Source organism: Heptranchias perlo, chromosome 1, assembly GCF_035084215.1.
Source record: "Heptranchias perlo isolate sHepPer1 chromosome 1, sHepPer1.hap1, whole genome shotgun sequence".
NCBI lineage: Eukaryota > Metazoa > Chordata > Chondrichthyes > Hexanchiformes > Hexanchidae > Heptranchias > Heptranchias perlo.
In genome coordinates, this window is record NC_090325.1 from 158,063,655 (window position 1) to 158,135,743 (window position 72,089).

The following is a 72,089-nucleotide window of genomic DNA, read 5'->3' on the forward strand; positions in this document are numbered from 1 at the left end:
CAATTCTTTATTCTATGATCCAACTCTGCAACCAAAATGAAGGACATCCTCATTGTAAGAGGTTGCATCTCACTTGAAGAGCTGAAACCTCTCTTCATATATATACCCTGGGGTCACCTGAAATTCTGCCCCCCTCAATAGCAAGCTGCCTGTTAATGCCCAGAAATTCATGGGCAGTTCACCTGTCATACAATGTACACTTTAACTGCTTCATCAGTGCAAAGTGAAACTGCTTCACAGTGAGACTACATTTGTGAATGCACTCTTAGTGTGTTAGGAGTCAAAGTCAAAGGTATGCAATATATTTGCCAGGAAATGTTCTGGAACCATGTCTTTTAATTCTTGCTGCATTCTTAAGCTATAGTTAGTATTCTTAAGCTATAGTTAGTAACATTGACTGTGGGGTCAGTAACCTGAGAGGACAATTTAAAACGCTTCAGCGATTATGTACACAGGCATGCGTATAACTTAGGGCCACATGATTTTAGAAGTCAAACTTAAAGCTGAATTAATAAATAAACCACCTTTATTCAATCCACAGGAGCAGGATAATATGAATTCTTCTCTGTTTATCTTAGCAGTGTAAATGTTTTATTTTTACTAACATATCTAAGTTATAGCATGTACAAATCAAACGCCGGAAGTCTTATAATGTAGACATTTTGTGGAACAAAACATGTTTTATTATTGTTTTCTGATACAGATTTAAAGTACTCTTTGCGACCATGACAGCAGAAAGCCTGGACATGACAAATGGTTCCAATAAACTTGATTCTGTGACCCAGAATGAAGCAGCACTACTTGCCTCGATGGAACAGACAGGATACAGGAATATTGGATTCAGCCAAATAAAGTTTGGTGGACCACCATCAGGTAAGGGTGAAACGTAAAAACTGGGTTAGAATTTCTGTGAGGATTCCCCAACCTCTCGCCGTAACTTCAACAGAAGATTGGCAGAAACCTCGTAGAAACAGCATAAATGGCAAAAGTTCGGAGAGCCTCCATCGAAATTTCCGGCATAGATAATTGAAGATGAAAGCATATCTTGAAGGATTTTAGCTACAACATGACACAGTAGCCTAATTTAATAACTCAAGCATTTAATGGCACCGAAGTTAACACACAATCACAGCAACAATAATCTTGAATAAATATGAATATAAATAAAAATTAATAAACCCTGAGTTTACCCAGGCCACGTTCCCGGCAGTTGCGCTGGGATTGCACCTGCTGGAGAATGTGGATTTAGTGAGAGGGCACCTCATTAGTATGGGGCTGATGAGAGCCCATTCCACTACAGGTGCAAATTGACCTGGCTCCCCCTGCCAGAGAAATGATGTATGCACCTGTTACACATTTAGGATCTTACCTTCGATGTCCTCTTGGGTATTATGGTGCTACTTACTCCAGTAAGCGGTCTGCATTGCCCAATATCAGACTATATAATATTGTAACCCAGCAGTGTAACAAAAATATCCCCTGCAACCTGAATTGGATATTCGTGACTTTTTTACGTGCGTTTCCAATCTTTTCAAAGATGGACCGAGAAAACATCTGGTAAGACAAGGCCAGATAGAAATCACCAAGCTGCTTTATTTCACACCGAGTGAACGTACAGAGTAACAGTTATAATCAGACTCATTTAGTTGCATCAGTTGAATTTTTCTTCGTGTAACAATATAAAATAATGAATACACCACGCTTCCCCACATCGATTGTTTTCCTTGACTGAAACAAATGGACTCTTATCTCTTGCATTCTAACCTTGCAACCTTTGCTTGGCCTGGCAGACTTTGCTGGACCTGACTGTCTGCCTGTGTCTTTGTCTCTGTTTTTTTAAATCACTCTTCGATCACAGCTAAAAGGATCAGAGACGTCCTAACACAATGGTTCTGAATTGTTTATTGATTGCCAAAACGGGCAAACGAATTGCTTATTATTTACAGTCTTTGAGGAAAACAACTTTCATTAACATGTTAACCACCTTTCAACATTTTTTTCTAACTAAGCTTGTGTTAATACACTTTGCTTATAAGACCCAACATTTAAAAGTAATTGTTTTCTTTGGGAGCCGAGGTTGCTTCCCTGGCCTAGACCACCGTTCCCACTGAGGTACACTTGCGCCTTCTGGAGGCTGGTGTTCCTGATTTCACTCAGTGTACCAACCTCTAAACATGTAAGGAGACGCACAACACCCGGTTATAGTCCAACAGCTTTATTTGAAATCACAAGCTTTCGGAGCTTTGCTCCTTCGTCAGGTGAAGTCAAAGCTCCGAAAGCTTGTGATTTCAAATAACCGGGTGTTGTGCGTCTCCTTACATTTGTCCACCCCAGTCCATCACCGGCATCTCCACATCATGGCCTCTAAACATACGCCACGTTCCATTAGGGCCAAGGAAACAGGAACCCCCACCATAGAAAGTGAACGCCTTCGGCTTTATTCCCATATAAGGCCATTGGAAACTTGTGTAAAGTCGGAACTCGCTATTCCGCTGAACTCCTGCTAGAGTTACGATGAGAGTTTGACGAATTGCCAAATGGATTGGAGGCTCACATCTCTTCCTTTATAGCAATTTACGGACACTGCAAAAACAAATTAAAGTAGAGCCTGTTCATATTTTCGTCCAATGTCCGCACTTTGTAGTAGGGGTCATGGATCTTTCACAATTTCTTTTTTGCACCCTAATGTAGGGTGCTGAAGCCAATTGTATGACCTTCACTATTTCGTTCCTACAGTTCCCTGTTTTCTAGGAACTTAAAGCAATTATGATTAGTAAAGAAAAAGTACTGGAGAAATTAATGGGGCCTGATAGTTTTAAAAGTGGTTGCAGAGATAGTGGATGTATTGGTTTTGATCTTCCAGAATTCCCTAGGTTCTAGAACGTTGCCCACTATTCCAGAAAGGAGGGAGAGAGAAAACAGGGAACTATAGACCAGTGAGCCTGACATAGTGGCGAAAATGCTAGAATATATCATTAAGGGCATAGTAACAGGGGACCGAGAAAATCATAATTTGATTAGGCAGAGTCAACACGATTTTATGAAAGGGAAATCATGTTTGACCAATCTATTAGATTTTTTGAGGGTGTATCTAGCAGGGTAGATAAGGGGGAGCCAGTGGATGTAGTATATTTAGATTTTCAAAAGGCATTCAATAAGATACGAAAATACGTACAAACATACGAATTAAAAGCAGGCCTAGGCTACTTGAGCCCTCAAGCCTGCTCTGCCATTTGATAAGATCATGGCTGATCTGATTGTGACCTCAACCCTACTTTCCCGTCTACCTACGATAACCTTTGACTCCCTTGTTAATCAGGAATCTATCCAACTCAGCCTTAAAAATATTCAATGACCCTGCCTCCACCGCTCTCTGGAGAAGGGAGTTCCAAAGACTCATGACCCTCTGAGAGAAAAAAATTCTCCTCATCTCCGTCTTAAATGGGAGACCCCTTATTTTTAAACTGTGGCCCCTAGTACTAGGGGAAACAGCCTCTCAGCATATACCCCTTCTAGTCCCCTCAGGATCTTATATGTTTCAATAAGATCACCTCTCATTCTTCTAAACTCCAGTGTATACAAGCCCAATTTGTCCAACCTTTCCTCATAAGATAACCCCCTCATCCCAGGAATCAGTCAAGTGAACCTTCTCTGAAACACCTCCAAAGCAATTATGTCCTCTCTTAAATAAGGAGACCGAAACTGCACACATGCCCTGTCTCACCAATGCCCTGTACAACCGTGGCAAAACATCTCTACTTTTATATTCCAGTCCCCTAGCAATAAATGACAACATTCCATTTGCCTTCCTAATCACTTGTTGTACCTGCATACTAACTTTTTGTGATTAATGTACTAGGACACCCAGATCCCTCTGTACCTCAGAGTTCTGTAATCTCTCTCCATTTAAATAATATACTGCTTTTCTATTCCTCCTGCCAAAGTGGACAAGTTCACATTTTCCCACATTATACTCCATCTGCCAAATTTTTGTCCACTCACTTAATCTATCTATATCCCTTTGCAGACTCCTTTATGTCCTCTTCACAACTTACTTTCCTACCTACCTTTGTGTCATCTGCAAATTTAGCAACCATACATTCAGTCCCTTCATACAAATCATTGATATAGATTGTAAATAGTTGAGGCCACAGCACTGATCCCTGTGGCACTCCACTCATTAGATCTTGCCAACCTGAAAATGACCCATTTATGCCTACTCTCTGTTTCTTGTTAGCTAATCAATCCTTTATCCATGCTAATATGTTACCCCCTACACCATGAGCTCTTATTTTGTGTAGTAGCCTTTGATGTGGCACCTTGTCAAAACCCTTCTGGAAATCCAAGTACACCACATCCACAGGATCCCTTAATCTACATTGCGTGTTACTTCCTCAAAGAACTCTAATAAATTAGTCAAACACGATTTCCCTTTCACAAGGCCGTGTTGACTCTGCCTGATTGCATTGAGATTTTCTAAGTGCCCTGCTGTAACCTACTTAATAATAGATTCTAGCATTTTCCCTATGACCGATGTTAAGCTGTGCCACACAAGAGGATGTTTCATAAGATTAGGGCTCATGGGATTGGGGGTAATATATTAGTGTGGATTGAGGATTGGTTAACGGACAGAAAACAGAGAGTAGGAATAACTGGGTCATTTTCGGGTTGGCAGGTTGTAACTAGTGGGGTGGCGCAAGGATCAATGCTTGGCCTCAGCTGTTTATAACATATATCAATGATTTAGATCAGGGGACTGAGTGTAATGTATCCAAGTTTGCTGACAATACAAAGCTAGGTTGGACAGTAAGCTGTGAAGAGGACTTAGAAGAGGCTGCAAAGGGATATAGACAGGATAAGTGAGTGGGCGAGATGGTGGCAGGTGGAGTATAATGTGGGGAAATGTGAAATTATCCACTTTGATAGGAAGAATAGAAAAGCAGAATATTTTTTAAAAGGTGAGAGACTAAGAAATGTTGGTAGTCAGAGGGATTTGGGTGTCCTTGTACATGACTCACAGAAAGTTAGCATGCAGGTACAGGAAGGCAAATGGTCTGTTAGCCTTTATTGCAAGGGGGTTGGTATATAAGAGTAAAGAGGTCTTGCTTCAATTATATAGGGGTCTGGTGAGATCACACCTGGAGTACTGTATACAGTTTTGGGCTCCTTACCTAAGGAAGGATATACTTGCCTTAGAGGGGGTGCAACGAAGGTTCACTAGATTAATTCCTGGGATGGGAGGGTTGTCCTATGAGGAAAGAGTGAGTAGAATAGAAGTAGAATTCCCTGGAATTTAGAAGAATGAGAGGTGATCTCATTGAAATGTAAAGAGGCGGCTTGACAGGGTAGTTGCTGAGAGGCTGTTTCCCCTGGCTGGAGAGTTGAGAACTAGAGGTCATAGTCTCAAGATAAGGGGTCAGCCATTTAGGACCGAGATAAGGAAAACATTCTTCACTCAGAGGGTTGTGAATCTTTGGAATTCTCTACCCTAGAGGGCTGAGGATGCTCAGTCATTGAGTATGTTCAAGACTGAGATCAATGGATATTTGGACACGAAGGGAATCAAGGGATATGGGCATAGGGCAGGAAAGTGGAATTGAGGTAGAAGGGCAGCCATGATCTTATTAAATGGCGAAGCAGGCTCGAGGGGCTGTACGGCCTACTGCTGCTCCTATTTCTTATGTTCGATGAGTCAGCTAATTCATCATGGACTGGCTATTCAGGAAAAACTTCTTTATTTAAAGAGAATGTGGAACTAGCTACCACATAGGAACAGGAGTAGGCCATTCCGCCCCTCGAGTCTGTTCCACCATTCAGTTAGATCATGGCTGATTGTATCTTAATTTCATCTACCCGCTTGGTTCTGTGACACTTAATACCTAACAAAAATCCACCAATCTTAGTTTTAAAATTTTCAATTGACATAGCCACAACAGCTTTTTAAGGAGAGTTCCAGATTTCCACTACCCTTTTTGTGAAGAGTGCTTTTTGACATCACATCTGAACTGCTAGCTCTAATTTTAAGGTTATGACCCTTATATGGAGTGGTTGAGGCAAATAGCATAGATACAGTTAAGGGGAAGCTAGATGAGCATATGAGTGAGAAAGGAATAGAAGGATATGTTGATTGGGTGAGATGAAGTAAGGTGGGAGAAGGCTTGTATGAAGCATAAACACCAGCATGGACCAGTTGAGGCGAATGGCCTCTTTTGTGCTGTAAAGTCTATGTAATTCCTTTTTCAGCTTATTTCTCCCTCTCTCCACAGTTGCTCGCCTCGCTTCCCATACACGTAGCTTAACACTCGTTTTGTCCGCCTCCTTCTTGATCTCGCCACCGCTGATTGGCTGCATTTGGAAACTAACAAATGCACAGTAGGAATTGGTCAATTAGCTTGTCAATCGGGAGCGGGCTCAGCGCCAGATTCCACATTTCTCTGTCTCGTGTGGTCAGCGTTTGTTGACGTCAGTGGCGGATTTTTGTTGTTGTGGGTAACACCCGGAGGTGGTGGGCGTTTTCCTCAGAGCCGGAGCGCAAAATAAACAAGGTGAGGAGGGACCGGAACCAGCATCTGGCGGAGGAGACGACGCCAAAAGTTTACTTCGTTTAATTTTTTTCCGCCTCGAACTAATCAAAAAATCTTTGACGTCACAGCTGCGGATGGACAAATCCCGATCATTGTTATTGTATCCCTTTTCCCCGAACGGCAGGCCCGTTTGGTCGGGCCGCGGCTTTTCATTTGGTTTTCGGATTTTCCCGCGATTGCGCTGCTGCGTTATCTGGCGACGGCGGAAAAATGAGCCGATGGGGCGAGGCTGGCGTCGAGTTTAGTCGGACACCAACACCCACCTCTCCCGCTCGCCAGCCGCACGAAACCTCCCTCGCGTGGAAGTTTGGTCTTTGAGGAACCATGTGAGGAGAAGGGAGGTTAAACTGTCGATCAACCCCCATGTGCCCCGCCCGCCCGCCCTCCCTCGCCTTTTCCCCGTCTCGAGCTCAAGTGAGTTGGATGAAGGCTTTCGGCCTGTTTCCCGCCGGCGCGCGCTGCCCCACTGAACACAAAACCGTTTAACTGGAAAAGAACCCCGGCAATGGTAGCGTTCCATGGCCTCGAGCGACCCCTCACCACGCGCTGTCTCCTTATCTTGGCCGTCGAGTGAAGGAGGCATAGCCCGTCTTCATCACGAGGGTATCGCTGATACTTTGCGGCCGGTGCGGTCTTATTCTGATGGTTTATAATGAGGTGACTGGAAAGTCACTAGCCCGTCGAGATCCGGTTTAGAATTCAAAAATTAGTCAAAATAATCACTAACCCATTTAAAACGCTAGGAACAGTGTCTACCTTTGACTGCAATGACGTGTTTAAACCAAAAGAAAATGGGAGTTGGTAGGTGCGCACTCTTTCCCCCACAAGCACTTTCGCAAAGAACATCAATAGTTATTCTAAATTCACAAGTGACCAAGATGCACCACTGGAAACGGATTCATTTTTTTGTGAGAAAAGCAATGATATGGATTACAAACCTTATTAAATAAATAGTGCTGGAATAGTCACGTTCATTTTGCCATTAGGCGCACCAAAAGTCACATTCTTCATTACAGTGTCATATACTGCAGCAACAAGGATGAACAAAGTTGCTCTTTCAGGATGTTTATGTAAACATTTTTCTTTATTTTGGGCCCTTGTTTTTGATATCCATTTGATTTTATTAGTTATGTGTTTGAGGGTGTTTCACTGCTAAACAAAGTGTCTTGAATAGCTGTATTTCAAACATGACATGGGTTTGTGCTTTATCTCAAATTTTGCTGGAGTTACTTGGAAGCAATTATTAAGACCTATTGGTCACAGGAGTGAGGTCAAACAGGGTAAAAAAACCATCACTGTCAGTGGATGAGGTATAGTGTAAGGTGACCTGAGATTGGGTATGTGTCTTGATCAAGGAAGCCTTCCAACTCCAGTCTTTGACATCAATTAAGAGCAATAAGTCTTTGTACCTGCCAAGAGCAGTTCCAATGTAAGTTTGTACTGGATGGCATTGACTGTGCCTCTGCAGTAAATAATTTCAACCTTTTTCACATTTTAATACATTGTGAAATGACAATGCAATATATCCACATTGCAGAATACGTTCAAGTTGAATTGTCTCTGGTGCTATCAGTACTGGCCATTGTTATCGAAGAAGCACGGAGCCTTCAGCATTTGATCAGTTCTGGAAGCACTAAGAAAAAGAAACTGAGAAAGGGGTTACATTGGATAATTACCTCCATTTTTGTCCTGCTCCTATAAGTAAAACATGAACTTCAAACTCATGTCTTCTAAAATAACAGAAGTGAAGAAGCAGAAAAAATGGTTAACAACCTTGTCATATAGTCTTAAAACCCCTTCCAGCATTGAGAAGAAATACTGCAAAGTAATGGGAACCAAAGTTTGCATCAACTGAAGTAGGGTTTCTTCTGCTTTGTAGTACTATCTTTCAATTTTGGTGGAATCATTTAGATCACAATTTTGACCTCTGTGACGAACGCCTTGACTCATCCATCCAGAAGGACGCTATGGTTCCCCCCCCCCCCCTGCCAATTGGATGCAACTGTTTCTTAAATGATTCTAGTGTTTTTTGACTCCCAATACCCTACTGGAAATCCATTCCATGTGCTGATTTATTTTGTGTGAAGATGCACCTCCTGACATAAGTCTTAAATTTTCCCCTAATGCTATACTTTGAAGTCATGTTCTGATGTACCTTTTCTATACGTTTTGCTACCTTATGTACTTCTGTAAGATCACCTGTTGCTTTCTTTCACAAGTTTTTCCAGTCTTTTTTCATAACTCAATGCTATGATGCCTTAACCAAACTATTTTGTCTTTCTTTGATCTTTGAACTGTTGTGTCCCAAAACTATTTTACCACCTTGGCTGGAAGTATCCCTGTCAGCTCCTTTTTGTCAGAAATTTATGACAGTTTTTAGTTCATTCAGGGGTTGGAGAGCATTTCTAATTTGATATGTGATTTGAGGTGGACTACAAGACAGAAATCTTGAGCAGTATTTTTGTCCTTTTGAGCTCAGGATGATGACCACTGGCAGTGTTATGTTCCAGAAAAGTGAGTTTTTTTAAGTTCAGTGAGAATAGATTAATTTTAGATGGCAACAAATTGAATGGTACAGCTGCTGTCTGTTCTTTCACCTCTGGGACCTGTTTTTGAATGGAATGAAAGCCTTTTCTTGGTTTTAATTCATAACATAGTATGGGAAAATAGTATATTCTGTATAGGTTACAAAGCAATAATATGTACAAGGTATATTATTCCTCTAACAATGAAATACAGATGCCACTGAAGTTCTAATCCTTTGGTAATCAAATGGAATCTGACATTAATTGCTGTTTGCCACGATACCTATCAACAGCGAAAAGAAAAACAATAAAATATGTCCCAAAAACTCCAGCCCTGTGTAAAACAAATAATAAGACTAGACCACATCTAATAGATCCTGAAAGTGTTCTTTATATTTGGTATAAAGAAAAACAAATGAAAATAACGGTATGATAGTAATAGTAGGTATAGTTTATATTGTGTCTCCTCATTCTTCTTACCGAAATGCATCACTTCACATTCCCCTGCGTTAAATTTCATTTGCCATGGTCTGCTCATTTCACCAGTCTGTTACTACATTGTTTACTACATTTCCGAGTTTCGTGTCATCTGCAAACTTTAAAATTATACCTTCTATACCCAAGTCCAGGTTATTAATATATATCAAAAAGAGCAGTGGTCCTAATACTGACCCCTGGGGAACACCACTGTATACTTCCTTCCAGTCTGAAAAACAACCGTTCACCACTACTCTGCTTTCTGTCCTTTAGCCAATTTTGCATCCACGCTGCCACTGTCCCTTTAACTCCATGGGGTTTAATTTTATTAAAATACCACAGAATAGACTTGTTATCAAATGCCTTTTGCAAGTCCATATATACGTCAATTGCACTACCCTCATCAACACTCTCCGTTACTTCTTCAAAGAACTCAATCAAGTTAGTCAAACACTATTTTCCTTTAACAAATCCGTGCTGATTTTCATTTATTAGCCCATACCTTTCGAAGTGCCAATTTATTTTGTCCCAGATTATTGTCTCTAAAAGTTTCCCCACCACCGACGTTAGGCTGAGTGGTCTGTAATTGCCTTTCCCCCTCCCCTTTTTTGAACAGGGGTGTAACATTTGCAATCTTCCAGTCCTCTGGCGCCATCCACCAAGGAGGAGTGGAAGATTGTGGCCAGAGCCGCCTCAATTTCCATCCTGACTTCCCTCAGTAACCTAGGGTGTATCCCATCTGGACCGGATGACTTTTCTACTGAGTACTGCCAATCTTTTATCTTTATTTTTATCATATCCAATGTTGCTACTACCTCCTCCTTTACTGCTACAATGGCAGCATCCTCTTCTCTTGAAGACAGATGCAAAGTATTCATTTCATGCCTTGGGCATACTCTCTGCCTCCAAAGAAGATATTTTTTTAGTCCCTAATCAGTCCCATCTTTTGACTACCCTTTTAACATTTGTATGTTCATAAAAGACTTCTGGGTTCCCTTTTATGTTAGCTGCTAATCCATTCTCATACTCTCTCTTTGCCCCTCTTAGTCCCTTTTTTAGATCTCCTCTGTACTTTTTGTATTCAGCCTGGTTCTATGAACCTTACATTTGTCATAAGCCTCCTTTTGCTGTTTCATTTAATCTCTATATCTTTAGTCGTCCAGGGAGCTGTAGCTTTGGATGCCCTTCCTTTTCCCCTCATAGGAATTTGTCTACACTGTACCCGAACCAACTCTTGAAGGCCCCCCATTGTTCATTTGCTGTTTCGCCTACCAATTTTTCATTCCAATCCACCTGGGCAGGATCCCTTTTTAACTCACTGAAATTTGCCCTCTTCTAGGGTAAGTGTTTCTACGTTTGATTGTTCCTTGTCCTTTTCCATAACTATTCTAAACCTAATGATATGATCACTGTTCCCTAAATTCTCCCCCACTGAAATATGCTGCAACTGCCCCACTTCATTCCCCAGAACTAGATCCATTACTGTTTCCTTCCTGGTTAGGCTGGAAACACACTGTTTCAGAAAGTTCTCTTGAACACATTTTAGGAATTCCTCCCCCCTCTTTGCCCTTGACACTGTTACTGTCCCAGTCTATATTGGGACAATTGAAGTCCCTCATTATCACTAATCTATAGTTCTGTGTCTCTCATGTAATTTGCCTGCAAATGTTCTCCTCTATCTCCTTCTCACTATTTGGTGGCCTATAGTATACACCCAGTAGCGTAATAGCATGGGACTATTATTGTGCCTTAATTCTAACCAGATAGATTCTGTCTTTGACTCCAAAACTACATCATCCCTTTCCAGCGCTGTAACAGTTTCTTTGGTCAGTACCGCCACACCCCTTCTTTCCTGAATACATTGTAGCCAGGAATATTAAGTACCCAATCTTCCCCTTCTCTGAGCCAGGTCTGTTATTGCCCCTATGTCATAGTCCCATGTGGCGAATTGAGTCTGCAGCTCACCAACCTTATTTACCACGCTACGTGCATTTACGCACATGCACTCTAAACTCATCTTAGACTGCCTCGATTTGCCCACTGTCTGATCCCTCCTATTTTTGAAATCTTCATTACTCTAGTACTACTTGTCCGTCCCAGCCCTCTGTGCACCTTGTTTCTCTTCCCTAATGTTACCTCCTGGTGTCCATCCCCCTGCCAAATTGGTTTAAACCCTCTCCCACAGCACTAAACCTCCCCACGAGGACATTGGTCCCAGCTCTGTTGAGGTTCATCCCATCCATCCTGAACAAATCTGTCCTGGTCCAAATGGCTCTGGGAAACTGAAGCCCTCCCCCTCCTGCAATATTGCTCCAGCCACTCATTAACCTGTCTTATTCCTACACTCACTAGCGCATGGTACTGAATTACTCCCTAGCTCTTGAAACTGATTGCAGGAACTCAACCATTTTCCTTCCTGTGTCATTGGTTCCTGTGTGGACCACAACTCCTGACTGTTCCCCTTCCCTTCCCTCAAAATGTTCTACATCCTCCCTAGATTAGGGAAAAAATAATAAAAAGTAGACCTAGTTGGAACTGCTGTCATTTAGCATACCCAAGTATAGACATTAGCACTTGGAAGATGGTCATGACTGTGAAGAGGAGAATACTGAAGAGAAAGGGGATGACTTTCCGTAGCACCATCTGGCAATTTGTACAGCTAGCGACAATCTAATACATCAGCGATTCATGTGGTTATCTTCCTAACCCTGCCACCTTGGTTAGACCACATTTAAGAGTACTGTGCATAGTTCTGATCTCTATATTACAAGAAGAATATAGATGCACTGGAGAAAGTGCAAAAAAGATTTACAAGGGTGATACCAGAATTGAGAGGGTAAGACTGAACAAGCTGGGGCACTTTTCTCAAAGAGATGAGAGGTGATCTGATAGAGGACTTTAAATTAAAAAGGGGTTCACTAGGGTAGATGTAGAGAAGAAGTTTTCACTTGTGGTGGAGATCAAAACTAGGGGCAATAAATAAATGCAATAGCAAATTTAGGAGGAACTTCTTTACTTTGAGAGTGGTAAGCGTGTGGAACTCATTACCATGTGGAGTGGTTGAGGTAAATAGCAAAGGTGCATTTAAGAGGAAGCTAGTTAAGTACATGAGGGAGAAAGGAATAAAAGGATATGTTGATAGGGTGAGATGAAGTAAAATAAAAACAGAAAATGCTGGAAAAGCTCAGCAAGTGAGGCAGCATCTGGAGAATTCTGACAAAAGGTCTTCGACCTCTCTCCACAGATGCTACCTCACTTGCTGAGCTTTTCCAGCATTTTCTGTTTTTGTTTCAGACTTCCAGCATGCACAGTATATAGCTTTTGAGATGAAGTAAAGTGGGAGGAGGCTCGTGTGGAGCATAGACCTGTTGGGCTGAATTACCTGTTTCTGTGCTGTTAATCCTATGTAACAACAGTCCTTTCTGATATCTGTCCCTCATTCAATTCTCCTCATGAAATTAAAACCAAATGTCACCAGTCACACACATGCCTCCTGAAAACTAAGGCTCTGATAGTGTGGAGCGATTGTGTGTGTGCGCACGCACACACGATCCAAAGATTCCAAATCTTTACTGGCTTCAACTATGATGAAACAATATAGTCACAGAGGTGTTACCCAATAGTGTATTTCCTAAGTCTTCCTTTTCCCACTCTGGTGCTGCTATGAGGTGCTGGTCCTGTGGCTTAAGAATGGGTGGTGGAAGGCTACTGTTGCTTAAATGAGTGCACTGGAGATACCCGTGATGGGCAACTTCTAGGAGTGCGACCCTGAGACACGCCGGCTGCAGTCTGATGCATCTTGGCTGATGCTGGGGCAGTTTGGCTCAGCTGAGTTAGTGGCATCTGTACAGGCATTGAACAGAGCATGTGACAAAGGTGCAGCTGTACGGTTCTTTCTCGTGGGGGCATTATGTGCAACTCTCATTGTGTGAGTTAAACTCCCATGGGGCTGCTCTTGCGCTGATTTGCATAAGAACAGACTGCAGGAAGTTTGTAACCTGATCAAAGTCCCTGTTCTCCATTCGATCCCCCAGTCTGCCTACGCTGCTGGACAGCCTTCCCAGGTTGGAGGAGATGGTGGAGGCCAGAGCCTGAATGGTCGCAGTTTGATTTTCCATTGAAGTTGCAATCCCCGCTGCAGCTTCCACAGAGGAGACCACCGATTCCGTGATAAACTGCAGAGAGATCATGCCTTGTGCCAGAACTCCATACACGCTGGAGGATGACTACTTCATATTCTCAGCCATGACTTAGCAGCTCCTTGGCAGCATATCCAATGCATCCACTATTTGCTGGTGCATTGCCAAAATCCTTTTCTTAAAGGTGGGGGCACTGAAGTTTACATCTCCGCCCTCTTCAACAGTACTTGGACATGGGTTCACCCTCTGGCCAGCTGTGTCCTCACCTATCCTTTCCATCACTGGCAGCTGCTGCTGACTTGTGATACACGTTTTATCCAATGAAGACTCCTAACTCACTATCTGTCGCACCCAGGGTGCTGATCTCTGTGCTGGTGTGTAAAGGGAGTGGGAGAGGTTCCAGGCTGGCGACGTTGGATTGGCTGTCTTATAGCAGGGGCCTATTCTTATGAAGAACCTGCAAATTAAAGACAGGAACAATGAATAGCAAGTAACGGGGAGGTTAGGAAGCCTCAGACGTGGAGTAGTTTGACATTACCGGTTTGGTTTGCTTGCTGAAAGAGATGTACATTGAGGAAAGATAGAAGGAAAGAGAAAAAGACAGAGCTCCCATTGCTCCATTCCTCCTGCCTCCCCATCCTCGACTGTGAGGGGGAAGCCAATGGCCAGATTCTCCTGCTCCATGGATATGAGGACCTGAAAGGAGGCTGGCCCTCTTGTTCTTATCTTATGACTATCATGCCACATCTTGTTCTGTAAAAAGAAGGGGAGCTTATACCAAAAGCTTGTGAATTTATGTGAGGCTTGCTGTTGTATGCATGATGAGGGTAACATGCAGTGCGCAGAATTGAGAGGTGTCACAGAGCAGGAGACTGGCAGAATGGTGATATTTCCTAGCAGAAACAAGAAGAGTGCATTGATTTCCGTGTGCAGCCAGTTGACGACGATATGCTGCACGTGCCTGCTGTGAGAGCAACAGCGACTAATAACAGTACAGGTGAAGCTAGAAGGAGAGTTAGATTAGTGTCCATTGGTAATTAGAGAAGCAAGTGGAGAGTGGGATGGAAATGTGTGGGAGAAGGAGGGGAAATGCTGTGGCAAGACGTGATGCAGAGAAGGAGACAGTGAAAGATGTAAATCTTACACGGTGAGTGTGTCAGGTCATTAAACTTTTTTCTGCATTGCACCCATGTTCTGGGGTGAAGCTGACTGCTTTGACATACTAGGTTACCTCCCTCCAGGCCTTCTGTAGTGTTTGCCTTTTTACTGTAGTAGCGCTGGAGGGGAAGAGGATATTCCTGCTTGCTTGCTCAATGAAAATCTCCAGGGCAGCATGAAAATCTTGGCATCCTTGTCTGTACCATATCAATTCTTTATTCTGTGCTCCAACTTTGCAGCTAAAATGAAGGACATCCTCATTGTAAAAGGTTGCATCTCACTTTAAGAGATGAAACATCTCTTCATGGGCTCACCTGAAATCCTGCCCCCTTCAATAGCAAGCTACCTGTTAATGCCCAGTAATTTATGGGCATCTCTCCTGTCATACAATTTACACTTTAACTGCCTCATCAGTGCAAAGTGCGATTGCTTCACACTGAGACATTTGTGTGAGTGCGCCCTTAGTGTGTTAGGAGTCAAAGTAGGCTGACTGGTGTGCAATATATTTACCAGGAAATTTTCTCGAACCATGTCTTTTGGTTCTTGCTGCAGTAGTGTCCCTTAAGCTATAGTTAGTAACACTGACTGTGGGGTCAGTAACCAGAGAGGACAATTTAAAACACTTCAGCGATTTATGTACACTGACATCCATATATCTTTGTTCACATAATTTTAAAAGTCAAAACATAATGCTGGATTCATAAATAAACCACCTATATTCAATCCACAAGTGTAGGATAATACAAATTCTTCTCTAGTCAGCTTAGAAGTGCAAAAGTTTTATTTTTACTAACACTCATCTAAGTTATAGCATGTACAAGTCAAACACAGGAAACCTTATAATGCAGACATTTTGTGGAACAAAACATGTTTTATTATTGTTTTCTAATACAGATTTAAAGTACTGCTTGTGACCATGACAGCTGAAAGCCTGGACATGACAAATGGTTCCAATAGACTTGGTTCTGTGACCCAGAATGAAGCAGCACTACTTGCCTTGATGGAACAGACAGGTTATACCATGATACAAGAAAATGGACAAAGAAAGTTTGGTGGACCACCACCAGGTAAGGGTGAGACGTAGAAACTGGAGGTAGAATTTCTGTGAGGATTCCCTAACCTGCCGTAACTTCAATAGAAGATTGGCAGAAACCTTGCAGAAATATCATAAATGGCAAAAGTTCAGAGAACCTCCATGGAAATTTCAGGCATAGATAATTCAAGATGAAAGCATTTCTTGAAGGATTTTAGCTACAACTTTACATGGTAGCCTAATTTTAATAACCCAAGCATTTAATGGTATCAAATTGAACATACAATAATAGCAACAATAATCTTGAATAAATATAATGGTAATATAAATAATAGCACCTGAGCTCACCTAGGCCACGTTCGGGCAGATACGCTGGGATTGCGCCTACTGATGCCCTCCAGCACTGACTCTGCTGGAGTATGTGGATTTAGTGGGAGGGCACCTCATTAGTATGGGGCTGATGAGAGCCCATTCCACTACAGGTGCATATCGAACTGGTTTCTCCCCTCCCAGAGAAATGATGTAGGCACCTGTTACACATTTAGGATCTTACCTTAGATGTTCTCTTGGGTATCATGGTCTTAGTTACTCCAGTAAGTGGTCTGGGTGTCTTATGTTTAGGGGTGTGCCTGTATTGCCAATATCTGACTATATAATATCGTAACCCAGCAGTGTACCAGTAGTATGCCTTGCCATCTGAACTGGATATTCGTGACTTTTGTACGTGCTTGTTCAATCTTTTGAAAGATGGACTGAGAAAACAACTGGTAAGACAAGGCCAGTTTATCTAGGATTGCAACGGGATCTTGATAAATTGGGCCAGTGGGCCGATGAATGGCAGATGGAGTTTAATTTAGATAAATGTGAGGTGATGCATTTTGGGAGATCGAATCGGGCCAGGACCTACTCCGTTAATGGTAGGGCATTGGGGAGAGTTATAGAACAAAGAGATCTCGGAGTACAGGTTCATAGCTCCTTGACAGTGGAGTCACAGGTGGATAGGGTGGTGAAGAAGGCATTCAGCTTGCTTGGTTTCATTGGTCAGAACATTGAATACAGGAGTTGGGATGTCTTGTTGAAGTTGTACAAGACATTGGTTAGGCCACACTTGGAATACTGTGTACAGTTCTGGTCACCCTATTATAGAAAGGATATTATTAAACTAGAAAGAGTGCAGAAAAGATTTACTAGGATGCTGCCAGGACTTGATGGTTTGACTTATAGGGAGAGGTTAGATAGACTGGGACTTTTTTCCTTGGAGAGTAGGAGGTTGAGGGGTGATCTTATACAAGTCTATAAAATAATGAGGGGCATAGATAAGGTAGATAGTCAAAATCTTTTCCCAAAGGTAGGGGAGTCTATAACGAGGGGGCATAGATTTAAGGTGAGAGGGGAGAGATACAAAAGGGTCCAGAGGGGCAATTTTTTCACTCAAAGGGTGGTGAGTGTCTGGAACGAGCTGCCAGAGGCAGTAGTAGAGGCGGGTACAATTTTGTCTTTTAAAAAGCATTTGGTCAGTTACATGGGTAAGATGGGTATAGAGGGATATGGGCCAAGTGCAGGCAATTGGGACTAGCTTAGTGGTATAAACTGGGCGACATGGACATGTTGGGCCGAAGGGCCTGTTTCCATGTTGTAAACTTCTATGATTCTATGATTCAGATAGAATCATTAAGCTGTTTTATTTCACAGCGAGTGAACGTACTATAACAGCTATAATCAGACTTATTTAGTTCCATCAGTTCAAGTTTTCTTTGTTTAATATAAAATAATTAATACACCACACTTCCTCACATCGATTGTCTTGCTTGACTGAAATAAAAGGACTCTTAACTACTCTCCTGCATTATAACCTTGCAGCCTTTGCTGGACCTGACCATCTGCCTGTGTCTTTGCCTTTGTAGTTTAATCACTCTTCGATCATAGCTAAAAGGACCAGAGAATTCCTAACATGCTGGACATGTGTGGTTTATCAAATGCCAAGACAGGCAAACAAATTGCTTATTGTTTACAGTCTTTGAGGAAAATACCTTTCAATATTTTTATTTAACTAAACTTGTGTTTCTGCACTTTGCTTCAAAGGCCCAACATTTAAAAGAAGCAGAGACTGCTTCCCAGGCCTAGACCACCCTACCCCACCCTTCCCATTGTGGTACACCTGCACCTTCTGGAGGCTGGTGTGTCTGATTTCACTCAATGTACCAAGCTCCAAACATCCGCCAGGTTCTATTAGGGCCAAGTAGCAGGAACCCCTGGCATAGAGTGAATGCCTTTGGCTCTATATAAGGCCACTGGAAACTTGTGTAAAGTCAGAACTCGCTATTCCGCTGGACTCCTGCTAGAGTTATGGTGAGAGTTTGATGAATTGCCATATGGATTGGAGGCTCACATGTCTTTTATAGCAATTTATGGACACTGCAAAAACAAATTAAAGTGGTTCTTGTTTTCGTCCAATGTCCGCACTAGCGTGCTTTGCTGTGGGGTCATGAATCTTTCACAATTTCTTTTTTGCACCCTAACCTAGGGTGCTGAAGCCAATTGTAAGACCTTTACCATTACGTTGGATGAGAGTAAAATCATCATGGACTGGGCATTCAGGAGAAACTTCTTTACTTCGAAAGAATGTGGTGAGAATGTGGAACTCGCTACCAAATAGGAACAGCAGTAGGTCTCGAGTCTGTTCCACCATTCAGTTAGATCATGGTTGATTGTATCTTAACTCCATCTACACATCTTGGTTCCTTAATACTTAAAACCCTTGCCTAACAAAAATCTATCCATCTCAGTTTTGAAATTTTCAATTGACCTAGCCACAACAGCTTTTTGAGGGAGATAGTTCCAGATTTCCACTACCATTCATGTGAAGAGTGCTTTCTGACATCATACCTGAACAGCCTAGCTCTAATTTTAAGGTTATGCCCCCTACGTGGAATGGTTCAGGCAAATAGCAGATACATTTAAGGAGCAGCAAGATATGTACATGAGGGAGAAAGGAATAGAAGGAATTGTTATTGGGGTGAGATGAATTAAGGTGGGAGGAGGCTTGTGTGTAGCCTAAACACCGGCATAGACCTGTTGGACAGAATCGTGGAATGTTTACAGCACAGAACGAGGCCATTCGGCACATCGAGCCCGTGCCGGCTCTGTAAGAGCAATCCAGTTAGTCCCATTCCCCAGCTCTTTTGCCGTAGCCCTGCAATTTTTTTCTCCAAGTATTTATCCAATTCCTTTTTGAAAGCCACGTTTGAATCTGCTTCCACCACCCTTTAGGCAGCGCGTTCCAGATCATAGCTATTCGCTGCATTAAAAAGGGTTTTCCTCATGTTGCCTTTGGATCTTTTGCCGATTACCTTAAATCTGTGTTGCCTGGTTGTTCACCCTTCCGCTAATGGGACCTCTTTACTTTACTTTCTCTGCTCTAAGAACAACCCCAGCTTCTCCAGTCTGTCCACGTAACTGAAGTCCCTCATCCCTGGAACCATTACACTAAATCTTTTCTGCACCCTCTCTAAGGCCTTCACATCCTTCCTAAAGTGTGGTGCCCAGAATTGGACACAATACTCCAGCTGTGGCCGAACCAGTGGTTTATAAAGGATCAACATGACTGCCTTGCTTTTGTACTCCATGCCTCAATTTATAAAGCCCAGGATCCTGTATGCTTTCTCAACCGGTCCTATCCCCCCAGGTCTCTCTGTTCCTGCACCCCCTTTAGAATTGTACCATTTGGCTTATATTGCCTCTCCTCATTCTGCCTGCCAAAAGTATCACTTCTCACTTCTCTGCGTTAAATTTCATCTGCCATGTGCCCGCCCATTCCACCAGCCTGTCTATGTCCTCTTGAAGTCTATTACCATCCTCCTCACTGTTTACTACACTTCCAAGTTTTGTGTTATCTGTAAATTTTGAAATTGTGCCTGGTGCACCCAAGTCTAAAGTCATTAATATATGTCAAAAAAAGCAGTGGTCCTAGTACTGACCCCTGGGCAACACCACTGTATACCTTCCTCCAGCCCAAAAAATAACCGTTCACTACTCTCTATTTCCTGTCACTTAGCCAATTTCGTATCCATGCTGTCTCTATAGGCTTCAATTTTGCTGACAAGCCTATTATGTGGCACTTTACCAAAAGCCTTGTGAAAGTCCATATACACAGCATCAACTGCATTGCCTTTATCAACCCTGTCTGTTACCTCATCAAAAAACTCAAGTTAGTTAAACACGATTTGTCTTTAACAAATCCGTGCTGGCTTTCCTTTATTAATCCACACTTGTCCAAGTGACTATTAATTTTATCCCACATTATCATTTCTAAAAACTTTCCAACCACCGTGGTTAAACTGACTGGCCTGTAGTTGCTGGGTTTATCCTTACACCCTTTTTTGAACAAGGATGTAATATTTGCAATTCTCCAGTCTTCTGGCACCACCCCCATATCTAAGGAGGAATGGAAGATTATGGCCAGCACCTCTGCAATTGGACTGGGTGACTTATCTACTTTAAGTACAGCCAGTCTTTCTAGTTCCTCTTTAGCAATTTTCACCCCATCCAGTATCTCAACCAGCTCCTCTTATTTGAATTTGGCAGCATCTTCTTGCTTGGTAAAGATAGATGCAAAGTACTCATTTAGTATCTCAGCCATGCTCTCTGCCTCCATCTGTTGATCTTTTTGGTCCCTAATCGGTCCCACCCCTCCTTGTTTACTATTTATATGCCTTTAGAAGACTTTGCATTCCTTTTATGTTAGCTGCCGGTCTATTCTCATCATCTCTTGCATCTTTTACTTCCTTTTTCACTTCTTCTCTGTACTTCCTATATTCAGCATTGTTCTCATTTGTAATATCAACCTAAGATCTGTCATAAGCCCCCTTTTTCTGCTTCCTGTTACACTCTATATCTATTTTCATCCAGGGAGCTTTGGCTTTGGTTGCCCTACCTTTCTCCCTCGTGAGAATGTACTCAGACTGTATCCGAACCATTTCCTCTTTAAAGGCCGCTCATTGTTCGATTATAGTTCTGCCTGCCAATCTTTGATTCCAATGTACCTGGACCCAGTGAAATTGGCCCTCTAGATTTTACTCTAGATTGCTCCTTGTCCTTTTCCATAACTAATCTAAACCTTATGATCACTGTTTCCTAAATGTTCTCCCAATGACACTTGCTCCACTTGACCCACCTCATTCCTCAGAACCAGATCCAGCAATGCCACCTTCCTCATTGAGCTGTAAACATACTGATCAAGAAAGTTCTCCTGAACACACTTCAGAAATTCCTCCCCCTCTTTGTCCTTTACACTTACTATCCCCGTCTATATTAGGATAGTTGAAGTCCCCCATTATCACTACTCTATAGTTCTTGCACCTCTCGGTAATTTCCCTACAAATTTGCTGCTCTCTATCCTTCCCACTTGTTAGTGGCCTACAGAATACACCCAGTAGTGTAATGGTGCCTCTATTGTTTCTTAACTCTAACCATAGATTCTGTCCTTGACCCCTCAAGGACATCCTCTCTCTCTAGCACTGCAATATTCTCCTTAGCCAATACTACCACCACCCCCCCCTTCCGTTTTCTTTCCCTATTTTTCCTGAACACCTGGTATCCAGGAATATTTAGCACCCAGTCCTGCCCTTTTTAGACAGGTCTCCGTTATCACCGTTACATCATATTCCCATGTGGCTGTTTGCACCTGCAGCTCACCAATCTTATTTACCACGTTTCATGCATTTACACACATGCACACTAAACCTATCTTAGACCTCCTTGTATTCTCTCTTGATCCCGTCTATTACTGTACTATTTCTTAATCTAGTGCCATCTGTCTCTCCCAATCCTTTGTGCATCTTGTTTCTCCTTTCTAATGCTACATCCTGGCACCCATCTCCCTGCAAATAGGGGGATGGGCTCCAGAATGTAGCATTCGAAATAGATTTTTACGGAAGGCAAGTTTTGAATTCTGATCTTTCTATGTACAGATAAGTTATTGCTGTCATCTAATGGAGGAAAACAATTGGGGGCATATTTCATGAATCCACTATTCTGGGGAACAAAGTTCTTCATTCATTCAACTTTTGCATACAGATAGGAAGGTTGCTTCACATCACACTATAAATAGTTCTTGGGGTTTGTGGTAACCAAGAAGATAGATGAGGGCTGTGCAGTAGACGTGGTCTACATGGACTTCAGCAAAGCCTTTGACAAGGTACCGCATGGTAGGTTGTTACATAAGGTTAAATCTCATGGGATCCAAGGTGAGGTAGCCAATTGGATACAAAATTGGCTTGACGACAGAAGACAGAGGGTGGTTGTAGAGGGTTGTTTTTCAAACTGGAGGCCTGTGTCCAGCGGTGTGCCTCAGGGATCGGTGCTGGGTCTGCTGTTATTTGTTGTTTATATTAATGATTTGGATGAGAATTTAGGAGGCATGGTTAGTAAGTTTGCAGATGACACCAAGATTGGTGGCATTGTGGACAGTGAAGAAGGTTATCTAGGATTGCAACGGGATCTTGATAAATTGGGCCAGTGGGCCGATGAATGGCAGATGGAGTTTAATTTAGATAAATGTGAGGTGATGCATTTTGGTAGATCGAATCGGGCCAGGACCTACTCCGTTAATGGTAGGGCGTTGGGGAGAGTTATAGAACAAAGAGATCTGGGAGTACAGGTTCATAGCTCCTTGAAAGTGGAGTCACAGGTTGATAGGGTGGTGAAGAAGGCATTCAGCATGCTTGGTTTCATTGGTCAGAACATTGAATGCAGGAGTTGGGATGCCTTGTTGAAGTTGTACAGGGCATTGGTGAGGCCACACTTGGAATACTGTGTACAGTTCTGGTCACCCTATTATAGAAAGGATATTATTAAACTAGAAAGAGTGCAGAAAAGATTTACTAGGATGCTACCGGGACTTGATGGTTTGACTTATAGGGAGAGGTTAGACAGACTGGGACTTTTTTCCCTGGAGAGTAGGAGGTTAAGGGGTGATCTTATAGAAGTCTATAAAATAATGAGGGGCATAGATAAGGTAGATCGTCAAAATCTTTTCCCAAAGGTAGGGGAGTCTATAACGAGGGGGCATAGATTTAAGGTGAGAGGGGAGAGATACAAAAGGGTCCAGAGGGGCAATTTTTTCACTCAAAGGGTGGTGAGTGTCTGGAACGAGCTGCCAGAGGCAGTAGTAGAGGCGGGTACAATTTTGCCTTTTAAAAAGCATTTGGACAGTTACATGGGTAAGATGGGTATAGAGGGATATGGGCCAAGTGCAGGAAATTGGGACTAGCTTAGTGGTATAAACTGGGTGACATGGACATGTTGGGCCGAAGGGCCTGTTTCCATGTTGTAACTTCTATGATTCTATGAAATTCCCACACAGGCTTCTATATGCATTCCTAATGGCTGCTTCAGGATGGCATTTTTGGAGAACTCAAAGGTCACTTGCTCACTCTTTTAGTTACAATTAGTGCCTGGCCTGGAGGGACCAGAGAAAGAGGGTCAAAATAATTTGAGGAATACACACACCAAAACAAATATAAGCTATTTTGTATGTAAATTTATCTTTGTGATTCTATTCAGATACGATTTACTATAGATAAATGTTCAATTTGAATTTTTGTGACATTAAAAATGTAATCCATTTTTATATCGCTATCACTAATCTTGTAATTGTGTACTTTATTATCAGAACATTTAGTACAATCTGTTACTTAATCCCATACTGATAAGTTTATTGACGATGCCAAATGATTAAAAACATTCTCTTTTTACAGGTTGGGAAGGTCCTCCACCACCTCGTGGATGTGAAGTCTTTGTAGGAAAGATTCCACGAGACATGTATGAGGATGAACTGGTACCCGTTTTCCAGAGAGCAGGGAAAATTTATGAGTTTAGACTGATGATGGAATTTAGTGGTGAGAATCGAGGTTATGCTTTTGTTATGTATACTACAAGAGAAGAAGCCCAGAATGCAATCAAAATGCTTAACAATTATGAAATTCGACCTGGAAAATTTATTGGTGTTTGTGTTAGCTTGGACAACTGCAGATTGTTCATTGGTGCAATTCCAAAAGAGAAAAAAAAGGAAGAAATCCTGGAAGAGATGAAGAAGGTTACTGAAGGTGTTGTCGATGTCATTGTCTACCCCAGTGCCACTGACAAGACAAAGAATCGTGGATTTGCGTTTGTAGAATATGAATCACACAGAGCTGCTGCAATGGCTAGAAGAAAGCTTATTCCAGGTACTGCATTGTTTTAGAGTAATTTAATATGTCAGCAGGATTTGACTGTTGAATCACCAGATTTGCCAATCCTGATTTCATAATAGAAGCAGTTTGGGGGGATAAAAACATTGACACAAGAAATCCTTCTTACAAAGGAATGTGGTGGTTCGTCTTGCAGATGTAATTATACTAACTTTTTTGGCTCCTGCTGTAAGGAGAACAACTCCAGCTTCTCCAATCTATCCATGTAACTGAAGCCCCTCATCCCCAGAACCATTCTAGTAAATCTTTTCTGCACCCTCTCTAAGGCCTTAACATCCTTCCTAAAGTGCGATGCCCAGAATTCGACACAATACTCCAGTTGTGGCCTAACCAGTGTTTTATAAAGGTTCAACATAACTTCCTTGATCATTTTCCTTTTAGTTTCATGGACTATTAGTGTTGTTGGAGCTTCTCCCGCTTTGCCACTGTAACTTTGCTTGCTGTAAGTGTGGCGGAAACCCCATTTACATGTGTAAACCAGGGTTTCTGTCGCACTTCTGGTGAAGTTAGTGACATAGCGGGAGAAGCTATGAGGAAATTCACCCCGATGACTAAAGAATTTTTAATTTGAATATAGTCCACTTTAGAACCAACTGCTTCTTAAAGTGGTAGAATCTCTGTAGAGATTCCCCAATCTCCTGCTGTAATTTTGGCAAAAACCCTGAAGAAACGGAAGAATCCCCATGGAAATTCCAGGTAAAATAGTTTAGGTGGAACTTTCTTTAAGGTGAACAATGGGTACCAGAAGGAAGAAAGCTGCCGTTTACACTTCTTCTACCATGCAGCAATGATTCCTGCTCATGTACTGCAGCGTGATGGAAAATCACCTGACCTAGATTGTCATAAATTTCTTAAAGGGATAGTATCCTCCGGTGTATTTGTTTTTCTCCCATGGGACCCTATTTGTGTGTGGTGGTTGAATAAGGAGGACCCTATCTGGAATAGGTAATGTAACATTTTTGGAACTTAAGAATTTGGCACAATGCAATTCCAAGTACCACAACAACTATTTTTAAAACAAAAGCAAAATACTGCGGATGCTGGAAATCTGAAAAATAACAGAAAATGCTGGAAAAAATCAGGCAGCCACTGTGGAGAGAGAAACACAATTTTATCAGAGGATTGTATACATTTCAGGAATTCCTCCCCCTTTTCACTGTTACTATCCCAATCTATACTGAGAGAATTGAAGTCCCCCATTATCACTAATATTTATATTCAGGAAAGATAGGGAAGGAAAGAAAGGAAGGGGGCTGGCAATATTGATCAAAGAAACTATTATAGCACTGAAAGGGAAAGATGTAGTTGCGGGGTCAAAGACAGAATCTATCTGGTTAAAATTAAAGAACAATAGAGGAGTTGTTACGCTACTGGCTGTAAACTATAGGCCACCAAATAGTGGGAAGGAGATAGAAGAGCAAATTTGCAGGCAAATTACAGAAAGATGCAAGAACTATAGAGTAGTGATAATGGGGGACTTCAATTCTCTCAGTATAGATTGGGATAGTAACAGTGAAAAGGGGGAGGAATTCCTGAAATGTATACAAGAGAACTTTCTTGATCAGTGTGTTTCCAGCCCAATAAGGAAGGACGCAGTGCTGGATCTGGTTCTGAGGAATGTGGGGGAGCATTTGGGGGATAGTGATCATAATATCATTAGGTTTAGAATAATTATGGATAAGGACAAGGAGCAATCAAAGTAAAAATACTTAAGTGGAGGAGGGCTAATTTCAGTCAGTTGAAAAGGGATCTTGCCTTGGTGGATTGGAATCAAAAATTCGTAGGCAAAACTGTAATTGAACAATGGGAGGCCTTCAAGGTTTGGGTACAGAGCAGACATATTCCCACAAGGGGGAAAAGAAGGCCATCCAAAGTTAAGAGTCCCCTGGATGACTAAAGATATAGAAATTAAAATGAAACAGAAAAAGGAGGCTTATGACAAACGTAAAGTTCATAATATTGTAGAGAACCAGGCTGAATACAGAAAGTACAGAGGAGATCTAAAAGAGGGGCCAAGAGAGAGTATGAGAATAGATTAGCGGCTAACATAAAAGGGAGCCCAGAAGTCATTTAGAAACGTATAAATAGTGAAAGGGTGGGGACAATTAAGGACAAAAGAGGAGATCTTCTTGTGGAGGCAGAGGGTGTGGCTGAGGTACTAAATGAATACTTTGCATTGGTCTTCACTAAAGAGGAGGATGCTGCCAATGTAGCAGTAAAGGTGGAGGTAGTAGCGATATTGGATTGGATAAAATTAGATAAAGAGGGGGTACTTAAAGGGTTGTCAGTACTCAAGGTAGAAAAGTTATCTGGTCCAGGTGAGATGAATCCTAGGATACTGAGGGAAGTAAGGGTAGAAATTGCAGAGGCTCTGGTCACAACCTTCCAATCCTCCTTAGATATGGGGGCGGTGCCAGTGGACTGGAGTATTGCAAATGTTACACCCCTGTTCAAAAAAGGGGAGCAGGAAACCCGGCAATTACAGCCGTTAGTCGGTGGTGGGGAAACTTTGAGACAATAATCCGGGACAAAATAAATTGGCACTTGGAAAAATATGGGCTAGTAAATGAAAGTCAGCACGGAATTGTTGAAGGAAAATCGGGTTTGACTAACTTGATTGAGTTCTTTGAAGTAATGGAGAGGGTTGTTTAAGGTGGTGCGGTTGATGTTGTCTATCTGGACTTGCAAAAAGGCATTTGATAAAGTACCACATAATAAACTTGTAAGCAAAATTGAAACCCATGGATTAAAGGGACAGTGGCAGCGTGGATACAAAATTGGCTAAGGGGCAGAAAGTAATGGTGAATGGATGTTTTTCAGCCTGGGGGGAATGGTGATCCCCAGGGGTCAGTATTAGGACCACTGTTCTTTTGGATATATATTAATGACCTAAGCTTGGGTATGTAGGGCATAATTTCAAAGTTTGCAGATGACATGAAACTCGGAAATGTGGTAAACAATATGGAGGATAGTAACAGACTTGAGAAGGACATACAGGTGAAATGGACAGACACATGGCAGATGAAATTTAATGCAGAGAAGTAAGAATATAAGGAATAAGAGCAGGAGTAGGCCATGCAGTCCCCGAGCCTGCTCCGTCATTCAGTAAGATCATGGCTGACCTTGGACCTCGACTCCACTTTCCTGCCCAATCCCCATATCACTTGATTCCCTTAGAGTCCAAAATAAGTGTGATGTGATACATTTTGGTAGGAAGAAAGAGGAGAGACAATATAAATTAAATGGCGCAATTTTAAAGGGGTACAGGAATAGAGACACCTGGGGGTGTATGTACACAAATCTTTGAAGGTAGCAGGACAAGTTGAGAAGATTGTTTTTGTTTTTAAAAAAAAGTAGATGGGATCCTGGGCTTTATTAATAGAGGCATAGAGTGCAAAAGCAAGTAAATTATGCTAAACCTTTATAAAACACTGGTTTGGCCTCAGCTGAAGTATTGTGTTCAATTCTGGGCACCACACTTTAGGAAGGATGTCAAAGTCTTGGAGAGGGTGCAGAAGAGATTTACTAGAATGGTACCAGGAATGAGGGGCTTCAGTTATGGGGAGAGACTGGAGAAGCTGGGATTGTCCTCCTGAGAGCTGAGACGGTTAAGAGGAGATTTGATAGAGGTGTTCAAAATCATGAACAGTTTTGATAGAGTAAATAGGGAGAAATTGTTTTCAGTGGCAGTAACCAGAGGACACAGATATAAGGTGATTGCCAAAAGAACCAGAGGTGACATGAGGAAACATCTTTTTACGCAGCGAGTTGTTATGGCCTGGAATGCAATCCTGAAAGGGTGGTGGAAGCAGATTCAGTAATAACTTTCAAAGGGAATTGGATAAATACTTGAAGGGGGAAAGAAATTACAGGGCTATGGGGAAAGAGCAGGGGGTGGGACTAATTGGATAGCTCTTTCAGCACAGGCATGATGGGCCGAATGGTCTCCTATACTGTAACATACTACGATGCTATGAACTGGAAGAAGTTAGTGATGTAACAGTTTTTAAGTCAGTACAGAGCTAGGGAAATCCAGTGGAAAGGATTTGTGAACGGTGCTTCAGTTTGATAAATTTGTATGGCTGATAACTTTCCAGAGTTGAAGTAGGGCACTTAAATAGCTATGTAACAAAAACATGTATGTTTTAAAATACAGTCACAAGGCCTTTCTACATTGTAGTTTGTTCCCACCACATCAAAGCCAGGTAGGTTGAAAGGTAGAAGGCAGACTAAAGGCAGTCCACTGGTCCTTGTTGAGGTTGTGAGTCAGACTGTCAACCTATCTACATGTAGAAATTCCTTTTGATATGGAAACAACCCAAAGACAAGAGTCTGTTACAGACTTGAAAATACAAAGATCTGCTGGATGCAAGTCAAGATGATACTCTGATGGAGTCAAATTTCTTGCTTTGAACAGACAGCAGTGGAAGAAATGGGTTGCCTCGTGCCACTAGACGCAGGAGACTCCAACTAATTGCTTGCATTGCTCTTCTATATTTAAGTCTGCTCCTAGTCCACTGTAGGCCTGCAAGGTACAGGGAGGAGGTTAGTGCCTTTGTGCCTGCGCAGATGTTATGGTGAATACAGAAAACTGAAAATTGATGCTGAATCTTTCTGTATGTCTGTGTCATTGAAGAAGTATGCAGGTGAACAGAATTGACCCAGCACATTTAGCAGGTCAAAGGAAGAAGGAGTTCTGAAGACAGATCACGGGACACATGAAAAAAAATGTCTTTGCTGTTGTTAACAATATTGAGTTTGGGTTATTTATGTTTAGGAATGCCTTTCATAATGCAAGAACTGTGCGTCTGCAGTCGACGATATTCCATAAACGGTAAAAGATCTTGGGAGTGAAGAGACATCCCAGCATGTCAACATAATGGAGCAATGTGAATGAATGTTTAGTAACAACAATCATAGAATGGTTACAGCACAGAAGGAGGCCATTCAGCCCGTCAAGCCTGTGCCGGCTCTCTGCAAGAGCAATCCAGCTAGTCCCACTCCCCCGCCTTTTCCCTGTAGCCCTGTAAATTTTTTCCCTTCAAATACTTATCCAATTCCCTTTTGAAAGCCACAATTGAATCTGCCTCCACCACCTACTCAGGCAGTGCATTCCGGATCATAACCACTCGCTGCATAAGAGTTTTTCCTCATGTCCCCTTTGGTTCTTTTGCCAATCACTTTAAATCTGTGTCCTCTGGTTCTTGACCCTTCCACCAATGGAACAGTTTCTTTCTACCTACTCTGTCGAGACCCCTCATAATATTGAACACCTCTATCAAATCTCTCAACCTTCTCTGCTCTAAGGAACAACCCCAGCTTCTCCAGTCTATCCACATAACTGAAGTCCCTCGTTCCCGGAACCATTCTAGTAAATCTTTTCTGCACCCTCTTCACATTCTTCCTAAAGTCCCGTGCCCAGAATTGGGCACAATACTTCAGTTATGAACATAGGAACAGGAGTAGGCCATTCAGCCCCTCGTGCCTGCTCCGCCATTTGATAAGATCATGGCTGATCTGTGATCTAGCTCCATATACCTGCCTTTGGCCCATATCCCTTAATACCTTTGGTTGCCAAAAAGCTATCTATCTCACATTTAAATTTAGCAATTGAGCTAGTATCAATTGCCGTTTGCTGAAGACAGTTCCAAACTTCTACGACCCTTTGTGTGTAGAAATGTTTTCTAATCTCGCTCCTGAAGGGTCTGGCTCTAATTTTTACACTGTGCCCCCTACTCCGAGAATCCCCAACCAGCGGAAATAGTTTCTCTCTCTGCACCCTATCCGTTCCCCTTAATATCTTATAAACTTCAATCAGATCACCCCTTAACCTTCTAAACTCGAGAGAATACAACCCCAATTTGTGTAATCTCTCCTCATAACTTAACCCTTGAAGTCCGGGTATCATTCTAGTAAACCTACGCTGCACTCCCTCCAAGGCCAATATGTCCCTCCGAAGGTGCGGTGCCCAGAACTGCTCACAGTACTCCAGGTGCGGTCTAACCAGGGTTTTGTATGGCTGCAGCATAACTTCTGCTCCCTTGTACGCTAGTCCTCTAGATATAAAGGCCAGCATTCCATTAGCCTTCTTGATTATTTTCTGCACCTGTTCATGATACTTCAATGATCTATGTACCTGAACTCCTAGGTCCCTTTGGACATCCACAGTTTTTAACTTTTTACCATTTAGAAAGTACCCTGTTCTATCCTTTTTTGATCCAAAGTGGATGACCTCACATTTGTCTACATTGAATTCCATTTGCCACAATTTTGCCCATTCACCTAATCTATCAATATCCCTTTGTAATTTTATGTTTTCATCTAAACTGCTTACAATGCCACCAATCTTTGTGTCATCGGCAAACTTAGATATGAGACTTTCTATGCCTTCGTCTAAGTCGTTAATAAAATTGTGAATAATTGAGGCCCCATGACAGATCGCTGTGGGACTCCACTAGTCACATCCTGCCAATGTGAATACTTACCCATTGTCCCTACTCTCTGTCGCCTTTCGCTCAGCCAATTTCCTAACCAAGTCCTTACTTTTCCCTCGATTCCATGGGCTTCTAACTTAGCTAACAGTCTTTTATGTGGGACCTTATCAAATGCCTTCTGGATGTCCATATAAATAACATCCATTGACATTCCCCTGTCCACTATTTTAGTCACCTCTTCAAAAAATTCAATCAGGTTTGTGGCCGAATGAGTGTTTTAGAAAGGTTCATCATAACTTCCTTGCTTTTGTACTCTTTGCCTCTATTGATCAGGATAATTTGGCCCAGTAGTAGCTCAGGGACATTTTTTTTCAAAAAACATATCCGTTGGCGATCAAGGGGGATAACACCTATTTAAATGGATATAGTGGTCTTTCAGTGCTAGAAAGATTAGGCACCATTGATCTCAGACTTAGAGCACTTTTATGGTATAAATTGAATAGTTCGTAAGAACATAAGAGATAGAAGTAGGAGTAGGCCATTTGGCCCTTCAAGCCTGCTCTGCCATTCAGTGAGATCATGGCTGATCTGATTCATAGATGAGAGGAGAAAGGCTTGTGAGATTGATTGAAGGAGAAATATTAGGATGGTTTAAAGTAATGGCAAGCATATGTCACCCACTTGTTCAACATTTGTACCATCTGTATTGTGATCGAGGCAAAGGGAAATAAATATGTAAGGACGGGCCAGGACCTACTAAAGGATTTTGAATGTGCAGATGATCTTGGGGAATTTTAACCCCCCAGAACTAGCGGCAGGGGAAGGTTAAAATTAAAATAATGGGAAACCCGACCCTAACCCGCCTCCAACATGCCCACGTTTTAACGGTGGGGGGGTGGGTGACTGACCTCTCCGGAGGCGGGCCTGCCATTTAAATATCTTAATGAGGCTGCGTGCCTCAGATTTTACTTCTGTTCCAGGTTCAACACTAGCCGGCCGGGTTTCCCGGGCCTTGGGAAACCCGGCAGCTGAAGGGAGGCGCGAACAGCTGGATAAAACAGGTAAGTGCCTTTCTAGCACTGCTTGCAGGCCAGAAGGAGCAGGAGTGCTCCCTCGGCCCACCAAGCTTACCTGCTTCCATCCCCGCGATCAGACTGACCCCTCCCCCACCGACTGTTTCCCACCCACCCAATGTCTGACTCACCTCCACTTCGCTCTCTGCTGCGGCCCTTAATCTGGCTGGCTGCTGCCAGGAAACCGATTCGAAATTTAAATCAGGTCCTGCCGTTAAACTGGGCAGAACCTCTGGGAAACCTCCACTTCCGGGTTTCTTGGCCATTAAATCTGCTTCTGCTCCTGCTCTCTTCCCGCCTCCCCATTATTATCGGGGCCTTAGTTTCTGGCATTATGAGGACTAAGCAGATGGGGAGTGAGGGAAAGCAGTTTCAGTCTTTAAAGATTAAGATTGTGTCCTTAGTACAAAGAAGAGCATTGGTGAAGGTGAAAAAAGGCAAAAGGAAATAAATAGCAATGGCGGACAGGTTTATATGACCTGAAGGTTAAGTGCCTGATGAAGGAGGATGCAGCCCACGCCAAGGTCTCCCAAGATTGTTGCTGTGTTTTTTAAAATTCATTCCTGGATGTAGGCGTCTCTGGCAAAGTCGGCATTTGTTGCCCCGAGTAGGTGGTGGTGGTGGGCCTCCTTCTTGAGCGGTTTGATATAACTGAGTGGTTTGCGAGCTCACTTCAGAGGGCCGTTGAGTCCGAGACTGGAGTCACATATAGGCTGGTAAGGACAGCAGGTTTCCTTCCCTAAACGACATTAGGGAACCAGTTGTGTTTTTACGACACTTTTACTGATGCCAGTTTTTAATGTTTTTTTAAACTGAATTCAAATTCTCACTGCCATGTTTTGTGGATTATTATTCCAAGCCTCTGGATTACTAGTCCAGTAACGTAACCAGTTCACTGCTATACCCACAGCTACATGCAACACAGCTTTGCTATCCAGTGAGGCCTGACTCATGGAATAGGTGGCGAGGATATCATTTGTGGCCAAGAGCACAGTAGGATACTGACTGGCCCAGAAGAGATCCCTACTGAAACTCCTTTGCGGGCAGAAAAAGTAATTTGCCAGGGTCTCATTAGACCGTCAACAGAAAAACTGATAATATGGGGTAGCAGTATTTATTAAGGAGAATATTGCAGTGCAAGAGAGAGTGGTATCTCTCAGCCAAGGAACAAATTTATTTGGTTAGAGTTAAGAAACAATAAAGGTGCCATTACACTACTGGGTGTATTTTATAGACCACCAACTAGTGGGAAGGAGCAAATTTGCAGGGAAATTAGAGAGGTGCAAGAACTATAGAGTGATAATGGGCGACTTCAACAATCCTAATATGGAATAGTAATGGTGTAAAGGGCAAAGAGGGGGAGGAATTTCTGAAGTGTGTTCTGGAGAACTTTCTTGATCAGTATGTTTTCGGCCCAACAAGGAAGGAGGCATTGCTGGATCTGGTTCTGGGGAATGAGGTGTATTGCGTGGAGCAAGTGTCAATGGGGGAACATTTAGGGAACAACGATCATAGGTTTAGATTGGTTATGGAAAAGGACAAGGAGCAATCTAGAGTAAAAATACTTAATTGGAGGAGGGCCAATTTCAGTGGGTTGAGAATGGATCTGGCCCAGGTAAATTGGTATCAAAGTTTGGCAGGCAAAACTGTAATCAAACAAATGTGTGGCCATTAAAGAGGAGATGGTTCGGGTACAGTCTAGGTCCATTCCCACGAGGTGGAAAGGTAGGGCAACCAAAGCCAGAGCTCCCTAGATGACGATACAGATAGAGAGTAAAATGTCAGGCTATAATACAAATGAGAACCAGGCTGAATGTAGAAAGTACAAGGAAGTGAAAAGAGGGGCAAAGAGAGGTAGTTGAGATACTGAATCAACAGCAAAATACTGCAGATGCTGGAAATCTGAAATAACAACAGAAAATGCTGGCAAAGCTCAACAAGTGAGGCAGCATCTGTGGAAAAAGAAACAGAGTTAACGTTTCAGGTCGAAGATCTTTCACTAGAACTGTTCTGACAAAAGGTCTTCGACCTGAAACGTTAACTCTGTTTCTTTCTCCACAGATGCTGCCTCACTTGTTGAGCTTTTCCAGCATTTTTTGTTTTAGAGTCATAGAGTTATACAGCATGGATAGAGGCCCTTCGGCCCATCGTGTCCGCGCCGGCCATCAAGCCCAGTCTAATCTAATCCCATATTCCAGCATTTGGTCCGTAGCCTTGTATGCTATGGCATTTCAAGTGCTCATCCAAATGCTTCTTGAATGTTGTGAGGGTTCCTGCCTCCACAACCCTCTCAGGCAGTGAGTTCCAGACTCCAACCACCCTCTGGGTGAAAAAGTTCTTTCTCAAATCCCCTCTAAACCTCCCGCCTTTTACCTTGAATCTATGCCCCCTTGTGATAGAACCCTCAACGAAGGGAAAAAGCTCCTTAGTATCCATCCAATCTGTGCCCCTCATAATTTTGTACACCTCAATCATGTCCCCCCTCAGCCTCCTCTGCTCCAAGGAAAACAAACCCAATCTTCCCAGTCTCTCTTCATAGCTGAAGCGCTCCAGCCCTGGTAACATCCTGGTGAATCTCCTCTGCACCTTCTCCAAAGCGATCACATCCTTCCTGTAGTGTGGCGACCAGAACTGCACACAGTACTCCAGCTGTGGCCTAACCAGTGTTTTATACAGCTCCATCATAACCTCCTTGCTCTTATATTCTATGCCTCGGCTAATAAAGGCAAGTATCCCATATGCCTTCTTTACCACCTTATCTACCTGTTCCGCCGCCTTCAGGGATCTGTGAACTTGCACACCAAGATCCCTCTGACCCTCTGTCTTGCCTAGGGTCCTCCCATTCATTGTGTATTCCCTTGCCTTGTTAGTCCCTCCAAAGTGCATCACCTCGCACTTTTCCGGGTTAAATTCCATTTGCCACTGTTCCGCCCATCTGACCAACCCATCTATATCGTCCTGCAGACTGAGGCTATCCTCCTCGCTATTTACCACCCTACCAATTTTTGTATCATCAGCGAACTTACTGATCATACCTTTTACATTCATATCCAAGTCGTTAATGTAGACCACAAACAGCAAGGGACCCCACTGGCTACAGGCTTCCAGTCACAAAAACAACCTTCGACCATCACCCTCTGCCTTCTGCCACTAAGCCAGTTTTGTATCCAAAGTGCCAAGGCACCCTGGATTCCATGGGCTCGTACCTTCTTGACCAGTCTCCTGTGGGGGACTTTATCGAAGGCCTTACTGAAATCCATGTATACCACATCCACTGCGTTACCCTCATCCACACGCCTAGTCACCCCCTCAAAAAATTCAATTAAATTAGTCAGACATGATCTTCCCTTGACAAAGCCATGTTGACTATCCCTGATTAATCCTTGCTTCTCCAAGTGGAGACTAATTTTGTCCTTCAGAATTTTTTCCAATAATTTTCCTACCACTGATGTTAGGCTCACTGGCCTGTAGTTCCCCAGTTTTTCCCTACTCCCCTTCTTGAATAATGGTACTACATTAGCGGTTCTCCAGTCCTCTGGCACATCCCCTGTGGCCAGAGAGGTTCTGAATATATGTGTTAGAGCCCCCGCAATCTCCTCCTTTGCCTCACACAGTAGCCTGGGATACATTTCGTCCGGGCCTGGGGATTTATCCATTTTTAGGCCTGCTAAAACCGCCAATACCTCCTCCCGCTCGATGTTAATATGTTCGAGTATATCACAGTCCCCCTGCCGTATTTCCATGTCTACATCGTCCTTCTCCATGGGGAAAACAGATGCAAAAAATTCATTTAGAACCCCTCCTACATCTGCCGGCTCCACACACACATTGCCATTTTTGTCCCTAATGGGCCCTATTTTTTCCCTAGTCATCCTCTTACCCTTAATATACTTATAAAACATCTTAGGATTTTCCTTTATTTTGCTCGCCAGTGTTATTTCATGGCCCCTCCTTGATCTCCTAATTTCTTTAAGTATCCCCCTGCACTTTTTGTACTCCTCTCGGGCTTCCTCCGTCTTTAGCCTTTTGTATCTGCCAAAAGCCCTCCTTTTTTTCCTAATCCATTCTCGTATATCCCCTGACATCCAAGGTTCCCTGGAGTTCTTGGAACCACCCTTGACCTTTACGGGAACATGTTGCCATTGTATGGTCTCAATCTCTCTTCTGAAAGACTCCCATTGCTCCGATGCGGATTTTCCTACAAGCAGCTGATCCCAGTCCATTTTGGCCAGATCCTGCCTTATCCTATTAAAATCGGCCTTCCCCCAATTTAGAACCTTTATTTCCGGCCCCTCCCTGTCCTTTTCCATGACCACCTTAAATCTCACCGAATTATGGTCACTGTCACCAAAGTGCTCACCTACTAGCACTTCTTCCACTTGGCCGGCCACATTCCCTCGAATTAGGTCCAGTACCGCCCCCTCTCTTGGAGGACTTTCTACATGCTGGCTCAAAAAGCTCTCCTGGATGCACGTTAAGAATTTTGTACCCTCTAAGCCTTTTACACTCTGAGTATCCCAGTTAATATTGGGGAAGTTGAAATCTCCCACTATTATTACCCTATTATTTGCACAATTTTCTGAGATTTGCCTACATATCTGTTCCTCTATCTCCCCCTGACTGTTTGGGGGCCTATAGTACACTCCCATCAAAGTGCTTGCCCCCTTTTTGTTTTTAAGCTCCACCCATATGGCCTCATTAGAGGAACCTGCTAATATATCATCCCTCCTTATGGCAGTAATTGATTCTTTAATTAATATTGCGACCCCCCCTCCTCTTATACCTCCCCCTCTGTCTCGCCTGAAGATTCTGTACCCCGGAATATTGAGCTGCCAGTCTTGCCCCTCCCTCAACCATGTCTCTGTGACAGCAACAATATCATACTCCCATGTGTGTTCAGTTCATCCACCTTATTCGCAAGACTCCTTGCATTAAAATAGATGCCATCCAGCCTTGCCCTTACATATTTGCCCTGTCTTCCAAGCTGATTTGTTTTTTTCTCTATATTTGGCTGTACTTAAAGTGGATTAGTCATCTGGCCCAGGTGGGATGAACCCTAGGTTGCTGAGGGAAGTAAGAGTGGAAATTCCAGAGGTGCTGGTCCTAGTCTTCCAAACTCCTTAGATATGGGATGGTGCCAGAAGACTGGAGAATTGCAAATGTTACACCCTTGTTCAAAAAAGGGTGTAAGGATAAATCCGGCAACTGCGGGCCAGTCAGTTTAACCTCGGTAGTTGGGAAGCTTTTAGAAATGATAATCCGGGACAAAATTAATAGTGTCTCGGACAAGTATGGATTAATAAAGGAAAGCCAGCACGGATTTGTTGAAGGGAAATCGTGTTTAACTAATTTGATCAAGTTTTTTGATGTGGTAACAGAGAAGGTTGATGAGAGCAATGTGGCTAATGTGTATGTGGACTTTCAAAAAGTGTTTTATAAAGTGCCACATAATAGGCTTGTCAGCAAAATTGAAGCCCAAGGAATCAAAGGCAGCATTGGTATGAAATTGGCTAAGTGACAGGAAACAGAGAATAGTGGTGAACATGTTTTTGTTGGATTGGAGTGTGTTCCTCAGGAGTTGGTAGTTGGACCCCTGCTTTTCTTGATATATATTAATGACTTGGACTTGGGTGTACAGGGCACATTTTCAAAATTTGCAGATGACACAAAACTTGGAAGTGTCGTAAACAGTGAGGAGAATAGTAATAGACTTAGAGGACAAAGACAGGCTGGTAGAATGGGCGGACACATGGCAGATGAAATTTAATGCAGAGAAGTGTGAAGTGACCCATTTTAGCAGGAAGAACAAGGATAGGCAATATAAAATAAATGGTACAGTTCTAAAAGGGGTGCAGGAACAGAGAGACCTTGGGGGTAAATGTGCACAAATCTTTGAAGGTGGCAGGACAGATTGAGAAAGTGGTTAAAAAAGTATACGGTATCCTGGATTTCATAAGAACATGAGAAATAGGAGCAGAAGTAGGCCATCCGGCCCCTCGAGTCTGCTCCGCCATTCAACAAGATCATGGCTGATTTTCTACCTCAACACCATTTTCTTGCACTATCCCCATATCCTTGATGCTTTTAACATTTAGACATCTATCGATCTCTGATTTGAATGTACTCAATGACTGAGCCTCCACAGCCCTCTGAAGTAGAGAATTCCAAAGATTCACCACCCTCTGAGTGAAGACATTTCTCCTCATCTCGGTCCTAAATGGCCCACCCGTTATTCTGAGGCTGTGACCCCTGGTTCTAAACTCCCCAGCCAAGGGAAACACCCTTCCTGCATCTACCCTGTCGAGCCCTGTAAGAATTTTGCATGTTTCAATGAGATCACCTCTCATTCTTTGTCCAACATGATTTCCCTTTCATAAATCCATGTTGACTCTGCCAAATCCTATTATTATTTTCTAAGAGTCCTGTTATCACATCATTTATAATAGATTCTAGCATTTTCCCTACTACTGATGTCAGGTTAACAGTTCCTTGTTTTCTGTCCAGAGGCAGAGAGTACAAAAGCAAGGAAGTCATGCTGAACCACATCTGGTGCATTGTGTCCAATTCTGGGCACCTCACTTTAGCAAGGATGTGAAGGCCTTAGAAATGGTGCAGAAAAGATTTACTAGAATGGTTCCACGGATGAGGGACTTCAGTTACTTGGATAGACTGGAGAATCTGGGGTTGTTCTCCTTAGAGCAGAGAAGGTTGAGAGGAGATTTGATAGAAGTGTTCAAAATCATGAAGGGTTTAGATAAAGTAAATAAAGAGAAACTGCTCCCTTTAGCGGAAAGGTCGAGAACCAGAGGACACAGATTTACGGTGATTGGCAAAAGAACTCAAAGCGAAATGAGAAAAAACTTCTTTACGCAGTGAGTAGTTATGATCTGGAATGCGCTGCCTTAAAGGGTGTTGGAAGCAGATCCAATTCATGGCTTTCAAAAAGCAATTGGATAAATACTTGAAGGGAAAAAATTTGCAGGGCTACAAGCAAAGAGCGGGCGAATGGCACTAACTGGATTGTTCGTACAAAGAGCTGGCATGGGCCGAATGGCCGCCTCCTGTGCTGTAACCATTCTATGATGCTATTCCCTCCTCCATTCTAACCTCAGATCCTCTACTGTGCCTGCTGGTTTTCTTTCTCTGTTTTACTTTCTTCTGTATGCAGCCATAAAGGGATCCAGCAAAATGGGTGTGATGATTTTCGTTTGCTGAGGCAGGCTATCAAATTGGGTAAACAACATCAAAGTAGCATTTTAACTGCCTAGAATCTCAGAGCTTTAACTTCCTCATACTACGTAGAATTACATAAAATGTACAGCACAGAAACAGGCCATTCAGTGCAACTGGTCTGTGCCGAATCATATCATATAGCTCTCTGTTAACTTATCAAAAACTCTCTGTTACATCAACAAAAAACTCAATCAAGTTAGTTAAACATGATTTGCCTTTAACAAATCTGTGCTGGCTTTCCTTTATTAATCCACACTTGTTGAAGTGATTATTAATTTTGTCCCGGATTATTGTTTTTAAAAGCTTCCCACCACCAAAGTTTAAACTAACTGGCTGGTAGTTGCTGGGTTTATCCTTGCACCCTTTTTTGAACAAGGGTGTAAAATTTGCAATTCTCCAGTCCTCTGGCAATACCCCTACCTAAGGAGGATTGGAAGATTATAGCCAGCACCTCTACAATTTCCACCCTTGCTTCCCTCAGCAACCTAGGATACGTCTTAACCGAACCAGGTGGCTTATTTACTTAAGTACAGCCGGCCTCTCAGTGCCTCCTCGTTATCAGGTTTTAGCCCATCCAGTATCTCAGCTACCTCCTTTTACTGTGACCTTGGCAGCATCATCTTCCTTGGCAAAGGCAGATGCAAAGAACTTATTTAGTACCTCAGCCATGCCCTCTGCCTCCATGCATAGATCTCCTTTTTGGTCCCTAATCGGCTTCATCCCTCCCCTTACTTCCCGTTTACTATTTATACGCTTATAAAGGACTTTTGGATTCCTTTTTATGTTAGCTGCCAGTCCATTCTCATACACTCTCCTTGCCCCTCTTATTTCCTTTTTCACTTCTCCTCTGTACTTTCTATATTCAGCCTGGTTCTCACTAGTATTATCAACCTGACATCTGTCGTACACCCCTTTTTTCTGCTTCAACTTACTCTCTATCTCTTTCGTCATCCAGGGAGCTCTGGCTTTGGTTGCCCTACCTTTCCTCCTCATGGGAATGCATCTAGACTGTACCCGAACCATCTCTTCTTTAAAGGCTGCCCATTGTTCGACTACAGTTTTGCCTGCCAATCTTTGATTCCAATTTACTTGGGCCAGATCTGTTCTCAACCCATTGAAATTGGCCCTTCTCCAATTAAGTATTTTTACTCTAGATTGCTCCTTGTCCTTTTCCATAACTAATCTAAACCTTATGATACTATGATCACTGTGCCCTAAGTGATCTCCCAATGACACTTGCTCCACTTGACCCACCTCAACATACTGATCAAGAAAGTTCTTCTGAACACACTTCAGAAATTCCTCCCCTCCTCTATGCCCTTTACACTCATACTACCCCAGTCTGTATTAGGATAGTTGAAGTCCTCCATTATCGCTACTCTCTAGTTCTTGCACCTCTCCATAATTTCCCTGCAAGTTTGCTCCTCTATATTTTTCCCATTGCTCTTGTGGCCACATAAATGCTGTGGCTACAAGAGCAGGTCAGAGGCTGGGTATTCTGTGGCGAGTGACTCACCTCCTTACTCCCCAAAGCCTTTCCACCATCTACAAGGCACAAGTTAAGAGTGTGATGGAATACTCTCCACTTGCCTGGATGAGTGCAGCTCCAACAACACTCAAGAAGCTCGACACCATCCAGGACAAAGCATCCCGCTTGTTTGGCACCCCATCCACCACCCTAAACATTCACTCCCGTCACCACCAGCGCACCCTGGCTGCAGTGTGTACCATCCACAGGATGCACTGCAGCTACTCGCCAAGGCTTCTTCGACAGCACCTCCCAAACCCGCGACCTCTACCACCTAGAAGGACAAGAGCAGCAGGTACATGGGAACACCACCTTGCACGTTCCCCTCCAAGTCACACCCATCCCAACTTGGAAATATATCGCCGTTCCTTCATCATCGCTGGGTCAAACTCCCTACCTAACAGCACTGTGGGAGAACCTTCATCACACGGATTGCAGCAGTTCAAGAAGGCGGCTCACCACCACCTTCTCTAGGGCAATTAGGGATAGACAATAAATGCTGGCCTTGCCAGTGACACCCACATCCCATGAACAAATTTTTTTTAAAAGTTGGTGGCCTATAGAATACACCCAGTAGTGTATGGCGCCTCTATTGTTTCTGAACTCTAACCAAATAGATTCTGCCCTTGACCCCTCAAGGACATCCTCTCTCACCAGCACCGCAGTATTCTCCTTAATCAGTACTGCCACACCCCCCTCCCCCCTCCTTTTTTTCCTTCCCTATCTTTGCTAAATACCTTGTATCAGGTATATTTAGTACCCAATCCTGCCCTTTGTTGAGCCAGGTCTCCGTTATCTTCACTACATCATATTCCCATGTGGCTATTTGCGTTTGCAGCTCACCAATCTTATATACCACGCTTCATGCACTCTAAACCTATCTTAGACCTTCTCGTATTTTCTCTTAGTCTGATCCCACTTAATACTGTACTATTTCTTACTTTAGTGCTGTTTGTCTCTCCCAATCCTTTGTGCAGCTTGTTTCTCCTTTCTAATGCTACCTCCTGGTCCCATGCTCCACATGAGCCTCCTCCCATCCTACTTTATCTAGCCCTCTCAGCATAACCTTCTATTCCTTTCTCCCTCATGTGTTTATCTAGCTTCCCCTTAAATGGATTTGCTATTCGCTTCAACTACTACTTGTGGTAACAAGTTCCACATTCTTACCACTCTGAGTAAAGATGTTTTTCCTGAATTCCTTATTGGATTTATTGGTGATTGTCTTATATTTATGGTCTCCCCCACAAGTCTCCCTCAATACTACAGAAAGCTTAGAGAAGTAGCAGGGGTGAAATTAAAAAGGAAATCAGGAAAGCAAAGAGAGGGCATGAAAAAAATATTGGCAAGTAAAATCAAGGAAAACGCAAAGATGTTTTATAAATACATTAAGAGCAAGAGGATAACTAAGGAAAGAGTAGGGCCTATTAGAGACCGAAAAGGTAACCTGTGTGTGGAGGTGGAAGATGTTGGTATGGTTCTTAATGAATACTTTGCATCTGTCTTCACAGAAGAGGGGGATGATGCAGAGATTGTAGTTGAGGAGGAGGAGTGTGAAATATTGGATGGGATAAACTTAGTGAGAGAGGAAGTATTAAGGGGATTAGAATCTTTGAAAGTAGATAAATCACTAGGGCCGGATGAAATGTACCCCAGGCTGTTAAAGGAAGCAAGGGAGGAAATAGCTGAGGCTCTGACCATCATTTTCCAATCCTCACTGGATACAGGCATGGTATCGGAGGGTTGGAGGACTGCTAACGTTGTATTGTTTAAAAAGGGAGAAAAGGATAGACCAAGTAATTACAGACCAATCAGTCTAACCTCGGTGGTGGGCAAATTATTGGAATCAGTTCTGAGAGACAGTGTAAACCGTCATTTGGAAAGGCATGGATTAATCAAGGACCGTCAATGTGGATTTGTTACGGGAAGGTCGTGTCTGACTAACTTGATTGACCCTCCTTGTTACCTCCTCAAAAAAGTACAAAGCCCATGGGATCCAAGGGAAAGTGGCAAGTTGGATCCAAAATTGGCTCAGTGGCAGGAAGCAAAAGGTAATGGTTGACTCGTGTTTTTATGACTGGAAGGCTGTTTCCAGTGGGGTTCTGCAGGGCTCAGTACTAGGTCCTTTGCTTTTTGTGATATATATTAATGATTTGGACTTAAATGTAGGGGGCATAATTAAGAAGTTTGCAGATGATACAAAAATTGGCCGTGTGGTTGATAGCGAGGAGGCAAGCTGTAGACTGCAGAAAGACATCAGTGGACTGGTCAGGTGGGCAGAAAAGTGACAAATGGAATTCAATCTGGAGAAGTGTGAGGTAATGCATTTGGGGAGGACAAACAAGGCAAGGGAATACACAAAAAATGGGAGGATACTGAAAGGTGTAGAGGAAGTGAGGGACCTTGGAGTGCATGTCCACAGATCCCCGAAGGTAGCAGGACAGGTAGATAAGGTGGTTAAGAAGGCATATGTAATACTTTCCTTTATTAGCCGAGGCATAGAATATAAGAGCAGGGAGGATTTGCTGGAACTGTATAAAACATTGGTTAGGCCACAGCTTGAGTACTGTGTATAGTTCTTGTCACCACATTACAGGAAGGATGTAATTGCACTAGAGAGGGTACAGAGGAGATTTAAGAGGATGTTGCCAGGACTGGAGAATTTTAGCGACGAGGAAAGTGTGCTTAGGCTGGAGTTATTCTCTTTGGACAGAGGAGGCAATTTAATTGAGGTGTACAAAATTGAGGGGCCTAAATAGAGTGGATAGAAAGGATATTTCCCTTAGCGAGGTCAATAACCAGGGGGCATAGATTTAAAGTGATTGGTAGAAGGATTAGAGGGAGCTGAGGAAATATTTTTTCACCCAGCGGGTGGTGGGGGTCTGGAACTCACTGCCTGAAAGAGTGGTAGAGGCAGAAACTCTCAACTCATTTTAAAAGTACCTGGATGTGCACCTGAAGTGCCGTGACTTACAAGGCTATGGACCAAGTGCTGGAAAGTGCGATTAGGCTGGGTGGCTCATTTTCGGCCAGCGTGGACACAATGGGCCGAATGGTCTCCTTCTGTGCCATAAATTTTCTATGAAGTGGAAACATCTTCTCTACGTCTACCCTATCAAACCCCTTCATAATTTTAAAGACTTCTATTAGGTCATCGCTCAGCCTACTTATTTCCCGAGAAAAGAGGCCCAATCTGTTTAGCCTTTCTTGATAAGTATGTCCTCTCAGGTCTGGTATCATGCTTGTGAATCTTTTTTGCACCTTCTCTGGTGCCTCTATATCCTTTTTATAATATGGAGACCAGAACTGTGCCCTGTACTTTAAGTGTGGTCCAACCAAAGTTCAATACAAGTTTAGCATAACTTCTCCTTTTCAATTCTATCAATCCCAGTGTTTGGTTGCTTTTTTAAATGTCCTTATGGGCCTGTGTTACTACTTTTAATGATTTATGTATCTGAACCCTCAGATCCCTCTGCTTCTCTACCCCACTTAGGCGCTCATTATCCAAGGAGTATGTGGCCTCCTTATTCTTCCTACAAAATGTAACACCTCACACCTTGTCTGAGTTGAAATTCATTTGTGAATTTGCACACCCATTCTCCAAATTTATTAATGTTGTCTTGTATTTTGTCACAGTTTTCTTCAGCATTACCTATACCCCCCAATTTGGTGTTGTCTGCAAATTTTGAAATTGTATTTCTGATTCCAGAGTCCAAATCATTTATGTAAATTGTGAACAATAGTGATCCTTGTGGAACACCATTTCCCACCTTTTGTCAGTTTGAGTAGCTACCCTTAACTCCTACTCTCTTCTGTTCTGTAACCAACTTGCTATCCATTCTGCTACTTGTCCCCTGACTCCACATATCGAAAGCCTTTTGAAAATCCAAATATATTACATGTACTACATTACCCTTGTCTTCTTTTTCTGTTACTTCTACAAAAAATTCAATAAAGTTGGCCAAGCATGATGTACCCTTTTGAAATCCATGCTGACTATTCTTTTATTACATTTTCAGTTTCCAAATGTTTTCCTATTACACCTTTCAGTATAGATTCCATTATTTTTCCTACCACCAATGTTAAGCTAACTGGTCTATAGTTCCCTGGACTTGTTCTATCTCCCTTTTTAAATATAGGTATTACATTAGCTGTCCGCCAGTCTTCTGGCACTATTCGTTTTTCTAATGAATTTTTATATGTATGTTATAGTGCCTCTGCTATATCTTCCCTTGCTTCTTTTAATATGCATGGACGTGTAATCCATCCAGGGGTTTTATCCTCTCTAAGTTTGATTAGTTTATAAATTAACTCCCCCTTTCTATCTTAATTGGCTTTATATCTTTTATGATCTCTTTTTCTAATGTCATGCCCACTTTGTTAGTCTCCTTGGTAAATAGTGAAACAAAGTAATTGTTCAATATTTCTGCCATTTCGCTGTCATTGCCTGCGAGTTTATCTGGTGCATCCCTTGATCTATCCCAATTTCTCTTTTGTCATTTATGTGTCTGTAGAATACTTTACTATTTCTTTTTATATTCTTTGTTTAATTTTGTAGTTCCTCTTTGCCTTCCTAATTGCTTTTTGACTTCTTTCCTAACCCCTTCATATTCTATTTTGTCATCCTCTCCTTTGTTATCTATGTTTGACTACACTGTACTTTAAAACACTATTTAAAGGGACCTTTTTTTTCCCAAAACTTGCTGTTTTGTTACAGCATATAATACATGTATTCTAGAACCTAATCTAATGCCTCTTCTAGGTGTTTCCCAGTTACAAAGTGAAATTGTTACCCGCTGGATGTCAATGAGAGCCTTTTGGGATTGAAGTGGCTCTGTACCTCATTGTGCTGAGTCATGAGATAGTCCATCATCTAATGTCGTGACATTTGATGCTGCAGTGGTTAGCTGATCTAATCTGCTTTCCAGCATACTTCCTGTCATTTGGAGGAGGAGGGGCCAGATGTCCTATCACACTGAGCCTCATCTGTGCCTATTCTGCTGCTTCAAGGGCATTCCCTCAGCATGTCGAATTATCCGTGTGGGTGCTGACATCTGTCATTGTTGAGGTTTGTGAATCATTTTGTAATTGTGCTCTCCATCCAGTCCCCGACCATGTTGAAGGTAGGTGAGAGAATCTGCTGTACAGTTGAGCCCAAGTCCTCCATGCCAGCAGTGTGAGTACTCATGGGAGAAATTCTAACTGGGTGAAGGACTTTGTGATATGAGGAGCTCTGTTATAAATGATCCTGGAAATGTTCCCTGGTAGACTGAAGTTCTGAGAAGCCATTGTAGAAGACATTGTGTCAGAGACTGGGTATTTTGTGGCGAGTGACTCACCACCTGACTCCCCAAAGCCTTTCCACCATCTACAAGGCACAAGTCAGGAGTTTGATGGAATACTCTCTACTTGCCTGGATGAGTGCAGCTCCAACAACACTCAAGAAGCATGACATCATCCAGGACAAGTCAGCCCGCTTGATTGGCACCCCATCTACCACCCTAAATATCCACTTCCTTCACCACTGGCGCACCTTGGCTGCAGTGGGTACCACCCACAGGATGCACTGCAGCAACTCGCCAAGGCTTCTTCAACCTGCGACCTCTACCACCTAGAAGGACAAGGGCAGCAGGCACATGGGAACACCACCACTTGCACGATCCCCTCCAAGTCACACACCATCCCGACTTGGAAATATATTGCCGTTCCTTCATCGTCGCTGGGTCAAAATACTGGAACCCCCTACCTAAGAGCACTGTGGGAGAACCTTCACCACACGGACTGCAGCGGTTCAAGAAGGTATCTCACCGCCACCTTCTCAAGGGCAGTTAGGGATGGGCAATAAATGCTGGCCTTGCCAGCAATGCCCGCATCCCATGAACGAATTTTTAAAAAAAGATGGAGGTAGTGCTAGTTCTTGTAGGATGCTTTGGACAGAATCAAATGACTGCAGGTAATGCTTGTGCTTACATATTTTGAGATCCTAGTGCTCTGCAACTAAGGAAGAAAGTGAACTGGCCGCCTGCTCAGCAGCTTTCTGCTCCTCCACTGCCACCAGCATATGCTGCTGCTCACTCATGCTTCACTAATGCTCCCTCATCAAACTAAATTCCCAGGGGTGGATATATTTGTGCCGGTGCTTGCAACAAATTGAATGAGTGATGTTGGGTATTGTAAGCTGCTGGTTTCTTCTGGGCCACTGGGAGCTCTGGTATACTTATGTAGTAAAATATATTGGGAGTGGGAGTTGTGCTTGAGTGTATGCCTGTGTGAGAGTGAGTGGAGGGAGTAAGAAGACAAGAAAAGGATGGTAATAGCTCTGAATTTGAGGGAGGCCTCTGGCTTCACTCTTCTCCACTCTTTCTATAATCTCTTCACGTGATTTTCAGGGTGGCCTCCTCAAACTTTCTTAAGAGGAGAATGTGATTTAATACAAGTAAAATATGATAATGGAGAAAATAATGAGATTTAAGAACCAACAAAACTCCGGGACCTGATGATTTTCACCCCAGAGTATTAAACAAAGTAGGTGCGGAAAGTACATAAGATAGATAGATTAAGTGAGTGGGCAGACCTGGAAAATGAAGTTCATTGTGGTGAAGCCATCCAGTTTGGATCCAAGAAAGATAAATCTGAGTATTTTTTAAATGGTGAGAAACTAGGAACTGTGGGGGAGCAAAGGGGGAGCAAGTCCATGTAAACAAATCACTAAAAGAAAGGCTTCCATTTATGGAGTGCCTTCCATGACCTCAGGACTTCCCAAAGTGCTTTACAGCTAATTAAGTACTTTTTTAAGTGTAGTCACTGATGTATTGTAGGAAACACAGCAGCCAATTTATGCACAGCAAGGTCCCACAAACAGCAATGAGATAATGACTAGATAATTTGTTTCAGTGATGTTAATTGAGGGATAAATATTGGCCAGGGCATGCGGAGAACTCCCCTGCTCTTCGAATAGTGCCATGGGATCTTTTACATCCACCGAAGAGAGTATACTGGGCTTCGGTTTAACGTCTCATGTGAAAGATGACACTTCCGACAATGCAGCACTCCCTCAGTACTGCACAGTGTAAAGCTAGTGCACTGGTGCAAAAAGCAATCAAAAAGGCTTATGGAATGTTGGGATTTATCTCAAGGGGGCAGGAATACAAAAGGGAGTAAGTTACACTGTGGGGGGCTTGATCAAGAAGTTTGCAGATGAGACAATAATTGGCTGTGTGGTTGATAGTGAGGAGGAAAGCTGTAGACTGCAGGAAGATAACAATGGGCTGGTTGGGTGGGCAGAAAACTGGCAAATGGAATTCAGTCCAGAGAAGTGTGAGGTAATGCATATGGGGAGGGCAAACAAGGCAAGGGAGTACACAATAAATGGGAGGATACTGAGAGGTGTAGAGGAACAAGGGGACCTTGAAGTGCATGTTTGCAGATCTCTAAAGGTAGCAGGACAGGTAGATAAAGTGGTTAAAAAGGCATACAGGATACTTTCCTTTATTAGCCGAGGCATAGAATATAAGAGTAGAGAGGTTATGCTAGAACTGCATAAAACATTGGTTAAGCCACAGCTTGAGTACTGTGTACAGTTCTGGTCACCACATTACAGGAAAGATGTAATTGCACTAGAGAGGGTACAGAGGAGATTTACGAGGATGTTGCCAGGGCTGGGGAATTTTAATAATGAGAAAAGATTGGATAGGCTGGGGTGTTTTCATTGGAACAAAAGAAGCTGAGGGGAGATTTAATTGAGGTATATAAAATTATGATGGGAGTGGATAAGGAGGACCTATTTCCCTTAGCAGAGGGGTCAGTGACCACGGGGCATAGATTTAAAGTAATTGGTAGAAGGATTAGAGGGGAGCTGAGGAGAAATGTTTTCTCCCAGTGGGGGTCTGGAACTTACTGCCTGAAAGGGGGTGGTGGAGGCAGAAACTCTCAACACATTTAAAAAGTACTTGGATGTGCACTTGAAGTGCTGTAACTTTCAGGGCTGCAGACCAAGTACTGGAATGTGTGATAGCTCTTTTTTGGCCAGTACGGACACAATGGGCTGAATGATCCCCTTCTGTGCTGTAACTTTCTGATTCTATGATGCTTCAGTTGTAGAGAACCTTGGTCAGTCCTCATCTGGAGTTCTGCATGCACTGCATTTCAGGAAGGATCTATTGGCCTTGGAGGGGGCACAGATTCACCAGAATGATACTGGGGCTAAAATGATTAAATTATAAGGACCGGTTACATAAACTTAGCTTGTATTCCCTTGAGTATAGAAGTTAGAGGGGTGATCTGATAGAGGTGTTTAAAATGATAAAAGGATTCAATAAGGTAAGTACACAGAAACCCAGTGCCTTGACCCTGCAGACTTTGGCGGGTTCTGTGGTGCGCATGATCCTGAGCCCTTGCAGATTGTTTAGGCCAAGATGAGTATGATACACATTTGTTAGTACCAGAGGGTGAATATGATTGTACACCACTCCATGAATTTAAATCACTATCTGGCCAAAATTCCTGGGTCTGGGAGTGTGGAAGGAAGACTTAAGCCCAGATTTCAACTCGAGGCGGCAGTTATGTGGGCGGGGCTGAGTGGATGTTCAAACTTTCTTGACCTTGGCGGTGCTAGCCAGTGGGCGGGAGCAAAATATCGGGTAACTGGAGCCACCACCGAGGAACGGTCTCTGGCAGTCTGGGAGGTGGTTCAGGGAAAGCCCAGAGCAGGCCTCACAGGGAAAGTCAAAAAGAAGTAAAAATGCTTACCTTTTTGGGCCTCTTCTGGTCACGACGACTGTTCCCACAAGGTTGATCTGGAAGAAAAGCTACTACAGCTTCCCCACGTAGGCCTGTGGTTCGAATATCTGATGTAATCGGTCTACATATTTAAAGAAGGATCCTGATGGTTTCCAGTGGATGCCCCTCTTGCCTGCTCAGGTTAAAATCAGAACCTGCGGGAAGAGAGCGGGACCTTGGCGAGTAAGTTCCATGGGTGATTTAAACTGCCTGACCTCCCAGTTTCTGCCAGATGGGCATGTATTAAAATTGCCCCTTTAAGTTGGATAGGGGAGTGGGTGGTGCAATTTGATGAAGGACCTGATTCTGCTGGTTCTCCATCCCTATAATTAAGTTGTGAAATTCTGACTGAAGGGGGTGGTCACTTTTTTGCCCACTCCCTTCCATCGTGATGTCACCTCAAATAAGCATTAAGCACGTATGCTAGTGCAGGCCTACCAACGAGAATTGATTAGTGTGATTGATTACCATTAGAAAAGTAGCACTAGGCATTTCTAGCAGCATTTTTAAAAAGAAATGAAAATTGATCTTCAGTCAGTCTGCGCTCTCCACGGAGTGGCAAGGTGCTGCTCCGATTTTCCTGGTCCCCTGCAGCGTGATCACCCACACAGTGTTGTAAATGGTGCAAACACCTGCCTCTTTTATGCTTTGACCCTGTCTCTGGGATTTGGCGGCCAGCAATCCTGGTCTGCTATACTTCCAGTGGCAGCTGTAGAAATTTTGGACCCTGTGTAATTATTTTTTCAAAAAAAGCATGAAATTATTTAAGTATGTAGATGTAATTTAATCTAGGTTTAAGCAATGATTATAACTGGATAGGATATCACCATAATCTCTTGTTTAGACTAGACTAGTGTCTTACAATAACTTGGTAACTTAATTATATATTCTCTATATATAATTTTGGGCAAATTTCCTTAAGATTTCACAACCTGTACACATGAATAATCCAACATTTGTAGTAGCATAGTGATGTAAAATAACATTTTAGCAATTAACAACTTAGCTTTATGCTTATGTTGCATTAGAAATTAAATCTTACCTGTTATTTTTTTTAAGGTACTTTTCAATTGTGGGGGCATACTATTCAGGTGGATTGGGCAGACCCAGAAAAAGAAGTAGATGAGGAAACTATGCAAAAAGTTAAGGTACTATACGTCCGAAACCTGATGATATCTACAACAGAGGAGACTATCAAGATGGAGTTTAACAAAATCAAACCTGGAGCAGTTGAACGTGTGAAAAAACTCAGAGACTATGCATTTGTGCACTTTTTTGACAGAGATGATGCAGTTACCGCTATGAATATTATGAATGGAAAGTGTATAGATGGTGCTAGCATTGAAGTCACCCTCGCAAAGCCAGTTAATAAAGATGGCTCTTGGAAATACACTCAAGGTAGTCAAGTCAATCTTAATTGTGAAAGTCAACGAATGACGTTTACAAACAAAGAGGATGGGGGACCAAAAACCCCAGGAAGGTCACCAAGTTTACCAGCACGTCTGAATGGTCACCATAGTCCATGCTCACCTGAACTGGAGAGGTGCACATATCCTCTTTTTCCAGGAATAAAGCTTACACCTTTGAGTATTTATTCATTAAAGCCTAGTCATTTTCAGTCCTCAGTTACACACTTGGAGTATTACTGCAACAAAAATAACTGGGCACCACCCGAATACTACCTTTATTCTACTACAAGTCAGGATGGGAAGCAGCTGCTTGTTTATAAAGTGGTTATTCCATCCCTTGCGAACAGTTCACAAGGTACACTTAGCCATTTCATGCCTGATAAGCTCTGCACGATGCTGGAAGATGCTAAGGAGCTGGCAGCACAATATGCATTAACACATTTAGGTAAGTATTTCTGACTTCCCTGCTTGTGTTAATTTTAAGGTGCGCAGAACTAATGAAATTTGCATTATACTGTATTGAAACAATGTATATTTTATAATTAAGACACCTTTTTAACTGTAGTTTTGAAGTAAGGAAGTCCTACACTCTACCTTGCACAAAGTTAATTTAAAATAAAATTTCTAACTTGTAGGAGGTATTACATCTTCCACACAACACTGGAATGGACTGGCACTGGGCTACGTTCTGAGAGGGGGAAAAAAATCACAAAAACGAACAACCTCATTTTAAGATGACACTGGAAGTTTTTCCCATGTGATCAGTTCCAATCTTGCAGAGTATATAATCTTGCTCTGCAGCTATTTTTTTTAAACAGTATTGATAAAATGTTTGACATGGAAGTTTATTCCAGGGATCTCTGCCTAAGGGTCCAAGTGAATAAATACTCTTTGCCAATATATTTACCAATAAAGTTGTAACCAGGTTGGATTAGTGTGCCACCAGGCCCTGTGGGCAAGGTTTGTTCACCAAAGGGTCACAAATCTCCAGACAACTGGGAAAATGTTACTCATTTTCCAAAGTTAGGGGAATGGGACTAATTGGCTAACTCTTTCGAAGAGCTGGCACAGGCACGATGGGCCGAATGGCCTCCTGTGTTGTACCTACTCTGATAGTTGCCACTCCTGATGTAGGATTAAATACAGAGTGGAACAAAACAGCAGAAAGCAGCATCTCTTCTTCTGGATTCACGAGCAAAAAACATGGCTTTGATGTGTCATTTTGCATACTGGCATGGGTGGCTATAGTAATGCTGCTGTGGAAACTACAGCAGCAGCTACTGAACTATGTTTTGACTGTAAGGCATTTTGGGGGGGACAAATAGAGATACTGCTAGATTAAATTAAGAAAATTCAGCAGAATGCATATGCTGTGACAGGGATATGGGCTATGAAAAGTAGAATTCCTTATAAAAGTCTCTTCATTCAATGACAGGCTGTGGCAGTGCACACCTCAGCTACCTTTCTTGTGACACGCGAGAGTCCCGGACATCTTGGACTACACAACAACTTACACTTATTATTCCTCATTTATAGAAGAATGTTATAGGGCAGACAGAGAAAACATTTGATGCCAAGGAGAGCAAAGGGAAATCAGAAAAATTTAGATGCATGGTGAAAAAACATTAGAAAGTATGGAGTTGAATTTCAATAGGGGTACTCTCAATCATCTGCTGTAACTTAGGGGGAATATCCATGGAAACCCCAGAGAAACAGCGTAAAAGCCGTTGACTTATTTCTCTGGGGTTTCTGTGGATCTTCTGGCGAAGTTATGGTGGACAATTGGGAGAACACCCATGGAAATTCAACCCTAATATTTTTTTGAAGCATTTTGATAGCAGTGATGGGGCAGAGGGATTTAGGGAGGTTGAAGGAGTGGAGGGAGGAGAGAATAAGGAGTAAACCAATGTTAGGGAAGTGGAGGATATGTGCAGGGACATATGCCTGAAGGAGATTGATGAAATAGGGTTGACTGAGATCATGGAGGGATTTAAAAGTGAAGAGGAGGATGTTAAAGTTAAATTGCTGGGACATAGAGTCAGTTTAGCTTGGCAAGGGTGGATTGGGATTTTATGAATCTGTTGAAATTTGTGACGGTGGGGAAGTTAGCTAGGAAAGCATTTTAAAAGCGGTGTTTCCAGATAATAAAGTTGTGGATTAGTGTTTCAGCGGTGGTGGACAAATAAGGTAGAGGTGTGAGATGTTATGGAGGTGGAAGTAAGTGATTTTGGTAATAGAATGAAATGGGGAAGGAAGTTTTGATCAGGATTGAACAGTACACTTCTGGACATCGCCTGAGGTCGCACTTGAGAAGGTGGATGGTGTCAAGATCACAGGTGGTAGATGGAGCCAAAGAGGATGACTTCAATTTTGCTGACATTGAATTGAATGAAATTACGACTCACGTAGCTTTAATGTCGGACAGGCAGTTGGAAAGTGTAACCACCGCCTTGGGATTGATGGCGGAGGTGGATTTGTGTGCCCTTGACATACATGTGGAAGCTGATGATATGCTCCTGAATGTTATTACTGAGGAGGGGGTAGTATATAAATGATGAAGAGAAAGGGTCTCAGGATAGAGCCATGGGATACGTTGAGGTGACCCTGCAAGCATGGAAGCAGAAAACATGGGAAGAAATGACTTTGTTCCAAAGGCATTGGAGGGATTGAGGAAGATAAGGAGAGATAACCAAGCATAATTGTTGTCATCCAGGATGTCTTTTATGATTTTTGATTGTTATAGATGCCAGATTGGAAGGTCTGAAACAGAGTGGTAGGAGAGTAGTTGCAAGGCAACAATGTATTCTAAGACTTTGGAGAGAAATATTGAAAGTAGAAGAGGTAATTTTACGAGTTAGTACTTCCGTTGTGGAGGTTTGCCTGCTGCATATTGGAAATTCAAGCGTGCTGCTCCCTCTGATTTTGTCCCAGTATATTGTGGAAAGTGAATATTCGAATTCTCAATGTGCAGTCTAGCCAGGTGAGGCTCTGTCCCAAGAACACAAACTTGTAAAATTAACCAAAGAGTGAAAATTGGAGGAAATGGAGGGGTTATGATTTTATTTTCAGTAAGGGAGTGATGATAGTAGTTTTGAAGGAAGTAGAGACAGTGCTGAAAGATACAGATTGCTTTAATGAGTACTGGGGGAGGGAAAGTAGAAGAAACTTGGTTGGTTGAGCTTGGTTGTAAAGGGAAGATTGGGAGTCGGAAAGGAATTTTTTAAAAAAATTCGTTCGTGGAATGTGGGCGTCGCTGGCCAGGCCAGCATTTATTGCCCATCCCTAATTGCCCTCGAGAAGGTGGTGGTGAGCCGCCGCCTTGAACCGCTGCAGTCCGTGTGGTGAAGGTTCTCCCACAGTGCCGTTAGGAAGAGAGTTCCAGGATTTTGACCCAGCGACGATGAAGGAACAGCGATATATTTCCAAGTTGGGATGGTGTGTGACTTGGAGGGGAACGTGCAGGTGGTGTTGTTCCTATGTGCCTGTTGCTCTTGTCCTTCTAGGTGGTAGAGGTCGTGGGTTTGGGAGATGCTGTTGAAGAAGCCTTGGCGGGTTGCTGTAGTGCATCCTGTGGATGGTACACACTGCAGCCACGGTGCGCCGGTGGTGAAGGGAGTGAATGTTTAGGGTGGTGGATGGGGTGCCAAGCAAGCGGGATGCTTTGTCCTGGATGGTGTTGAGCTTTTTGAGTGTTGTTGGAGCTGCACTCATCCAGGCAAGTGGAGAGTATTCCATCACACTCCTGACTTGTGCCTTGTCGATGGTGGAAAGGCTTTGGGGAGTCAGGAGGTGAGTTACTCACCGCAGAATACCCAGCCTCTGACCTGCTCTTGTAGCCACAGTATTTATGTGGCTGGTCCAGTTAAGTTTCTGGTCAATGCTGACCCCCAGGATGTTGATGGTGGGGGATTCGGCGATGGTAATGCCGTTGAATGTCAAGGGCAGGTGGTTAGCCTCTCGTGTTGGAGATGGTCATTACCTGGCACTTGTGAATGTTACTTGCCACTTATCAGCCCAAGCCTGGATGTTGTCCAGGTCTTGCTGCATGCGTGCTCGGGCTGCTTCATTATCTGAAGGGTTGCGAATGGAACTGAACACTGTGCAATCATCAGTGAACAGCCCCGTTTCTGACCTTATGATGGAGGGAAGGTCATTGATGAAGCAGCTGAAGATGGTTGGGCCCAGGACACTGCCCTGAGGAACTCCTGCAGCAATGCCCTGGGGCTGAGATGATTGGCCTCCAACAACCACTACCATCTTGCTTTGTGCTAGGTATGACTCCAACCACTGGAGAGTTTTCCCCCTGATTCCCATTGCCTTCAATTTTACTAGGGCTCCTTGGTGCCACACTCGGTCAAATGCTGCCTTGATGTCAAGGGCAGTCACTCTCACCTCACCTCTGGAATTCAGCTCTCTTGTCCATATTTGGACCAAGGCTGTAATGAGGTCTGGAGCCGAGTGGTCCTGGCGGAACCCAAACTGAGCATCGAAGAGCAAGTTATTGGTGAGTAAGTGCCGCTTGAAAGCACTGTCGACAACACCTTCCATCACTTTGCTGATGATTGAGAGTAGACTGATGGGGCGTTAATTGGCCGGATTGGATTTGTCCTGCTTTTTGTGGACAGGACGTACCTGGGCAATTTTCCACATTATCGGGTAGATGCTAGTGTTATAGCTGTAACCTGGAACAGCTTGGCTAGAGGCGCAGCTAGTTCTGGAGCACAAGTCTTCAGCACTACAGGCGGGATGTTGTCGGGGCCCATAGTCGGAAAGGAATTAAAAGAAGAGGTCACATGAGGCAGAGCCAGCTGTAAAGATCCCCTTGATTTGTGACATAAGGATATTGAAGAGTTCCTCGTACTTAGTGACGAGAGCGTGCCCTATTGAACATTAATGACAGCCCGAGGCTCCTGCCAAGAATCTTCATGTGGATCCGGGCTTTCTGAGGCTTCACATCAGTTGCTCGCAAGATTTCCACCTTCCATCTGGAATTTGATTGTTGGTTCTATGCAGGAATTTGCAGAAGTGTGGGAAAGGATCACTGGATTGTCTAAGAGGATACCTTCTTCAATTCACAAGCACACCTCCAGGATTCAATGAGTCAGACCTTCAAGACCTTATCATGGTTTTGCCATCCATGAAAAACAACTGCAAAATGTAACAGAAGAAAGAATTCATCCTGATAAAGAGAAAGGTGATTCCCATGAAGGGTGTTTTGTAGTTTCTTCCTCCCACCCCCACCAAACAAAATGGGGACTATGCAATAGTCTTCGTAGACTTAACGGACTGCAGCGGTTCAAGAAGGCGGCTCACCACCACCTTCTCAAGGGCAATTAGGGATGGGCAATAAATGCCGGCCTCGCCAGCGACGCCCACATCCCATGAACGAATAAACAAAAATATTCTGAAACTGGAGAAATTTAAGATGGAAATAATACTATGGATTATCCAGGTATTGTGCCCAGAGTACTGGTTTGAGAGGTAGATGAGTTTGTTTGAAAAAGAAATAAGATGGTGTGAGAAGAAATGGCATATATAAGTACAGACTGGATAAGTTACATGCTCATGAAAGGTCTCAACGACGTCCACTCCGAGCAGGCATATGCCCTCTTTCTGCCTCTTCCCCTAGATTACTACGTGGTCAGTATGTAATTACCATTTTCAAGCCATGATTCTCCTACAGAAGTTACCAGGTCCATAAATTTCAGATGGATGCTGATTTGTGAATGTAATGAATATGGAAGAACTTTATATTATCTGACTATCTTGAGACTGGATAGATGTCTAGCTTTGAAATGATTAGCCCTGAAGCATCAGTATAATAAAAAATATGGACAGTAATTAAAAATATTCTCTAAAACATGCTTTTAGATAAATCAGTATGGTAAAAGCTTATGAAGGTCCTCATGACACAAAATGGTGGCTGTTACAGTGAAGTGCTTATAGCTGAACTCTGATATTGCATTGTACTTTACATTTATTTGTAATTGAAACAAAATACTGTACTTATACAATTTTTGCGAAATAATGTGAGTTTTTGTGTATTTACAGACTACAGTTTGCGTCGGACCAACTCAGTCAATAGTCTCTCTCAAGTTGGTGCACCTCTCGCAGCCTCTGCATCCAGTCTGCTTCAGTATACATCTAGACCTTACTCCTATCCTAGCTACCCATTGTCAACAACGCTACCTCTTGGTAACAGCAATCATATCGGACAACGATTATATGTTTCCAGTCATGGGTCTTTCTTCTAAAGAAGTACTGTAAGTGGAATACCCAAATATTGTAAAGGGTTTTTTTGGAATGCAAGTTAGCTTTCTAAAAATATTTTCGTTCAATTGTTACACTATGAAATTTACTGAGGAACAAATGTGTAATTTTTTTCTGTGTATAGACGCTTTGTCAAATTGTTTTTATGTTCTTGTTAAAGATTTAAGAATACTGTTATGAATTTGGCAAGTTTCTCATCATAGTGACAATCTACTTGTCTGTTGCCTTTCAGTTACCTTACTGCTTAATACCTACAGCATTATTAATGCACCAAAATTAAGACTTCAACTAGGATTTATAGCTACAGTAATGTACAAGAACAATGCTGTATTTTCTTTTCATGTTGCAGTGTTCACTGTCTCACTAGGTCAGTTTTAAGCTAACCCTCCCATCGGGAAATTGAAGTCAATGGAGAGTAATATTGGGTGGGGTGTAAAACCGGCGTTACACCTAATGCCGTGGGTTTCCCTCCTGGCGAATTAGGTTAAAATTGCCCCCCCACTGTTTCAAATTGTTAAACTTCACAATTTTCTTGTTTTTGCCATGCCTGCATGTTCTGGTTGTTGAAAGAAAATTATTTATATTGTATTGGTTAAATTGTTGCAATCATGTGTTCAATTAAATATCACTAAAATTTTTTCTGTTTTGATTTTTTTTAAATGGAAAGTACATTTTAGAAGAAGTTCATTGACCAATGTGGAGAAGAGCAACCAACTGTAGGGTCATAAAATTCACACAGTGGAAGAATTTGTGTGACATATTGTGGAAAAATTAATTTTAAAAAACTGTAATTTTTTTCTTTATATTTAGTATGAGAAGTTAACCAGTTAAATATACAACTAAAATATACTTAAATGCTGTGTGCTATATATATTTTTGAATAAATAACTCTAATTTAAAAATCATGTACTTGCATACAATGCTATGTATAAAAAGCATGTAAATCATAGAATCATAGAAGTTTACAACATGGAAACAGTCCCTTCGACCCAACATGTCCATGTCGCCCAAAGTAATTGGCCTGGAGTTTCTGCATGATTTCCGCCCAGGTATCAGCTTAATCTGGGCGGAATCGAATGAAATAGCGCTAAAGATTGTGGAATTTTAAGCGTAAGTGAGTTGCGCCCATAACCACTTTACGCTGGTTCAAAGGTCCATTCATAGAACCATACTGAACGGAAGGAGGCCATTCGGCCCATCGAGTTCGCAGTCCCTGCCTACAAAATTGGTCATGCTTCCAGGTCGGAATGGTGAGTTACAGCAGATTGCGCACATTCGGGAATGTTCATCACATTGCACCCAGATTCTCAGGCACCTGTGGTCACATGAATCCAGCATTAATCACCTAACCTGCAGTGACCAGCAGTCAATTGAAGTCTGAAGTCCGTTTCTCTTGCTACTGCTGCAATTATTTTATATTACTTTAAATTCAGTTTAAATTCTGTCAATTGATCTGCCCTGGGCATGTAAAACCTGTGACCAGCAGTCAATTGAATCCAACAGGTGTGACCTGCTCTGCTGCAGTGATTAGTTAATTGAAGTCAGCAGTGACCAGCAGGCAATTGAAGCATTGAATCAGTCAGTTGAAAAATGGCACATTTCATGGTAATCCCACTCCTCTTTGTGATGCTGGGGAATGCCCTGTTCCAGTCACAAATCTGTTATGATCGATTATGCTGCTTGATTGTGCTAATTCATGGGAGAATTTGTGTTCGGGCCTATTCTAATGAGTTTGTGCAGAAACTTGGTTGTAACTTCACCTCGGCAAAATGGGCGCAGTGTCCAGCACATTCTGGACGTATTTTGCGATTGCACTCCTAGCAGATACTCCACGCCATTGAATCAAGTATGTTTAAAGTTTTCACACCATGATGTTTTCCTATTTATATTTCAGAATTATCCATCATTTTTTCTTTTTTAGCTCAATATTTAGCCAAATGCTTTGATATCAGTTGTTCATACAAGGGATTGAATATGGTCCTTCTTAAGCCATGTAAATATTATGGTCATGAAATTCTTTGGGAGTTCTAACGGTGTCCTGCCATAACTCTGACCTATGGAACCCCCAAGGAAATGGCATTTCTCAGCTCTTGCCAGAATTATGACAGGAGACCAGTAGAAACTCCACAGAATAGCAGGGCATAAAGATTTACAGTAACTAGAGAAAACTACAGATTCAACATGGTACATTGAATAACAATTTCTGTACAACCAACAGCCAAAGGTATACTGAATTTATATTTTTCATTTGGTTTAACCACATGAGCTACTCATTTTCAGTGTTCCTGAGAGAAAGTTGGCACTTCATGAAGGCATCAGGCATCTCCTAATGAGGGAGTGAAAATTAGATGGTGTTTCTCTAACAGACTCCTTTTGTGTGCCCTTCGGTGACTGGGTAGCAGTGGTATTGGAGGTAATTTGAGAAGCAGGCCACCCACTACATACTCTAGTGCAAGGTGTGTATCATTGTGAGGGAGAAAATGACGTAAAAATGCGTTGTTTTCTTGATCAATTATAATTTACGTATTATTAGTAGGTCGTCTTTCTAACCTGGAATGATCACAGGGACTTCTACCCCTTTCTGGGAGACTTTGAACAGAACCACATATTTTTCCAACTCAACACATTGGACTGTTGATTATTCTCAGTTTTTGTTTCTGCAGCCTTCATTATTTTCTTGGAGGTGGTCATCTTGTAAGCAGTGAAAATTAATGAGGAAGGAAAGTGGGCAACCATGCATCAGGATGAGAAGAGGAATCATAGAATCGTTACAGCACAGAAGGAGGCCATTTGGCCCATCGAGCCTGTGCCTGCTCTTTGTAAATGCAATCCAGTTAGTCCCATTCCCTTGCTCTTTCCCCGTAGCCCTGCAAATTTTTTCCCTTCAAATATTTACCCAATTTCTTTTTGAAAGCCACAATTGAATCTGCATCCACCACCCTTTCAGGCAATACATTCCAGATCATAACTACTCGCTGCATAAAAAAGTTTTTCCTCACGTCGCCTTTGGTTCTTTTCACTTCACTGAGGAACACTTAGAAGAAGCACAAGGTTAGAAATTAGAAGATACATAGCGTACATTTTGCCTAGGAGGAAGCACTGGGGCAAAACATACTGAATATAGCAGTACCATAAGGCTAATAAAAGTTGCACAGGCTGCTTGCTGGAATGTGTCATGAGGTTGTTTCAGGTTGTTGGGGGAAATGAGGTTAGGTTCATGAATGCTGGTGTGCAACTGGGACCAATGGACGTAAAGCTTTATTTGGAAGTGGGATTGGACTTGTGGATTGGCAGGAAAAGGCTGTTCATCAAAGACATTGGATTGTATTGGATTTGATCTGGACTAGTGGATTGGAATGGGTTGAATTCAATTGGATTGGATAGGATAGGATTGGATTGGATTCGATTGGATTGGATTTGAGCTGGACTGGTGGATTGGATTGGATTGAATTGGATTTGAACTGGAATGGTGGTTTGGATTGGATTGGATTGGACTGGATTTCAACTGGACTGGTGGATTGAAATTGATTGTATTGGATTGCATTGGATTGTATTGGCTTGCATTTTTTTTTATTCATTCATGGGATATGGGCATCGCTGGCAAGGCCAGAATGTATTGCCAATCCCTAATTGCCCTTGAACCGCTGCAGTCCGTGTGGTGAAGGTACTCCCACAGTGCTGTTGGGTAGGGAGTTGGGTAGGGATTTTGACCCAGCGGCGATGAAGGAACGGTGATATATTTCCAAGTCAGGGCGGTGTGTGACTTGGAGGGAAATGTGCAGGTAATGGTATTCCCATGTGCCTGCTGCCCTTGTCCTTCTAGGTGGTAGAGGTCGTGGGTTTGGGAGATGCTGTCGAAGAAGCCTGGTCAGGTTGCTGCAGTGCATCTTTTAGATGGTACACACTGCAACCATGGTGCGCCGGTGGTGGAGGGAGTGAATGTTTAAGGTGGTGGATGGGGTGCCAATCAAGCGGGCTGCTTTGTCCTGGATGCTGTCGAGATTCTTGAGTGTTGTTGGAGCTGCACTTGTCAAGTGGAGCGTATCCCATCACATTCCTGACTTGTGTCTTGTAGATGGTGGAAAGGCTTTGAGGCGTTAGGACGTGAGTCACTCGCTGCAGAATATCCAGAATCTGACCTGCTCGTGTAGCCACAGTATTTATGTGGCTGGTCCAGTTAAGTTTCTAGTCAATACTAACCCCTCAGGATGTTGATGGTGGGGGATTTGGCGATGGTAATACCATTGAATGTCAAGAGGAGATTGGATTGGATTGGATTTGAACTGGACTGGTGGATTTGATTGGATTGTATAGAATAGGATTGGATTGGATAGGTTGGATAGGGTTTGAACTGGACAGGTGGATGAGATTGTATTTGATTGTATTATATTGGGTTGGATTGGATTGGATTAGATTGGGCGGATTGGATTTGAATTGGACTGGTGGATTAGATTGAATTGAATTGGCCTGCATGGTGTTTGATTGGATTGGATTTGAATTGGACTAGAAAACTGGATTGGCCTGTATTGTACTAGAATGGATTGGATTTGAACTGGACTGGTGGATTTAATCGGATTGTATTGTATCCGATTGGATCGGATTTGAACAGGACTGGTGGATTGGATTGGATTGTAATGGATTTGAATTAGTTTGGATTGGAGTTGACTAGGATTGGATTAGATTGGATTCAATTTGAGTTGGACTGATAGATTGGATTACATTGGATTTGATCTGGACTGATGGATTGGAGTGGACTGAATTAGATTCGATTGGATTGGATTTGAACTGGACTGGTGGATTGGATTGATTTGGTTTGGATTGGATTGGATTTGAACTGGACAGGTGGACTTGATTGGATTGGATAGGATTGAGCTGTACTGGTGGATTTGATTGGATTTGAACCAGATTGGTAGATGGGATTAGATTTGTTTGGATTGGATGGGTTGGACTGGATTCACTTGCATTGGATTGGATTGGATTGGATTTGAACTGGATTAGTGGATTTAATTGGATTGAATTGGATTTTACTTTATTGAAATGGTTGGATTTCAAATGGACTGGTGTATTGGATTAGTTTGGATTGGATTGGATTGAATGTGAACTGGACTATTGGATTGGATAGGATAGGATTAGATTCGATTGGATTGGAGTTGACTAGGACTGGTTGATTGGAATAGATTGAACTGGATAGTCTTGTATTGTGTTTGATTGGATTGAATTGGATTAGAAGATTGGGTTGGCTTGTATTGGATTGGAATGGATTGGATTTGAATTGGACTGTTGGATTCGTTTCGATAAGATTGGATTGGATTGGAATGGAATTAAGACCATAAGACCATAAGAGATAGGAGCAGGAATAGGCCATTCGGCCCCTTGAGCCTGCTCTGCCATTTAATGAGATCATGGCTGATCTGATTTTTACCTCAACTCCACTTTCCCGCCGTTTCCCCATATCCTTTGACTCCCTTGCTGATCAAAAATTTGTCTAACTCAGCCTTGAATGTATTCAATGACTCAGCCTCCTCAGCTTTTTGGGGTAAAGAATTCCAAAGATTCACGATCCTCTGGGAGAAGAAATTCCTCCTCATTTCTGTCTTAAACTGAGACTATGTCCCCTAGTTTTAGATTACCCCCTCTCAGCATCTACCCTATCGAGTCCCCTCAGAATCTTGCATGTTTCAATAAGATCTCTCATTCTTCTAAACTCCAATGAGTATAGACCCAACCTGTTCAATCTTTCCTCATAAGACAACCCTTGCATACCTGGAATCAATCTAGTGTACCTTCTCTGAACTGCCTCCAATGCCTTCCTTAAATAAGGGCACCAGAACTGTATGCAGTACTCCAGATGTGGTCTCACCAGCACCCTGTACAGTGTAGCATGACTTCCCTGCTTTTATACTCCATCCCCTTAGAAATAAAGGCCAATATTCCATTTGCCTTCCGGATTAACTGCTGCACCTGTACGTTAACTTCTTGTGTTTCATGTTCGAGGACACCCAGCTCCCTCTGTACCGCAGCATTTTGTAGTATTTCTCCATTCAAATAATATTTTGCTTTTTTATTTTTCCTCCCAAAGTGGATGACTTCACACTTTTCCACATTATATTCCATCTGCCAAATGTTTGCCCATTTGCTTAACCTGTCAATATCCCTTTGCATACACTTTGTGTCCTCATTGCAACTTGCTTTTCCACCTATCTTTGTATCATCAGCAAATTTGGCCACAAGACACTCTGTTCCTTCATCCACTTGAACTACACCATTGGATTCGATTTGATTGGATTGGTTTGGATTTGACTGGACTGGTGGATTGGATTAGATTGGATTGGATTAGATTGGATGTGATTGAATCTGGACTCTACTGGTGGATTTGATTGGAATTAATTGGATTGGAGTGGATTGATTGGGTTGGATTGTATTTTATTGGAACGGTTTGGATTGTACTTAAACAGGACTGGTGGATTGGATAGATTTAGGTAAGAATGAATTAGAAAGGATTCGATTGAATTGGATTGGATTGATTTGGATTTGAACTGGACTAGGCGATTGGAAAAAAAGGATAGGATTGGATTTGATTGGATCGGGTTGGTTGGTTATTATTGGATTTGATTTGATTGGATTGGATTGGATTTGAACTGGATTGGTGGATTGGATTAGATTGTATTGATTAGATTGGATGGGATTGGATTTGGACTCTTCTGGCGGAGTGGATTGGAATTTATTGGATTGGATTGGTTGGGATTGGATTGGATTTGAACTGGGCTAGTGGATGGGAAAGGATTTGAATGAATTGGATTGGATTTGATTTGATCTTGAATGGTGGATTTGATTGAATTATATTGGATTGGAGTGGATTGGATTTGTTTGGATTGGATTGGATTTGAACTCTACTGAGTGGATTAGATTGGATTGGATTTGATTGGATTGGTTTGGATTTGAACTGGACTGGTTAATTGGATTAGATTGGATTGGATTGGTTTGGATTGGATGGGATTGGATTAGATTGGATGGGATTTGATTGGATTTGAACTGGATTGGTGGATGGGAATGGATTAGATTGGATTGGATTGCATCTGAATGGGACGGGTGAAAGTGATTGGATTTTATTTGACTGGATTGGATTGGATTGGTTTGGTTTGGATTGGATTGGATTGGATTTGATTGCATTGGATTGGATTTGTACTAGACCAGTGGATTGGATTCGATTGGACTTGAACTGGAATGGTGGATTGGATTTGATTGTATTGGTTTGGAATGGATTGAATTGCATTGGATCGGATTGGATTTGAACGCTTGTGGTAGATAGGATTGGGTTGAATTGGAATCGATTGTATTGGTTAGGATTGGATTGGATTGGATTTGAATTGGGCTGGTCGATGGGGTTGAATTTGTTTGGATTGGATTGCCTTAGATTGGGTTGGATTGGCTTTTATTTCATCGGCTTGGATTCAATTTAAACAGGACTGATGGATTGGATAAGATATGGATGGATTGGATAAGATATGGATGGATTGGAAAGGATTGCATTGGATTGCATTGGATTTGATTGGATTGGATTGGAATTGAACTGGGCTGATAGATTGGATTTGGTTGGATTGGATTGAATTTGAATTTGACTGTTGGAATGGATTGGATTGGATTAGATTGGAGTGGATTGCAACTCGACTATTGGATTGGATTGGATTGGATGGGCCGAATGGCCTCCTTCTGTGCCGTAAATGTTTCTATTTTTCTATAGATTGGATTGGACTTGTACTGGAGTGCTGGATTGGACTGCATTTGATGGGATAGGAATGGATTGGATTGCGTTGGGTTGGATTTGAGCTGGACTGGTGGATTGGATTTGATTATATTGTATTGGATTGGAGTGGATTGGATTGGATTTGAACTGGAATGGTGGATTGAATGCGATTGGATTACATTGACTTGGATTGGATTTCAACTGAACTGCTGGATTGAAATGGATTGGATTGACATGCATTGGATTGCAATGGATTTGATCTGGACTGGTGGATTGGATTGGATTGAATTGGATTGGATTGCATTCGACTGGGTTGGATTGGATTGGATTTGAACTGGACATGTGGAAGGTAGTGAATTTGATTGGTTTACATTGAATTCGATTGGTTTGGATTGGATTTGAACAGGACTGGTGGATTGGATAGGATTTGACAAGAATGGATTGGAAAGGATTGGATTAGATTGGATTTGAACTCTACTGATTGGATTGGATTGGTCTCTATTAGATTGGATTGTATATGATTGGAGTGGATTAGATTGGATTTGAGCTGGACTGGTGGGTTGGATTCGATTCGATTTGATTGAATTTGAGCTGGACTGGTAGATTGGATTGGATCAGATTTGAACTGGACTGCTGGATTGGTTTGGATAGGATTGGATTTCATTGGTATGGATTTGAACTGGATTGGTGGGTTGGATTGGATTGCATGGGATGGGAATGGGTTGGATTGGATTGGATTTGAACTGGACTAGTAGATTAGATAGGATAGGATTGGATTGAAGTTGACCAGGACTGGTCAATTGGATTGGATCGAATTGGATTGGCTTGCATTGCATTTGAATTGGACTATTTTCTATGTTTTCATGGACTGGGTTGGACTGTTACGGACTGCTGGATTAGACTGCATTCGATTGGATTGGATTGGTTTGGAGTGGATTGGATTGGATTTGAACTGGATTGGTGGATTGGATTCGATTTGATTATATTGGATTGTATTGGATTTCAACTGGATTGGTGGATTGTATTGGATTGTATTGGATTGCATTGTACTGCAATGGATTCGATCTGGACTGGGGGATTGGATTGGATGGAATTAGATGGAATTGGATTGGATTGGATTTCATTGGATCGGATTGGACTGGATTTGAACAGGACTGGTGGATTGGATAGGATTTGATAAGTATGGGTTGGAAAGGATTTGATTGGTTTGGATTGCATTGCACTGGATTAGATTGGCTTGGATTGGTTTTCAAGTGGACTTTTGGATTCGATTAGATTGTTTTGGTTTGAATTGGATTGGATTGGACTTGAACTGGAATGGCTGATTAGACGGCTTTCAATGGGATAAGATTGGACTGGATTAGATTGGTGTGGATTTTATTGGATTGGATAGGTTGGAATGGAGTGAATTGCATTTGAACTGGACTGGTGGATTGGATGGGATTGGGATGGATTGTGGACCGGGACTGGTCGATTGGTTTGGATTGAATTGGATTGGCTTGCATTGGATTTCATTTGGATGGGATGGTTCGATTGGCTTGTATTTTATTTGATAGGATTGGATTTGAACGGACTGGTGGATTGGATTGGATGGGCCGAATGGTCTCCTTCTGTGCTGTAAGTTTTTCTATGTTTCTATGGATTGGATTGAACTTGTACTGGACTGTTGGATTAGACTGCATTCGATGGGATATGATTGGTTTAGATTGGAGTGGATTGGATTTCAAATGGGCTGGTGGATTGAAACGGATTCTATTGGATTGTATTGACTTGCATTGGATTGCAATGGATTTGATCTGGACTGGTGGATTTGATTGGTTTGAATTAGATGGAATTGGATTGGATTGGATTGGATTTGAGCTGAACTAGTTGATTGGATTGGATTGGATTTGAACTGGACAGGGAGAAGCTATTGGATTTGATTGGATTGGATTGGGGGGGTTGATTTGGATTGCATATAATTTAGTGAATCGGATTGGACTGGATTTGAACAGGACTGGTGGATTGGATAGGATTTGATAAGTATGGATTGGAAAGGATTCGATTGGAGTGCATTACACTGGATTGGATTGGATTCGATTGGAATATTTTGGTTTGGATAGGATAGGATTAGGTTGGATTGTTTTGAATTGGTTGGATTGGGTTTAAACTGGACTGGTGTATTAGATTAGATTGAATTGGATTGGATTGTATTTTATTGTATTGGATTGCATTGCATTGCATTTGAACTGGACTGGTGAATTGGATGGGATTCGATTGGATTGGAGTTGAACTGGACTGTTGGATTGAAATGGATTGGATTGTTTTGCATTGTATAGTGTTGGATTACATTGGCTTGCATTCGATTACAAATTATTTAATCTGGACTGATTGACTGGATTGGATTGGATTGAATTAGATTGTATTGTATTGAATTTGCGCTGGATAGTTGGATTGGATTGGATTTGACCTAGATTGGTGGATGGGATTGGATTTTTTTGGATTGGATTGGATTGGATTTGAACTGGCCTGGTGGATTGGATTGGATTACATTGGATTGTATCGGGTTGTAATCACGTGCATTGGATTGCAATGGGTTTGATCTGGACTGTTGGATGGGATTGGTTTGAATTAGATGGGATTGGATTGGATTTGATCTGAACTGGTTGAATTGGATTGGATTTGAACTGGAAAAGAAGCAGCTATTGGAACTGTTTGGATTGGATTCGGTTGGATTGGATTGGATTGGATTTTATTGGATTGGATTGGATTGCTTTGCACTGGATTAGATTGGATTGGATTTGAAGTGGACTGGTGGATTGGATTGGAATGTTTTGGATTGGATTGGATTTGAACTAGGCTGGTGGATTGGATAGGCTAGGATTGGAATGGATTGGAATGAATTGGCTGGATTGGCTTTGAACTGCACTGGTGGATAAAATTGGATTGAATTGAATTGGATTAGATTGGTGTATATTTTTTCCTATTGTATTGTATTGCATTGGATTGGATTGCATTGGAATGGATTTGAACTGGACTGGTGGCTTGAATGGAATTCGATTGGATTGGAGTGGACCAGCACTGGTGGATTGGATTAGATTGAATTGGATTGACTTACATTGGGTTTAATTTGATTGGATTTGAATTTGACTGGTGGATTGGATTGGCTTGTATTGTATTGAATTAGATTTGAATTGGACTGTTGGATTGAAATGTATTGTATTGTATTGCATTGTATTGGATTGGATTACATTGGCTTGCATTCAATTGCATAGTATTTGATCTGGACTGGTGGATTGTATTGTATTGAATTAGATTGGATTGTATTGGATTTGAGCTGGACTGTTGGATTTGTCCCGGATCGGTGGATGGGATTGGATTTGTTTGTATTGGATATGGTTGGAGCGTATTCACTTGTATTGTACTCCATTTGAACTGGACTGGTGGATTTAGTTGGATTGAATTGGATTTTATTTTATTGGATTGGATTGGATTTGAATTGGACTGGTGGATTGGTTTCGATAGGATTGGATTGGATTGGAATGGATTTGAACTGCACCATTGGATTGGATTAGCTTGCATTGGGTTTGATTGGATTGGATTTGAAATAGACTGGAGCGTTGTATTGGCTTGTGTTGTATTGGATATGATTTGAACTGGACTGGTGGATTGGATTGGATTAGATTGCATTGGATTAGATTGATTTTGATTGCATGGGATGGGAATGCATTCGATTGGATTGGATTTGAACTAGACTATTGGATTTGAATGGATTTGAACTGGACTGGTTCATAGGTTTGGATTGAACTGGTTTGGATTGGATTGGATTTGAACTGGACTGGTGGGTTAGATTGGATTGCATTGGATTGGATTGGCATGGATTTGAACTGGACTATTGGATTGGATTAGATTGGAGTGTATAGGATTGGATTGGTTTGGATTCAATTGGATTGTAGTAGATTGGATTTGTTTGGCTTGGATTGGCTTGGATTGGATTGGGTTGATTCGAATTCGATTGGATTTGGTTGGATTGGATTGGATTTGAACTGGACTGGTAATTTGGTTTTGATTGGATCAGATTGGATTGGATTGTATGTAATTGGATTGGATTTGATTGGATTGGTTTGGATTGGATTTAATTGGATTTGAACTGGACTGGTGGGTTCGGTTGGATTGGTTTGGATTGGATTTGAACTAGACTGGTGGGTTGGGTTGGATTGGATTGCATTGGATTGGATTTGCATGGATTTGAACTGGACTACAGGATTGGATTGGATTAGATTGGGTTGGATTGGATTTGAACTCTATTGGTATATTGGATTGGAATGGATAGGATTGATTTGGATTTGATTGGATTTGAATTGAACTGGACTGGTGGATGGGAATGGTTTTGCTTGGATTGGATTGGGAGGGATTTGATGGATTGGATTGGATTTGAACTGGATGGGTGAATGGGATTGGATTGGATTGGATTTAGACTCTGCTGATGGGTTGGATTGGATTGGAGTGGATGGATTGGTTTGGATTTGATTGGATTGGTTGGGTTGGATTGGATTTTATTGGATCGGTTTGGATTGTACTTAAACAGGATTGGTGGATTGGATAGGATTTGATAAGAATGGATTAGAAAGGATTCAATTGGATTGGATTGGATTGGATTTGAACTGGACTTGTAGATTGGATCAGATTCGATTCGTTTGGATTTGATTGAATTTGATTGGATTTTATTGGATCGGATTGGACTGGATTTGAACAGGACTGGTGGATTGGATAGGATTTGATAAGTATGGACTGGAAAAGATTCGATTGGATTGGATTGCATTACGCTGGATTGGATTTGAAGTGGACTGGTGAATTCGATTGGAATGTTTTGGTTTGGATTGGATTTGAACTGGAGTGGTGGTTTGGATTAGATAGGATAGGGTAGGATTGGTTTGGATTGCGTTTGAACTGGTCTGGTGGGTGAGATTGGATTGAATTGGACTGGGAATATTTTATCGTATTGTAATGTACTGCATTGGATTGGGTTGCATTGGTTTGGATTTGAACTGGAATGGTGGATGGGAAAGGATTTGATTGGATTGGATTTGATTTGATCTTGAATGTGGATTAGATTGGATTCGATTATATTGGATTGTAGTGGATTGGATTGGATTGAATTTGTGGTGGTCTGGTAGTTTGGATTTTTTTGGATTGGATTGGATTTGAACTCTACTGAGTGGATTGGATTGGTTTGGATTGGATTGGATTGTATATGATTGGATTGGATTAGATTGGATTGGTTTGGATTTGAACTGGGCTGGTGGATTGGATTGCATTGGATTTGATTGCATTGGATTGGATTGGATTGTAATTGAACTGGACTCATAGATTGGATTTGATTGGAATGGATTGGTTTTGAACTTGACTGGTGGATTAGGTTGGATTGTATTATTTTGCATTGGATTGTATTGGATTATATTGGATTGGATTGGATTTTAGCTGGAATGATGGTTTGGATTTGATTGGATTCGAACTCTACTGGTGGACTTGATTGGATTGGATTGGATTTGAATGTATTGGTTTTGATTTGAACCGGACTGTTGGTTGGGATAGGATTTGATTGGATTGGATTGTCTTGAGTAGGGTTGGATTGCATCGGTTGGGTTGGATTTAAACAGGAGTGGTGCATTGGATTGGATAAGATAAGAATGAATTGGAAAGGATTTGTTTGGATTGCATAGGATTGGATTGGATTGGATTGGACTTAAACTTGATTGTTGGATTGGATTATTGGATTGTTTTGGATTGGATTGTATTGGATTATATTGGATTGTAGTTGATGGGGTTGGATTGGATTGGATTTGAACTGGACTGGTGGTTTGGATTTGATTGTATTGTATTGGGTTGGAATTGATTGTATTGGATTGGATTTGAACCGGACTGGTGGATGGGATTGGATTGGATTGCCTTGGCTAGGATTGGATTTTATTGGATCGGTTTTGATTGGATTTGAAGAGGACTGGGGGATTGGATTGGATTGGATTGGATTACATAAGAATGGATTGGAAAGGTTTCGATTGGATTGGATTTTATTGGATTGGATTTGTTCTGATTGGATTTGAACTTATCTCGTGGATTGGGTTGGAGTGGATTGGATTGGATAGCGTTGGATTGGTTTGGATTGGATTTGGCCTGGACTGATGGATGCAAATGGATTTGATTGGATTGGTTTGGGTTGGATTTGATTGGATTGAATTAGATTTGAACTGGACTGTTGAATGGGGTTGGATTTGATTGGATCACATTATGTTGGATTGGATTTTATTGGATCGGTTCGGATTGGACATAAACAGGATTGGTGTATTGGTTTGGATTAGATCAGAATGGATTGGAAGGATTCGATTCAATGTAACTGGATTGCATTGGATTGGATTCGATTGGATTTGAACTGGACTGGTAGATTTGATTGGATTGGATTGGATTGAATTGGATTTGAACTGGACTGATGGATTGGATTGGAATGGATTGGATTGGGTTTGATTGCGTTGGGTTGGATTGTAGTAGATTGGATTAGATTTGAACTGGACTGCCGGAATGGATTGGATTGGATTTGATTAGATCGGGTGGGATTGGATACCGTTAGATTGGATTTGAACTGAACTGGTGGATTAGATTGGATTGGATATGATTGGATTGTACTGGATTGTAGTGAATGGGATTGCATTGGATTGGATGGGATTGGATTGGATTTGAACTGGAATGGTGGATTGTATTGTATTGGTTTGGAATGGATTGGATTGCAGTGGATTGGATTGCATTGTATTGGATTTGAGCTGGCTTGGTGGATTGAATCTGAATGGATTGCATTGGATTGGATTGGATGTGAACTCTAGTGGTGGGCTGGATTTGATTGGATTGGATTGGTTAGGATTGGATTGCATTTGATTGGATTGGATTGCATTTGAACTGGATGGGTGAGTAGGATTGGATTTGATTGGATTGGATAGCATTGCATTGGATTTGAGCTGGCTTGGTGGTTTGAATTTGAATTTGAATGGATTGGATTGGATTGGATTTGAACTCTAGTGGTGGGTTGGACTGGACTGGACTGGATTGGATTGGACTGGATTGGACTGGATTGGATTGGACTGGATTGGATTGGATTGGATTGGTTAGGATTGGATTGGATTGGTTTGTATTGTATTGGATAGGATTTAATTGGATTTGATTGGATTGGATTGGATTTGAACTGGACTGGTGGATTGGATTGGGTTAGTTTGGAATAGATTGAATTGCATTGGATTGGATTAGAACACTTGTGGCAGATAGGATTGGGTTGGATTGGAGTGGTTTGGATTGGATTGGATAGGATTGGTTTGGATTGCATTGCATTGGATTTGAGCTGACTTGGTGGTTTGAATTTGAATTTGAATGGATTGGATTGGATTGGATTGGATTTGAACTCTAGTGGTGGGTTGGACTGGATTGGATTGGACT

At 42.2% G+C, this 72,089-nt stretch overlaps 1 protein-coding gene across 1 annotated transcript; it reads left to right on the forward strand.

Annotated features, from left to right (window-relative positions):
• Positions 1–6,406: 6,406 nt before the first annotated feature.
• rbm46 (RNA binding motif protein 46) lies at positions 6,407–57,009 on the forward strand. The gene is made up of 5 exons (XM_067970158.1): positions 6,407–6,545; positions 15,778–15,950; positions 23,674–24,141; positions 50,268–51,062; positions 56,669–57,009. The coding sequence occupies exons 2-5, from the start codon at positions 15,800–15,802 to the stop codon at positions 56,869–56,871; spliced, it is 1,617 nt and encodes a 538-aa protein (XP_067826259.1). The 5' UTR covers positions 6,407–6,545; positions 15,778–15,799; the 3' UTR covers positions 56,872–57,009.
• Positions 57,010–72,089: the final 15,080 nt, after the last annotated feature.

What these genes read in the sequence shown, in the direction of transcription:
- rbm46 (XM_067970158.1), top strand. Translation starts at nt 15,800, where the DNA reads ATGACAGCTGAAAGCCTGGACATGACAAATGGTTCCAATAGACTTGGT. An exon ending in GTTTGGTGGACCACCACCAG is followed by an intron (nt 15,951 to 23,673) that starts GTAAGGGTGAGA and finishes CTCTTTTTACAG; the next exon opens with GTTGGGAAGGTCCTCCACCA. An exon ending in ATATGCATTAACACATTTAG is followed by an intron (nt 51,063 to 56,668) that starts GTAAGTATTTCT and finishes GTGTATTTACAG; the next exon opens with ACTACAGTTTGCGTCGGACC.